The sequence below is a fragment of the Miscanthus floridulus genome, chromosome 6 (assembly GCF_019320115.1).
Source record: "Miscanthus floridulus cultivar M001 chromosome 6, ASM1932011v1, whole genome shotgun sequence".
Taxonomy (NCBI): Eukaryota; Viridiplantae; Streptophyta; class Magnoliopsida; order Poales; family Poaceae; genus Miscanthus; species Miscanthus floridulus.
In genome coordinates, this window is record NC_089585.1 from 52,663,619 (window position 1) to 52,735,707 (window position 72,089).

At 42.7% G+C, this 72,089-nt stretch overlaps 1 protein-coding gene across 1 annotated transcript; it reads right to left on the reverse strand.

Moving 5' to 3' along the window:
• Nucleotides 1-2,538: 2,538 nt before the first annotated feature.
• On the reverse strand, nt 2,539-10,265 carry LOC136456048 (probable chromatin-remodeling complex ATPase chain). The gene is made up of 25 exons (XM_066455809.1): nt 9,841-10,265; nt 9,330-9,446; nt 9,109-9,212; nt 8,407-8,519; nt 7,652-7,749; nt 7,390-7,569; nt 7,093-7,314; nt 6,824-6,958; nt 6,459-6,741; nt 6,288-6,361; nt 5,898-6,118; nt 5,726-5,813; nt 5,547-5,640; nt 5,264-5,452; nt 5,094-5,125; nt 4,919-4,995; nt 4,751-4,840; nt 4,601-4,670; nt 4,367-4,409; nt 4,231-4,289; nt 3,953-4,118; nt 3,517-3,695; nt 3,221-3,436; nt 2,964-3,074; nt 2,539-2,882 (listed from the first exon to the last, which is right to left on the reverse strand). Exons 1-25 carry the CDS (start codon nt 10,147-10,149, stop codon nt 2,862-2,864), a joined length of 3,291 nt encoding a protein of 1,096 aa, XP_066311906.1. The 5' UTR covers nt 10,150-10,265; the 3' UTR covers nt 2,539-2,861.
• Nucleotides 10,266-72,089: the final 61,824 nt, after the last annotated feature.

Consider the following 72,089-nt stretch of genomic DNA (forward strand, 5'->3'; position numbering starts at 1 on the left):
ATGTCATCACATGACCTCATTGGTTCATCAGTCGTAGCATCGCTTGCTCTTCACCATTGCACCTAGTCTATCGGCGCCAAGCCCTTCGCTCTAGCTTCACTGCCTCAATGGTCCATCACACCCGAGCCTTAGCTTTCCCTTCACACTAGAAACCTGGTCCTTCGTAACCAAGCCTTGTCTCTTGATCTTCTCCACCTAGCCACATGACATCACGCCATGTCTCATATGCAATGAGCTCCTTCATCTCACTAGTTGATCACTTGCAACATGTCCAAGCTACCTCTTCACCATGGCTCTATGTATTGCTCACACTAGTGTACATGTGGACTAAACACATGAGTATCTCACGTCAAACACATCATTCCACCTAAGATTGTCATTTAATTACCAAAATCAAACTAGAACTTTTAATCTCTCCCTTTTTGGTAATTGATGTAACTCTACAAAGATATCGAAATTAAGCATTCCAAGCTAGCACTTCACACTAGTGTAAATTTCTAACTTGGTTTGGATTTTGAGTTACTTATTCAACATTATGACCACTTGTTAAGATTTGGATAAGCACCACAAAAACCAACTTAGTATTGATAACTCCCCCTACATGTGTGATCAAATGGTTTGTTTCAAGTTTGCACACATGCATAAATATGAAATTTATAGGAGTGTTACCACTACTAAGTGATGCTAAGGTATACAAGATAGAAATGTACCTTTCTAGTGTGTATACCACTTTGAAATCATCCTTAGCATCAACACCTTGCTAGACACAAGTGAAAATAGATACCACGTGAGATCAACATTATAAACAAGGCTCTAGTTACCACTTGCTAACAAGACTTAGTTCTAGATACCACTAGTTAGATCAAACATCATCCAAGTCTTAGTCCAGCAAACACTTGCACACAAGCATGATACCGCATGATAAACTACTATACATATGCAAGCAAGCAAATGAAATGCACGATTCAAATGCATCCAACATTTAATATATGAGTTGCTCGCCCTACTTGTGCGCTTCTCTTGTTCAAGAATTTTGATCCCCATTCTATTCTTCAATCTTGATTGTGTTGGTGAAACATATGCCCGGATTGCAAGATTGTACTCTTGATCCCACTTGTTAACTTAAACTTAATTTGATCAATACCTCCCCCTTAGTCCATGTCCATACGAACTCTCCCCTTTGCATATCTTACTCTCTCCCCTTTTGCATATCTTTGTTCCAATCTTTCCCCCTTGTCATTAGTTACCACAAAAGGGTTGTACTAGGGTGTGGGTTGACGTCACTTTGAATCTTGTATTTTTTATGGACACCACTTGATAAAAATTTGAATCTTGTTGGTGAGGGAAGTCTTCTCTTCATTTGGAGATCACTTAAAGTTGAGGATCACTTGTGGTCACCACCAATTGACACCACTTGATAGAATGAACTAGGCATCACTTTGTGAGAGCATACCACGATGAAATGTTATGATCTGGATTCCACTTGTTAATCTTTGACGATGATGTGGATACCACTTGTTGGATTTTGCATTTCCTATCTTCTTCTTGAACACTTGTCATAGAGTGTGATACTTAAAATTCAAAATCTATGGTGAGTAGTATCATATGACTATCCATGTGAATAACAACAGTGATTACCCCTTACAAAGCAGACTTTAGTTAGATAACCTTGTGTTCATCGATCATCGAAATCAAAATTAGGCTTTTCAAACGTTCAAACAAATCTTGCTTAAGCGATGTATGACAAACTAGCAGACCGGCAGATGGCAGTGGTGACGCTGGGACCAGCCGACCTGCACAACCACAAACCACCCGCCAACTGCCACCTGGACATGCCGACGGTACCGCATCCCATGCAATTATGCCAAACCAACCTCCGTCCCAAATAAATCTTATTTTTTTGAAGTCATCTTTTTAAGTTTGACCAAATATATAAGAGTACACGTACACAGTAAGTATATGGTAGACTAATCATGATCATCTAGCCTAGGACTTCTTAATCTTAGCTCGCTCTGCAATATGCATGTAAAGCTAGATTAATAAACCTTTTCTATCTCAAAAATACATGTGTGATCGCTAAACGTAACAGGCAAACCGAAAAAATGCACAGACAAACGACTGCATAGTTGAAACAAAAAGCTGCTCCTTCAGAGGAACATGATTGAATAGTGCACCAATGACTGTTAGTTATGAGATAATCGAAACCAAACGCTACCTTAGGCCACACACCCAACGCACCAATGACTATTAGTTATGAGATTTCGAAACCAAACGCTACCTTAGGCCAAACCCAACGCATCAGCCTGGGCTACTGTCTCAACATCAACGTCAGAGGCAACGAGCCATGTCATACCTGCAGTGTGCTTCATCTTAGAAAAACCCGCTGCAGCTGCCAAGTATGATGGGGCTGCGGTGAAAACGTGGACGTATACTACTAGCCTCAACTCAATTTGTGTACTTGGATCGTGAGAAACAGTTACTACCGCCCGCGTTGGGCTTGCCTTAGTTTAATCTGTTGGGGCAAGATGCAGGACCAGATTTTTGTCTTAAAACATTGATCTGAAGAGCCTCAATTGTGTTGCAGCTGAAGTCATATTCTCTCAGTCAGCTGGGCAAAAGTGTAGCAACAGTTGAATTGCAAAGTCCAGATCTACGACACTAACACAGCATGCTCATACATACTTCATTTAGGATTTATAACTAACCTATGTCATCATTGCATAAATTACACAACAAAGTCACCTGCCCTTAGGCATTTAACTCGCGTGCAGGAGAAACTAAGCACTGCACGGCAGGGGCTTAAAGAATGCAGAGACTGCATCTCCCGGCAAGCTCCAAAAGCAGGATACCAAACATCACATTCACCCTCTCTTTCGCCTTCCCTGAAACATATTTACAACTGATGAGCCCCGCTATGCACATAGGTTACAAGCATGGATGAACTCCGTGGAGTTGTCTCTTACCGAGCCCACATAATCGTCCATAAGGGACTGCCGTCGCCTCTTGAATGAACTCAATGGAGCATTCTCACCCTCTGAAGTCCTTAGTGCTGCTCGCTTTGTTGGAGTCATGTTCTGTTGATATCAAGTTTGAGGTCAGATCAAATAGTACCAGCAATTAACATCAGTATTTGCAAAACCCCACAACACTAGCTAGGTCTTTAACGACAGAATGCTGAGCTGCAGAATGATGATAGGTAGTGAATAAGTTTAGGATTTGCCTTAGCAAGCCTTTTCTCCTTCCTTGCCTGCCTCTCTTGCTCATCATATTCTTGATTTTCTTTCTCAACCAGTCGGATAAGGGTATCACACCGCCTAGCCAACTCTTGGGTAGTTCTGGACTTCACAAACCAATCAAATCGGAACAAGGGAGACATACGGAAGGCAGCTTTCAGTTCATCCCAGTTTCCATATCCAAGTTTGTGCACCATGCAAAGCTGAAACATAACACCATCTTAGTAGCCATATTTCATGTACTCAAATACAAAAATCCACATAATATGGTGAGAGAACATACCATAAAGCGGTCACATTCCTCATTATAGAACTTCCCTTTATTTTGGCCATACTGAATTTTCAACTCTAACCATGGGTTCTTGTAGCGGTCTAGCTTCTTCCCAATGGCCTTCATAATCTCATCCTTGCGGGATATCCTTGCTTCCCCCCTTTCAATATTTTTTATAATTCTATCATAATCTGGTTGAACAATGATCAACATACACAATCTGTTAGAATGTAAAGTTTGATCTCCAGTATGCAAACAGTTGCTTTATTATTATTAAAAGATTATAATGATAAAAATAAAAGCTATTACATTGTGAAATGCTTTTCATGAAATAAATAATTAAACTAATTCAACATGGTCAACCCACATATTTCCTTTAAATTGTCAGTCCAAATTAGAGATTTGAATCTGCAGTTATATATTAGCTGTCTTGGAATTACTGCCTTACCACTCAGTTCTTTGTATCTCTCCTTGAAAACTTTAGCATATCGTTGAACTTCCTCTTCTGTCTTACCCTCCATTTCAGAGGATATACTTTTAATATCATTGCGACCATATTTCTCACATGCACGAATAAATGTGTTGAAGTCTCTCCTTGTCCATGATGCAAAACCCTGAAATTTTTATCATGACAGAAATAAAGTTAAGAGAAACGACAGTATAAAAGAGCAAGCAGAAAGGTACAACAAGAAAGTTGATTTTGGTGTGCAGCGTTATGATTCTAACCTCTTCTAATAACTGTTCCTTCTCTTCCTGCTCCTCTGCTGTCAAAGGCTCCAACAGATCTGAGCATCACATGAGAATAATAAAGTTAGCAAGATCCACTTGGATGTAATACAACCTAGAAAAAGCAAGAGAATACCTTCGTCTTCGCCATCAATGGTATCTTTCTTCTGGTTTGCTTGCTGCATCAAAATTTTCTAATGTTAAGCACCAAGATTACAAGTGACAGATGCAAAACAATATATTGCAAAGTAATGAGGAAGTGATGTCCAATGGACTGGGAAAACAGGCACAAAAAAAGCAAAAGTTGAGCAAACTAGTTACTTAATATCCAGTAGAAATTACAAAAACAATAATCTGGATGAGAAATTACCATAAGGTACCGCACTTCCTTTTCATACAATTCATTTAGCCTTTGGTTATTGAAAAACTGGAAATCATGCCTGACAAATTAAAATCCGAGTCAGATATAATTCAATAAAATGGAACCATTGATTAGCTTTCAAAAGAACAGGAAATTTACAAGTGGGGCATTCTTGGAATCCTTGGCTCCCTTGGCTTTGCTGGTGCACCCTGGCGAAGTGCTTGCTTAAAGTAGTCAGACTCAGAGTAGCTACAAATGACAGTTTAAATAAGGTCAAATAAGTATTAGACAGTGTGACATGAACCAAAAGATAAAAGCGGTGCATACTTTCTCTTCCTTTCTCTTCTAGGTGGCTCGATCCAGTTGTCACTAACAAGTTTCTTGAAATCAACCTTGTTTTCATCCTTCAAGCAATCATGTAGGAGAATTCAATTGGTGATGAGCTCACTTCAAAAAAAAATATTCAACCAACAGCAAATGAATTGAATGTTTCAATCATTACCTTCTCATCATCAAAATCATACAATTCAGCATCTGCATCAGAAAATAAAAGGTGTTAGGTAGGTAGACAGGAGACATAGGAACAGAGAACAGGCACATACTATCATCCATCTTAAATTTAATGACATCCTCAGTGAACACAAGACATAGGAACAGAGAACAGGCACATACTATCATCCATCTTAAATTTAATGGCATCCTCAGTGAACTTTTTCATTTTCGCATCAAGTTCTGCTGTTGTCTCCTCTCCTTTAGCTATAATACGGTCAATGTCCTCATCAGTTATTGTGCTGTCCTTAGAACTGAAAACCATTTCAGCACCAAACCGCACCATTTGCAGAAGGTCATCCTTATTGACAGCTTAATAAAAGAGAATGTTGTCAGAATAATCCATATCCAACTAGTAAAGAAAAATGCTTAAAACAAATAGCAATGGCAAATATCAAAACCATACTTTTCTGCTCTGCCAATCGTCCTTGCTGAATAACCAAAGCATCCAATGCTAGCTTCTTATATGCTCTCTCAATCACCTTTTCCTCGATAGTGTACTGTAATTTTGTTTGCATTATCTTCCAGACAGGTAGCAATATAAAATTTGGCACTACGGTAATTATTAATCTAGAAACAACAAACCTCAGTGCAAAAGCGGAACACTTGAACTTCTTTCTTTTGACCTATTCTATGTGCACGGTCCTGAGCTTGCAGATCCGCTTGTGGATTCCTGGATGCACAGAAGTAGCAGAGACATAAGATTCATTCTTAGGGTAAGCAACAAAATTAAGTTTAGCATAACAAAGTCGCATACCAATCACTGTCATAAAGAACCACAACATCAGCAGTGGCCAAGTTAATACCAAGGCCACCTGCCCTAGTTGAAAGTAAGAAAACAAACTTCTCACTTCCTGGCCTATTGAAGGCTTCAATGGATGCATCACGATCTTCTCCACCTGTATTTCCATCAATTCGACAATACTTATAACCTTTATACATAAGATAATCTTCCAAGATATCCAAAAGCCTGGTCATCTGCAGGATGGTGCTATGTTAGGCAAAGGAAAATTCTAGGATAACAAAGTGCTTAATGAGGTGCACTATGCACATGCTCAGCATCCATAAGTGGTGTCTGATATCTCCTAATACAAACTTGCTAAACAAATAATGCATTCAAATCTGCATGGCAGTGGAAAACAATCACCTGTGAAAAAATTAGGACTCTGGAATCACGCTCCTTTAGCTTGGGCAGCAATTTATCTAATAGAACCATTTTTCCTACGTAAATATCAAAAGAACTGTCAATAAGCATTCATAGAAATTCTGTAGAAAAAATGTTTCAATTATGCAAAAGAAATAAGGAACATGATGTTACCTGCATTCTCAACTAGATGTTCACCAGTTGTGTAGGGTGGGCCAGGTTCAGCTCCTTGGAATAAATATGGATGGTTGCAGCACTTGCGCAACTGCATGGCAATGTTAAGCAATCGCTTGCGTTCACCACCAGCATTAATAACCTCCAAATCCTTCTGAAGCAGAGCACGATAGTACTGCTTTTGCATCTGAGACATTCCAACTTTAAGTATGGTTTCCTTCTTTGGAGGTAGACCCTTTTCTACATCAGACTTGAGCCTCCTAAGAAGAAATGGGCGAAGAACCTTTGCAAAAGTTGCGAGAAACAATTATAAAGAGTTCATTTTAAGGCACTCAAATTGAAGATCATGAGAATTATATCCCAACCTTATGAAGCTGCTGGACCACCTCCTGTTGATCATTTTCCCCAGAAATTTGAAACCATTCATCAAAGGTCTCCGCAGAGCTAAATATTTCAGGTAGCAAGAAATTGAGGAGAGCCCAGAGCTCATGGAGATTATTCTGCCATGTAGCAGCAAATCAGACTAGAATCAGATTAAACCACAAAAAAATGAGACAGCACAGTTACTGAAGTGGTACTTAAATCATTTGGGTGCACACACTATATAAAAACAATACTGGCAAGAGAAGCCTACCTGGAGTGGAGTGCCTGTGATGAGGAGACGATAATTAGTGTGGTAAATCCTCATAGTCTTCGATAGAAGAGAATTCTCATTTTTTATCCGGTGAGCTTCATCAATAATTATGTAGCGCCAGCTGAAGCGCTTCAATGTAGATTTTTCTTTGATTGCCATTTCAAAGCTAGTCACGCACACATCAAATTTTCCAGGCCGTAGCAAATTGTCCCTTATATGGTTCTGACAAATAAGAGAAGGTCAGTAACATGGCAGTATAAGTTCCATAAGTGATTAAAGAATAGACTTGAGACTAACCCGCTCTTCTGGATTCCCCAAAAACTTCACAGCCCGTAGGATAGGGCAAAAACGTTGGATTTCCTTTATCCAGTTGCCAAGAGTGGACTTTGGCGCAACAACCATGTGAGGACCAGTTATACCTCTGAACTCATGCAGATATCCCAGCAATGAAATAGTTTGAAGCGTTTTCCCAAGACCCTATTCAAAGTTAAAGTGTCAAACAAAACAAAAATGAAGGACTAAAAGATGATCTTAATCAAGATTAACACATATACCATACCATCTCATCAGCTAATATTCCATTGATACCATTCTCATACAATCGTATAAGCCAATTAAGTCCAGCCAGTTGATAATCACGCATCTTTCCCTTGATGCCTGCAAAGAATTCAAACATTTAATAAAAGTTTATTACATAAGACAAGGAACAAAAGATATAAAGCCTACTAAGAAAACTAAAACCTAAAATTATTGGTTGGTTTCCATGAGAATGCATATCAATTCTTTTATCAAGAAATTGGAAGTAGTTAGGCCACTTTTGATGGAACAAAAAGGTGTCAGTGGAAGTGAAAACAGGAAACAACAATCAATTGCATAAATAGATGTTCCTTCATTACGAGAATAATCAAAAAACAAATGCACCATGGCATTTACTGAGTAGAAATAGTTATTGGGCAAAATAGGTCAGCGTTCATTTCAGGGTTCTTGATCATCTTAGTTACAAAACTTAAATATGAACAGTCAGTTATGGCCTTATGGACAATATTGGTTCAGTTTGCACCTCACCCAAATCAGTATACTTAATAATATTGGTTCAGTTTGAACCTCAATCAAAGCACTCATTCACTTTCAAAGCCAGTACAAGATTCAATTAGCCTAGGTTAAGTTTGCCTTATAAACAGCGTCAAAATAATTTTATGGCAACAGAGAAAAACATCTATCTAACAAGTAATTCTTCTATCAACTTGAAGTAGTTATTAAAGCAAGGAAATAGCATAGGTCAAGGTAGTAACAAATAGTCAGCAAAGGGCTCACATGAAGGCTGTGAAACTAAACGTGTCCCCCCTGCACCGGCAAGGGCATCTTCTTCCTCTTTGAGGTATTCTTCGTCTTCCTCTTCTTCAGTGATCTTTGATGCATGACGTCCCCTACAGATTGACTCAACTCATCAACAAATAAATTACTCACAATAGACAGACAGAAAAGAATATCTAAGTTCATTGAGCTAAGTCTTATGGTTCTGCATACAAAATAGTGAGCAGCACTCCATAATGTAATGATACTGAGGATTGCAGGATGAACTATTCAACTTAACAACTCCACTCTAATATTTCTTTAACTCCATATCTACATACAAAATGGAAATATAGGAACATGTGTAAAAGGTGCAACAGATGTCACCTTAATACAATGCTGACAATTTCAGGAAAATAATAACAAGATCAAGGGGCTCACAAAGAAACTACAAGATAGAAGATTCACCTACAAGCTTGAACAGAAAAAAATTGTTATATTGTGTGTTGATGCATAAGGTACTTCAACCTAGAATCACTTTGGTGATAGTCAAAATCCATTTCTAGCGCGATTTTTTTATGCTGCGGTCATGATTGAAGTTGGGAGCATCCTTCATATAATATTTTAAACTTCAAAAGCGCTATGCCATATAAAGTGCCAGCAATGTCCACTAAACTTCCAAGATAAATCATATAATCATGGCACAAACAAGACCAATGTTACCTCCCGCGTGGCTTTTTCTCGTTCGACTGACTTCCTTTTGCAAAGTGAGCAAATATTTCTGTCTGCTGAAGAAGGTATTTCAACCGTCCCCTCCCTTTATTGTTCTGTCAAAAAATATAGAGATCAAAATAACAGCAGAATGTAATATATTAAGTCTATGTGGTTAATCCTGTGCAAACCATGCAATTGTATATGAGGATCCATTTAAAGAAAGTACATACCATGTCAGCATCAATGGCAGCATTTTGAGTATCTAGTATTTCTTGGATTTTCTGCTTCTTCATCTTCTGGAGTTCTTTTAGCCTTGCTTTCTCACGCTTCCCAACCACTGCATCAGTCTGCGACAGAAATGGTTAGGGGCAAAGAAATGTAAAATTTTCACTACTGAATTGTAGGGCATGATACAACAAAGGGTCCCCTCGACACATTAAACTCAGAACTAGGGATATATCTATTTACCAATATTACTAATATCTTTGTATTATGGAAGAACCAGGCAACAACAGCTTATGCCACAGCTATGAGAAAAAAAAATAAAAGTAGAAGTACTTGCAACAATAACAAAACAAACAAATTAACAGAGGCCATATATCTAGCAATGACTGGAAAGCAGATTATTCTGAAATTATGAGGTCAAGTAATTTTTCAAATATTAGTATATTTCCAAAGCCCTCGTTAAATCGAATCTCTAAAAACGAGATTAAAACACCCAAACCCTAACCTCCCGCTCACCTCGTCACCATCATCCTTGTCCCTCGCAACGGACTCGTCGTCCTCGGTGGACTGGGACTCGTCGTCGCCTTCAGCGGCGGCATCGGCACCGGCGTCCTCCTCGTCCTCAGCACCAGCGCCGGTAGTGACGGCTTCGATCTCCTCCTCGTCAACCTCCTCCTCCTGCCCCTCTCCCGCAGCTTCCTCCTCCTCCTCCTCATCCCCTTCCTCGCCAGATCCGGAGCCGGCGGCGTCGGACTGGTCCTCCTCCTCCTCCTCGGTGGAGGATGAGACCTCCTCCTCCTCGTCGTACTTCGCCGGCTTCGCCATTGGGGCGGGTGGTGGAGGGAGCGGAAAGGTAGGGTTAGGGTTTCGGGGCGGGGCGCTTTCGATTTCGAGTGCGGAGGAATGGGAGGTTGGACGATCGACCGAGAGGCGCAGGGGGATTTCAAGAGTGAAAGCGATTTGGGGGCAAAGGGAGTGGCTTATTTATATGGGGCGCCTTGACGAGAATTTTATACGGTTTTGCAGTCTTGACCATAGAGGTTTACGTATTTCTGGTTACGACCTTGAGCATAGAAGTCCTATGCATATTTTTCAGCGTTCAGCGAATGATTCATAAGATTTGAGATCGTAGCAAAAAAAAATATTATATTTTGAGAATTATATTCTCTTTTATGCCAGAAAACCATGTTTTTAAACATTTATCACATAGATTGTAGTACGAATCAGTTATAGAAGGCCAAACCCATTTCCCCCTGATTTCTCTTGCTATGTTCCTGTTACAACTCAGATGCATACTGTATTCCTAGACACTTATGAGATACTAGCCAGCATATCTTGATATTGATAAAGTTATGATACTATATTTGACCACTAAAAGAATAGTCAACTGTAAACACGAGCGCCTGTGCTTAGACTTGAGTCTGGACTAAAATTGCTAATGTTTCAATATTTGAGAGTCCAAATTTAGTATTTAAAGCAATGATTTTAATTATTTCTACTAATATGAATTCAAACCAACTTTATCAATTTGGAAATACCAAGTACTAAATTCTCAAAATAATGTCTCTACCAATGGTGAAATACTGATATAAGTCTACTTGATAGAAAGATCAAAATTGATTTTTCCCCCAAGTGCTTCCAAATAAATAATCAAATATTAGTTCTTATTTCAACACGCTCAAAGGGGATATATGTATACCTCCATTTAATTGACAATAAATTAGCAACACCATTGGTGATATATGAATCCTCAAGCGCTGACTAAAGAAATGTTTAAAGAAGCTCAATAGCGAGGCAACAAGGTCAAAGGATTTGTGGCTTGAACAGCGGATACGGTAGTATCAAGAAAAGAACAGATACACTGACGTTCTTTGGGGGAAACAGCGGGGACATCCTGCACTTTTATACAAGTGGTATACGGTATACCGGTATTCGTGGGTAGACCACTGAATGTTTCTGTGAGACCAAACGAAATATACATGTAGTGTGAGGACCAGAACGAAAAACGTTGCCAAAGCTAGAAATTTCCGGGAGCACGACCTTTTCCGTGCATGCGATCCGCGGTGCACCCGGCCTGGGGTCCCATGTTTAGAGTGATCCCCAGCGTTTGCTCACCATAGACCACGCGTACAGCTCCTAGTCAGCACAGGGAAGTGGGCGGGGGTTCCTTCCCGCCAACGAGGCGGGGTTGATTTGAGGCCTCCCGCCGCGCTCGGATTTTCAGCGTAGAAACGAAACGATGGTTCGGGCCTGCATCAAACGTCGGTGGGTCCAACCGTATTTCGTTGCTTGGCTAGCGATATAATACGATATCGAATGTTGAATATCTAAACTCAGATACAAACAAATTTAAACCACTCTAAACGGATTCGAACCTAAATACGGTCGGAAAATATCCAGACCGTTTTCATCCTACTAACAACGCGGCCTCAAATGTGGGCAGTTGGCCCAGAAAGACACTCACCGCGAAGAAATTACATAATTTCTATCTTTATTAATTAAGGTGTCAACTAAATAAAAAAAGATGATGTGACACTACAACTAAACAAGAGCGTGAGAAAATAGTTTTGAAATAAGAAATCATGTCTACACGAGAATTAAAATATGAAGAGTATGATAGGCAGATGATTGAAAAAGAACATATGATCGGATAAAAAATGTTTATATTCTATAAAAACTGTTCTTTAATAATATAATTTCTATGTATAATATCTAAGTAAATTAATATGCATAGAATGGTTTCTAGCATTCGAACTGCCATAACGAAAGGGCTCTATCATCAACATAAACATCTATGAGATCTTTTATAATTGTTGGAAAGTACAATTGGTACTTATAGGTACTTTCTTTTTTTATATATTTTCTATACAATTAATTGAGGAAGATTGGTTTATGAAATGTAATTTTTATTATAGAGGGTATATTCATAATTGAGCTTTTGTCCTTTCTTAAACTAATCAGCATGTTCGTACCATGTTGGATTTTTTTCTCCAGAAGAGCATCTCCACGAGTTTGGTGTAATCTACTTTGCTAAACTAATAGATCTAACAAGTCAACAAAAAAAATAGCAACATTAATTTTTTTGTCATCCTCCAACAGTCTCCTTTAGTAGCTTTCTTCTCTAAATGATTTTGTGTTGGAAACTGTCGACGAAATATGGTTGACAGTCTATCGAGGGGTATGTCCATGGTAGTAGATGAATTGGTGGTGCGTGTAATAGGAGCCGGATGGTAACACAAGCGTAGAGATAAGCGATTGAGACAAGTTCAGGCCGTTTGATCGACGTAATACCTTACGTCCTGTGTTTTCGGTGGATTGTATTGAATATGAGATGCATTCGAGGGGGTCCCTACCCGCCTTATATAGTCTGGAGGGTAGGATTACAGTTCGGTTTAAGTCTAGATCCATTCGACTATATGATAAGTATTTACAAGGAATACGATATCTATCATATCCGAACAGATCTTCCTTCATCGCCAAGATGTCTTCTGATTGCCTTACGGTGCACGCCGACCGAAGCGAGCACCATAGGCCTTGACCTTATGGGCTGAACCTCCCCTAGCGGTGCAGCCCATGTCCATTGCCGTGGGTACCTGGGGTTATACCCCACACAACTAGTCCCCGAGCGCCTTGTATCCGCTGAGCAACGCCTTCTTGAGCAGGTCCAAGCAGTTTAACTTGGAGTCAGACAGTTAATCATAATCCAATCAACAAAACGAAGTGTCGACCAGTTTAACTTGTCAATAGGCCTCGAACATACTCAAGTAAGGCTTGCTAAAAGGATGTAAGGAGCTCAAGTTTAAAATTTTAAAAAATTCTCCACCTTAGATGAAGTGTACACACTTAGGCTTCGTTGGCGAAGTCAGATGATCATGATCCATGACTTAGTCAAAGAGGATGTTAGTATTGATACATGCGTCGCAAGGTGCAATGTGTAGTCTCCGAGCCTGACAGTAGGTGAAGAAGACACCTGGTGTCAGGATCAAAGAATATCAACGGCTAAGAAAGAAAAAGGAAACTTAGCCAACCGTTAAATTTGATACAAGCATCGCAAGGTGCAATGTATACATTATAGTCCCCAAGCTTGACAGTAGGTGAAGAATGCACCTGGTGTCAGGATCAAAGAAGTACAACGATAAGTTATTTAGTATAACTGAGTCCCACCTTAGCCGAGCACACAGCCGGCCCCCAGCTTAGCTGAAGACCAGTAAGAGGAAAAATAGTACACTCACTGCTAGGCGAAGTGTACACACTTAGTCCCCGAGCCTGCTGTAAGATAGAGCAGCATCTTGTAGCAGGATCAAAGAAACAAGTGAAAGGACGAAATCCCCGTGCTTAGCACTAGACATTGGAGTAAAATTTGGAGAGTGTTGAGCACTTAAAAATAGAGAAAAAAATGAAGAGTGCTTAGCACTTTTACCGTTGAACATGGAAAGTGCTTAGCACTATATCATGGCGAACATGGAGAGTGCTTAGCACTATACCATGACAAACATGGGAAGTGCTTTAGCACTTAACCATGGCGAAAATGGAGAGTGCTTAGCACTATGCCGTGGAGAACATGGAGAATGCTTAGCACTATACCGTGGAGAAATTGGAGAGTGCTTAGCACTTAAAACGTGGAGAAATTGGAGAGTGCTTAGCACTTAAAATATGGAGAAATTGGAGAGTGCTTAGCACTTAAACTGTGGAGAAAACGGAGAGTGCTTAGCACTATACCATGGAGAAAATGGAGAGTGCTTAGCACTTAAACCGTGGAGAAAATGGAGAGTGCTTATCACTATGCCGTGGAGAACATGGAGAGTGCTTAGCACTATACCATGAAGAACATAGGAGAGTGCTTAGCACTATATTAGGGTGAAACTGGAGAAGTAGATCGATAAAACAGGCTCAGCCGTTCAGTATGCCCGGAGGCCCATTAAACCGGCCCAATAACCATTGACAGAGAAGTTGGAGGAGTATGAACGACGCGGCGGAGTCAGCGCGGTTTCTCAAAAACCCTGAAGGTGAAGGGTCAGGGTCGAACCATACGAATCCGCCCGCCGCGGCGCACTTCCCTCATTCCTCCTAGCGTGTCCTCTTCCTTGCAACCACAAAATACTCGGCGCTTTGCCTTTGCACACGCTGCTACAGTCATATTACAACCGCAACGCCTCCTCAATCGAATCTGAGCGTAGCCAAATTGAATTAGATCTGATCCATGGTGAAGGGTGGGAAGAAACGCAGTTGCTCGAGCCCGAAGAAGTCAGGGAGGGAGACGGCGGAGAGTACCGGCGAGGTCCGCCGCAACCAAGAGTGGGTCAGATCTACCATCACCCGGGAGACCCTAGAAAAAATGGTGTTCGAAGGCATCCTTCAAGATCAAGTAACCGTAGAATGGCGCCCCGCTACAGGTGAACCGTTCCCAACCCTCGATACTAACGAACTTGTTGTATTCGAGGCTTATTTCGTTCGTGGATTTGGGATTCCTATGCATCCTTTCCTGTGGAAGCTTCTTGGCTATTACGGCATTAACCTTTGCCATCTCTATCCCAACAACATTCTTCATATCTCCCTCTTCATCAATCTGTGTGAAGCATTCATCGGAATCGCTCCGCACTTCAACCTCTTTCGCTATTTCTTCTGCCTCAAACCCTTCCTTGGATCTAGGTCCCCCAAAGTTGTCAGCGGAGTTTATCTACAGCTGAGGGATGGCATGGTAAAGGAATACATACAAGTGCCTCTCAACATGTCATCGAAGGGATGGAATGCTAAGTGGTTCTATATCCAAAATGCTGAACCGAGCCTGTCAGCTGACATAGACCATTTAGTAGTGTCAAGCGCAAACTGGTCGGCAAGACCGAGCAATTTGGAGATGACCCAGGTCGATGAGCTTTTGCAAATTCTGGGTTAGATGCATAACAATCTTGATAGAGTTGGTGTAGCCATCAACTTCGTCGTACGGCGGATCCAACCGAGCAAGGAGAGGTTCCACCTCGCGTATGAATATACAGGTGATGAAGATACCGCTCGAGAAGCCCCCAAGAAGATAAATAAGGGCGATGCCTATATTCGCCTCCTAGAGCTCTTTTCAAGTAACACTCAACTGAGCAACATGGGGCAGCAAGTGGCATACAGCATCACGAATCCACCACCACTGGTAAAAGTGTACCGTTGGTAGTCCTTGTAATGTTAAATCTTGTTGATGTTGAAACGTCTTCTTGAAAACTTGTGGATAGGATCATGCTGTGTATGTCTTCGATGTGTTGGATGGGACCTGGCCGAAGGGCATAGATGCCCATGTAACCCAAGCTCTGGCTGGTCCTCCTTCAGAGAGCATCTCATCGTCCTCACCTGAGACATGGTAGAGAAAACTCCTAGGCATCGGCAGCCGTCGCGCGGGAAACAACCGGCCCGAGTAGAGCCGGTGAAGAAGAAGAAAAAAACCAAACACTCCGCCACCATGCAAGAGTGGTGGAGTCTCGATTAGAGAGCATTCGGCACACCGACAAGTCATCATGGACTAGTCGGATGATGATGAAGACGCTGGTGAGACGCTATAGCAACGAGCTGCGCGGATGACCGCCCCAACACCGACCGCCAGAGCCTTCGACTGGTTAGCCCAAGGCATAGCCAACCAGAGATCCACTCAGGGCAAAGTCCCCAAGCCTAGATGAGGGGCTTCGATCGGGAGAGCCACCGCAGCGAGGTCAGAAGCACCGGAGGTGAACCGGGCGCCTCTGGTGTTCTCAAGATTCTTGCCAGCAACTGAAGGACATGAGAGCTCCAACAAGCCCCGACCATTTAGTGCTACACATAGGTGATCCAACGAGTAAGTGTCTCTGCCCCAGACTTAGTCCAAGCATAACCAAAGTGGAAGTATTGATGATACAACATCATGTTGCAGGGAAGCGTCGATCGAGGAACTTCACCCAATCGACATCGGTGATGCTCAGCAGGATGCCGAGTTGAGTGCCACGACTACCAGTGCTCAGGGTTCTTGGGCGGGATAGCTAGAAGAAACACAAGAAACACCCAAAAACTAGGCTGGTCCCCGAGCCAAAGTCCCCGAGCAACCGGAGCAAATGAATGAAGATGTTGCTACTGAGCCGACTAGTTGCCTAGAGCCAAGGGCCAGTCCCTGGGCTCAAATGCTAGTGATGGATCTTGGCCCCAGCATCGAACCACAAGCTGACCGGGTGCCAAGGCAGGCGAGGGAGTCCCCCGAGGTGATTGAAGAAATTGAGCGCGAAGCGCCAAATACCCAGGATCCTCCTCCTCAGCTTTTGTGGAGCTCCATGTGCCGCGGAGATACAATGGAGGTGGTGGAGGATGAGGAGGCGAGCGAGCAGGTGAAGGAGCTCAGGGTAGCACTAGCATCAGTGTCTGGCCGGATTGAAGTAAGTTAGTCTGCACGACCAATTGAAGTTGGGGATTACGCCAATTAACTGTTGTTTGCCTCAGGAGCTAATGAAGATCTCCGAGAACCGTGCACGCTAGCTGAAGTAGGTGGCTCCATCAATTACTGAGAACCAGAGGCTATGTGAGTCTATGGAGACTCTGGAGAAGATGCTGGCTGAAGCGCACGTCGACCAGGAGAAGTTGCAAGCAGAAAAGACACAACTAGAGGTGGAGAACTGGGAGCTGACAAATTAGCTAGGTGATGGCATAGACTAGGAGAAAAGTAAGGCCTTAGGCCCCATGGTGTATTACTTTCATATCCTCAATTCGCCCATGTTGGTAGTAATCCTTCATTGGTGTAGAGCTTGATGAAGCAAAGAAGTGGGCGGAGACCGAAGCACGCCTAGCGCGTGAGGCCAAGGTGGAGGCGGAGACCCAAGCTCTGCTAGCGCATGAAGCCAAAGCGCTAACAAAGAAAGAAAGAGATGAAGCTCTGATGGTGAAAAAACAACTCACCGAAGAACTAAACGGTAAGTTATTCCTTATGTCAATACCCCTCTTGCTATGAGAAATATGTTTAAGACAATTGCCCTTCTTGTCTACAATGATCCGAACCAATAGTCAGGCGTAGTTTTGTGACTTCGAGCTCTGGCTGGAGGCAGTAAAGAAAAGTTGAAGACCATCTCCAATGGGATAAAACCCGTGCTAGATCTCATCGACCAAGAAGTGCCGAAGCCCAATAGAGTGCCACGGCCAGACATCATCGTGGAGAGGTGCAAGTCGGCGCTAGAGAACTTCAAGCACTATGCTCGTGGCATCGCTTGTTCTACCATGGGCCATGCGCTGGTGGTTGTCCGATCAGTCTACCCCTCGGTGAAGCTCAAACGAATCAACGGTGGCTTTGCCCGAAATCTGAGCGACGAGCAAATCACCACGCTAGAGGAGGAGGTGTCCGATTTGGTGATCAAACTGGCAGACGACATGGATCTATTTGGTGATGCTGGCAATGAACCATGACAACTTAGAATGTAATAGGCTTGTCGGCATTATGCTGAGCAGTTGTAAATGAAACTTTAGTGTTTAGTACATATAAAGTGTTAATATTTAATATTAACGATGCATTGTTAGTCCTTTATCTTTTTATCAGCCCTGACTATCCCACACCCCATGGCATAAAAGAGCTTAGCTCCTATGCATGCTTAGGAATATAGGCATCACCGAGGAGCCACTGTTGACCTCCCATGATGCAGAGCGCTACTGCCCATGCACGTTTAGGTGCTAAATCAAGAACATGACTACTTCTGGATAACGCGAATGAGAACGTGGCTAGTCGGCGAATCGAATGGCGATAGAAAGCATCATCTTAAAGATGTTTAGCATGGAGAAAAACAAAAGATAATTGGAGGAAAATTATAGAGAAAACAACAAATGGAGAAAACATCATGGAGAAAATCATTATTGAAATGCATAAATACATAAGGGGTACATATCTTAGTAGGACGTCTCAAGGATAGAAATGCCTAAGGTGTTCGATGTGCCAGGAGTTAGGGATGTCTACGCCATCTTGATCACGGAGTCTATAGGATCCTGGTCGAGTCACAACCTTGACAATGTATGGACCCTCCCAAGGTGAAGATAGCTTGTGCATCCCATCGGTCTTCTATTTCCTGTGGAGTACCATGTCGCCGACCGCGAAGGATCACTCCTAGATATTGCGGTTGAAGTATTTACATAGACTGTCTAGGTACTTGGCCGTCCGAACACATGTGACCAAGCGTTCTTCCTCAAGTCAGTCGACATCGTCTTGTCGTGCCTGATCGTTGTTCTTTTCATCATAGTTCTCTATCCTTGGTGCTCGGAAAGCGACATCGGCAAGTAACACGGCCTCTGATTCGAACACCAAGAAATAGGGGGAGACTCCAGTGTTGCGACTGGGCTGGGTCCTTAGTCCCCAAACCATAGTTTGTAGTTCTTTGAGCCATTTGCTCGGATGTTTCTGATCCTTCTCAAATAACCTCTTCTTCAGGGCATCTAAAATCATGCCATTCGCTCGCTCAACGTGGCCATTACCCTTGGGGTACGCAATCGATACATACTTAATGGATATTCACCGATCCTCGCAAAAATCCCAGAAGTCGCTGTCGGTAAATGTAGAACCAAGGTCGGTGATGATACTGTTCGGCAGCCCAAACCTATGGATGATGTCATTGTAGAGCTCCGCTGCTTTCTTTGCTGTAGACTGGACAAGCGGCTTGTACTCGATCCACTTGGAGAATTTGTCAATAGCGACATAAATCCATCAGAATATGCTGGGGGTGTTCTTGAATGGCCCAATCATGTCTAGTCTCCAGCATGTGAATGGCCAAGAGGCGGGAATCATCTACAGAGCCTAAGCTGGAATGTGGATCTGTTTGGCGAAAAATTGTCATTCCTCACACTGTCGGACAAGCCTTTCGGTGTCTGCGATTGCTGATGGCCAATAGAAACATGCTTGGAAAGCTTTGTCGACCAGACTTCTAGAGGCTATGTGGTTGTCGCAGGATCTAGCGTGGATTTCTTGAAGCAATGCCACTCCTTCCTAAGATATGCACTTCTAAAGCAATTCCTCCTTTGCATTCTTCCGCATTAGCTTGTCATTGACTAGCATGTAATGCTTACTATGGCAAATTAGGTGTTCCATCTCGGTCTTGTCAGCCGGTACATCTGTAGTGTCAAGTATTTGATAAAAGGCTCTCGCCAATCACTGCTCGGCACGGGAATTACCAGGACCAATTGCTTGGTAGGGGAAGATTCATGAACTGCTTGCTCCTGCTTAATGGATGGAGTTTGAAGATCCTAGATGAAGACACCTACCGGGACCTCGGCTCTGGTCGACCCTAGCTTGGATAGCTAGTCAGCTACTTGGTTCTGATCTCATACGACGTGGTGGTATTCAATACCATAGAATTTGCCCTACAACTTTATGATTTCCGAGCAGTAGGCATCCATCTTGTCACTAGTACAAGACTAATCTTTGTTGACCTGATTAATGACCAGTGCAGAGTCACCGTATACCAAGTGGCGTTTAAAGCCAAGTTCGACGGCAATACGGAGACCATGGAGATAAGCTTCATACACGGCGGCGTTATTGGAGGCTAGAAAAACCCCGAACTATTTCTAACTAATCAAACCTCTTTTAATAGTTTCTTTGTCTCATACTACTTTCTCATCTTGAATCTTTTATTTTCTTAATTTACCTATGCGTCCAATTTACTTTGATCTTCTAGAAAAACGCTAATGGGGAGTGGATACGAAGTCCTCTCAACTGCAGAAACTTATGAGTTTGAGAGGATATCTGGTAATTTTTTATTTTTAAAGAGTTCTTTTTACTGAAATGTTGGAGGACACTTGTTTCCTTTTTTCCCAAAATACTAAAATAGGAAGCTATTTTATAGCTGGAGATGTTCTTAGCGCAGACGCCTTCGCTCGGGAGTTGGGACGACCATCCGTCACCGACGTTGCCTTCTTTCCGATATGACGTAGCTAGCATCAGCGCCTTCTGCTAGGCCCTAAGCATCGTTGTCCCCGCCACTTAATGGCACTTCTCCTTGGATCATGTAATTTTGGTCTGGCAATACTTCTAATCATTTTGATTAAGCATATTGTAAGTAATTATAATCAATCTGATCTCTATCTCAATCTCTACAACTAGAATCACACATCCCCAATTGTGGCCTTTGATTTTCTGTTTACCCATCACGATGATTTTGCCTGTGATCTTTTCGTTCATGCGCCACAAATTCCTGCATAAGTATAATGCAAACAATGATGATGAAGCCATCGTTGTTCCACACCACCACCCAAAGCGAGATGAAGCCGCGTGGCTAGGGTAATGGCGTCGATGGCGAGGACGTGTACCAGCACACCGCCTCAGACCGTGTGTTGACACCAAATTTTGACTGATACACAAAGGCCTTGGATTTTAGAATTCTTTGAAAGAAGCCGAGACATTCGTGAAATCAGCTAAGCAAGTTACCATTAGAATCGGCTAAGTGACATGACATCATTATTTTAAGAATGGGCCTCATCGACGAGGGATGGCGGTAGTTTAAATAAAAAGACACGCCGGACTTCATAGAAGAAACAGATTGAGGGCCAAATTATCTTAATTTAGGATATTCTATTTTCTTTTCCAAGTTTTGTGACCGGTCTTGTTCGACCAGGACTCATAGTCAAGCCTCGGATATAAATATTGAACCCCAACTATTTTAATAGACATCTCTACGATCAATCACAAACCCGTACCTTTAATTTTTGGCTTACGCCAACCCTAGGAGTAGGAGTAGATCTCGGCGAGTTCTTTGGGCAAGCAGGGCTACATCGGTTCGACCAACCTCTGGTTTGTTTATGAGTACCATCATGACTTATACTTTTGTTTATAAAGCTGCATCGGTCCGACCAACCTCTTGTAAGCTTTGGTATAAGTTAGTTATAGACTTTTATCAGTAATTGTAAGGTTGCATCGGTCCGGCCGACCTCGTACAATTCCTGATACAAGTTACTTATCGATTCTTATCAAAATTTGTAAGGCTGCATCGGTCCTGCCGATCTCATACAAATTTTGATACGGATTAGTTATCAGTTAAATTTATTAAGATTAGTAGGGTTTCCTTGCTGTTTTAGTAGATTTGCCGGTCATCGATCTTGTTACAATTGGTATTTTTACTATTTATAACAACATCACCCCTTACCCAATTAAGTTTGAAGCGGATCGGCTTTATATCCTATCAAACTATCGTCTCATTGCTTTGTCTCACCTAGATCTCACTTTGACGATGGTTTTGATTAAATTAGTCATTTTATTCCAATCTTGATCGAAGATAGCATGTGGTCAAGGCATGTTTGATCTTAAGTAAGCTTATTTGTTGATGAAATCTAGTCTAGAACTGCTATTATGGCTGCCATCGATCTGGTCGACCCCCACTATTAGCACTATAGATTGGAAATTGTCAATCAACAAGCTCGGTTATGGTCAAACATAGCTTTTGACTGCATGCTATGTTCGCATCGGCTGTTTAGGCGATTGCTCGTGCTTGAATGATCATAACGTGTTTTCATGATTCCATTAAGTGTGAACAGACTCGTATTCTTTGAAGGTTTAATCTGTTATTTTTATTATGGCTGCCATTGATCCGGTCGACCTCCACTGTTAGAGATAATATGTTACATTTGATAGGTTTATTCTTTTAAGGTTTAATCTGTTATTTTTATTATGGTTGCCATTGATCCGGTCGACCCCCACTGTTGGAGATAATCAGGTTAGATTTGATAGGTTTATGGATCTATCTATGTTTAATGGTTGATTATTTGCATGTTATGAGTCTATTTTTCATATACTTCGGTTGCCTAGCCGATAGTTTGAACTTTCATGTGTGTAATTGAAAGGATCAAGATGCCCAAGAGAGGAGGGGGTGAATTGGGCTAATTCTAAATTTTCTTACAATAATCAAATCCTACGGATAGCCCAATTAACCCCTTGTGCCTAGAAAAGTATTTCTATCAAATTAGCGCACAAAAGACTTGCAACCTATGTTCCAAACTTACTCTAGCATGGCAATTCTATGAATGTAAAGACAAGTATTAAATTGCTCAAAGTAAATACTTAAAGTAAATGCTCAAAGTAAATGGAGAGAGGAACGCGGCGATGTTTTGCCAAGGTATCAGAGAGTCACCACTCCCCACTAGTCCTCGTTGGAGCACCCGTGCAAGGGTGTAGCTCCCCCTTGATCTGCGCAAGGATCAAGTGCTCTCTACGGGTTGATTCTTTGACACTCCGTCGCGGCGAATCACCCAAAGCCGCTCACAACTTGAGTTGGGTCACCCACAAGCTCCGCCAGGTGAACACCAAGCTCCCAATCACCACCAAGCCATCTAGGTGATGGCGATCACCAAGAGTAACAAGCACGAACTCTCACTTGACCATGCGAAGCCTAATAAAAAGATGGATGCACACTTGTCTACTCTTGATTCACTAATGAGGTTTCACTCTTGGATTCTCAAATCACAAACACCTCACTAGGACCTTGCTCTTCTTGGCACTCACAAACATGTTTCTCAGCTGTTGGAATGAGCAAAAGTAACTCCACACGCGAGTGGAGCTTCTATTTATAAGGCAGCCTGAAAAACGAACCGTTATGAGCTTCTGCAGGGTGACCGGACGCTCCGGTCAGTTCAACCCGCGAACCAGTAAAACTGTATTGACCGAATGCTAGCAGGGTCCGGTCAGCACTGACCGGATGTGTCCAATCGCATGAAACCCTTACTGGACCCTTACTGGACTCGACCAGACGCTGAACCCTCAGGGTCCGGTCAGCACTGACCGGACGCGTCCAGTCATAGATTCCCTTCGCTGGAACCTTACTGGAGTCGACTAGACGCTGCCTTTCAGCGTCCGGTCACATGACCCCTTTAGCATCCGATCGCACCAAACACAGATAGCTGATCAAATGAACTGACCGGACCCTACGGCCAGCGTCTGGTCGCACCGGGGCCCACGTCCGGTCAGCATTTGACCCTCCATTCACTTCCAACTCTCGATCATATGTAAATAAAGTTTGCTCCAAAGGATCTTAGGCATTCATAGGAGCTACCTAGAGCTAGTTTCAACAAGTGTGCACCACACCTAACTCACTAGGCTTAACTAGGTCAAGCTACCCATTCATACCCCCCTTAATAGTACGACTAAAGGAAAAATAAAGTCCTAAACTACTCTAAGTGTCTCTCCAACTCCAATCGACACTTAGAACTAGTCATTCTTAACCTTGTCGTCCATCCTTTGAAAACCAAAATGATTTCCATCGTAGGGGCATGACAACTTTGATTGCCTGATTGATCTCCATTACCGTGACCTAACTTAATTGCATCTGCAAAACACACGTTAGTCATAGTAATCTTGTATTGTCATTAATCACCGAAACCCAACTAGGGGCCTAGATGCTTTCAATCTCCCCCTTTTTGGTGATTGATGACAATACCACCTCGAGTATGTGAAAGAGTGAGGTTTTTGACGGGCTTAGTTCATATAAGCTTTTGTCGATAAGAACAAAAGTGTTAGTCAAGCTTATATGACCCAAGCCAACACAGTGTACTCAAAGAATATGAATTAAGCATGAGTACGAGTAACAAAGCTCATTTGCATCGGAGTAAAACTACGGAAGCAAAGGCAAATGAGCATAACACAAGTGATATGACACATAAATAATGTAAAGTAGAGAGCACACATGTCATATATCACAATCACGTAGATAGCACTGTCACATAGATATAATAATATGCATGAAAGTAATCACACGAATGCATAAGTAAGTGTATCTCACAAATAAAACTCCAAATGTATATAATACGCTAATACTATATAACTAGCTTCCCCTAGATCACGCTCCCCCTGAATCTACATACTCGAACCCTCTCCCCCTTTGGCATCAAACACCAAAAACTAAGGGTCGGTCGGTGGGGCTGCAGCGGATGAGTCGGGCGCTGAAGTATGTGGGGCAAGCTGGAACTGGGCACCATTATCATCTGACCCTGAGCTCTGTACTAACTGACCCTCTGTGGCAGGAAGTGTCGCTGAAGCGGTCTGGGTCTGAGCTGGGACAGGTGCTGCCTGTGAAGCTGCTGGAACATCTGTAGGATCTGATGATGCGACTGAGCTAGGAAGCCTCTAAGTAGTCACTACGACTAGGGCTGCTGTAGAAGGACCGGCGGCTTGCATATGAGGTGGTGTAGGCATGTCGGTCAGCTCACTGAAAGATGCTCCAAGACTCCTAGAGACTAACGTGTCAGGCACAAATAGCGAGGGTGACTGCTCTGGTGAGAAGCCCGTGTGATATGGAGTAAACTGCGGGGCAATCACCGGTGAGGACAACCACTGGGACACCTAAACTGTAGGTGAAGCAAACTGAGCTAGAGGCTATCCCTGACTCTGAAGCCTGCTAGGCTGTATAGCTGGAGTCATCATGGTGGAGGCAGGCTGAGCAAGCTGGGGCGAAGACTGTGGCAGTGGGGCCCCAAGTGCTGTCACGACATGCTACATGAAGCCCATAAGCTACTGCTGCATAAGTATCTGCTGGTGATGCATCTGCTGCTGCTGCTGCTGCTGCTAGAGAAGCTGCTGCTACCTCTGGAACTCGTCCTGATGAGCCTAGAACTGTGCGAAGTTGGTAGCGGTCTCCTGTGCCTATCGTGCCTGGTCCTGCTGCATCCGCTCAAGAATAGCTATCAATGCGGGGTCCGTCTGCGGTGCTTGTGGAGCTGAGCTGGAACTACCGGCCTCTGCATCATGTCTACGTGGAGGCATCTGAGGAATCAGCAGATAGTCATCATCCGAGCTATCACTGGACTCGGTCATCTCCTACTGTGCCTCAAGCTGCTCCTCCTCTGTAGCGGCGATGCCTCTAATGATCTCGTCCTGCTGAGCTGCTGACTTGGGAACATCTGGATGACGGCTGGGCCGAGCTAGCGCCTATGGAGTGCTGTGCCTGATCCTCTGTGCCATATTGTATGCTGGAAACTCTATGGTGGCAGCCCTGTACTCAGCAACTAGCTCAAGAGTCCTAACCTGCACACACTTGAGCATTAAGAATGTGACCCAATGTGCATAAGGAAGCTGTCGGCGACCCTTGAAACCCTCAGTAATAGTATCCTCCATCTCTGATAGAAGGAGGTCCCAAATGTCGAATACGGTCTACTGCATCAGGGCATTAAGAAGCTAGAGCTGTAAGCAAGTTAGGCCCTCCCTGTATCCCAACCTGGGAAGCAGTGTCCTCCTGATAATGGCCTCTAGCACTCTCGCTGTAGGAGTCAAGTCACTGGGGTTCCTGCTCGACCCCTCACCAAAGGGCTCCTTAAAGCAATGTCGCACTAAATCTGTAGGGGGCACCAACCCTCCATGAGGATGCCTAGGAGGCTCTTGCTATCCATAGCATACCTCATGCAGCTTGATAGGCTGATCCTATAGCCGTAGTATCTCCTAGGCCCTAGAGCTCCTCACCCGGTAATCTCTGTCGTTGAATGCAAAATGAATGAAGTTGTGATGCAGATCAACGTAGAGTGAAGTATAGAACTGCTGGACCCAAGATGGTACATATACTCCTATCCGGCCAATCAGATCTACAAGCCCCGGTAAATATGACAAGTAGGGGCGGATGTGCTCTCTAGCTGCTGCCACAATAGACTCCAAACTGTAGACCCTCTGTGATCTGAATACTGCCCCACTATTGATATAGGCAATGTAGAAGTCCTCCTGGAGCGGTGTATAGAACCTCTCAGCTACTCTCTCATCCCTCCTCGGAGGGAACCACACGTCGAACTCAACAAAGCACAGCTGGCGAACCTGCCTGGCTATAGCGGCCCTCAAGTCGAGGTGTACCACTGGAGGCGAACCCTATGGTCTGGGCGGAGGGCGTGACCCCCTGTGCTGTGTAGCTGGCCTTGGTGGAACTATAGCACTGGTACGACCTGAGCGGCATAGCTAGGGTGCTGGCTCGGTCTCCTCGGTCTGCTGACTCTCCTGAGTCTCCTGGGCTGGCTGAGGCTCTATTGGTGGGGGCTGCTGCTGTGCCTCCTGCTAGGACTCCCCCTAACGCTAAGGCTCCTCAATGACTAGAGGACGTCCTGCCATCATGACAGTCCTAGGTGGACTACCATGAAGCCGCTCAATCTCCCTCAGTCTGTCCTACGCATCTAGTGCCAGCTGATCTGCTATGACGATTCCACTGCGGGCACCGCCTCTCTTGGCACGTTCTGCGGCCTCTGCAACAGCTACTGCTCTTGCTGTCTCTGCATCAGGATACTTGCACTTCTTGGATGTCACCTGCTTGGTTGACTTGCCCTTCGATCCTGTAGGCTGGTGAGGCAGGGGCCTCCGATCATCATCACCTGGACCACCACCAATGTTCTTGGTGCGAGCCATCTGATCTGACAAGAGGGTGAACTGCCGCTGATAAAGATCAACAGACAAACTGACACTCTCGAGGCTTGGCCTCGATCCTTACTCGTGAGCTTGGCTCCGAGTTGACTGCCAACTGCCACAAGAACCACAACGGAACCGACTCGCTGCACGATAGAATAGATGGATATACGAATAAATACAATATATCTAATAGATGCAAAAACCTAGGAAGCAAGCAATGTAGGTACGAAATTGAGACGACGGGCAAGCTACCTGATGATCTGGCGATCCGAGAAAAGAAAAGACGTCGTGCGGGGAACCTTGGAACCAACTAGGGTTAGGGATCACGAACCGCTTCGAAGAATTTCAGCGGCCCTGAATGATTTAGGTCAGTGCATTGAACTTTGAACTAGATCATGTGTGAAGAAATTTGTGGAGGAACGAATTGGCACTTACTAATTGAATGGGGGAAGCTAGGGCAAAGCAACTGCCCTTTGTGGCAGAGAGGCCGATGACGGCACTTGAATCAGCCTTGAGACCCCCTCGGTCTTGACTCAGGCGTCACACGGCTCTACAACGGAGCAAGGGCGAGCGCGGGCAAGGGTAGGTGAGGTGGCAACTTTGGCTGCGAGCTCGGCTCTGGTAGCGCGGTGGCGAGCGTGGCTGGTGCAAGGAGCACGACACGGAGGTTGCGGCGGCGTGGCGAGCTCGGGCGCGGGAGCAGCAGTGCTGGCATGAGCACGGCCAGATTAGGCGGCGTAGGTTAGGTCAAGGAGAAAGAACCCGAAGGCTGCGGTTATATGAGGGTGCAAAACACGATAGAGAAGGAAACAGAGAAAAGAGTCTTGAAATCACGCGAGATCCACTGACCGGACGCTTCGGTTGTAGCGACCGGACGCTACCACCCAGCGTCCGGTCGATTCTAGAGAGGTCCAATTCCTCTGGAATTGGGACCGGACACGTCCGGTGGTCCATGACCGGACACAGGCAGGGTCCGGTCAGTACAACCTATTCTTCCTTCGATCGACCGGACGCTGGATCCCCTCTTGACCGGACGCACAAACGCAGCATCCGGTCACTCCTTTGGCAGCAGTTCACCTCCTGTGAACTAACCGGACGCTGGACAACAACATCTGGTGCAGCGTCCGGTGCACCTTTTCCAGCAAATCTTCAAAGTTCCTTTGCGCTGCCTATTCCCAATCAAGTCCCAACTTGAATAAGATCCAAATAAGCACCAATTGGGACTGATGTGAGTGACCTCTCTCAAACCCTCATATTTTTCAAAATATTTTGCCTTAGGCTATAATTCTTTTTAAGAAAATAGGCAACAAGAGGGCAAATGGAACAAAACGATAGAACAACATTCATGCATATGTAATACTTATAAGTAAATCTAGTTGCTTGTCAAGTTTGATCCAAGGTTAAGCTTCTTCACACGCTTTTCAGCGGTTATCTTAACCATGTTAGACAAGCCCTATATGCATTGCCACAAATTTAGACATGTTGTATATTACAATGAATGCAAGGGACAACACAAGCTCAATTTTTAGTGAAGTTGCTAAAATCAAGTACATTGAGCTCATTCTGCAATCTACAAAATGTAGCCTCATCTAGCGGTTTAGTGAAGATATCCGCTAATTGATCTTCGGATCTTACACCTTCTAGTGATATATCATTTTTAGCAATATGATCTCTTAGAAAGTGATGGCGGATATCTATGTGCTTGGTGCGAGAGTGTTGAACCACATTATTTGCAAGTTTTACCGCACTTTCATTGTCGCACAAAAGAGGTACCTTTTCTAGAACAATACAATAGTCTAGCAAAGTTTGTTTCATGTATAATATTTGTGCACAACAAGCACCCGCGGCAATGTATTCCGCTTCGGCGGTGGACAAAGCCACACTATTTTGTTTCTTGGAGGACCAAGACACAAGTGATCTACCAAGCAAATGGCACCCTCTGGATGTGCTTTTCCTATCAACTTTGCATTCGGCGTAATCCAAATCGAAATAGCCAATTAATTCAAATAAAGCTCCTTTGGGATACCAAAGGCCAATGCTTGGTGTGTGCTTAAGATACCTAAGGATTCTTTTTATGGCAATTAAATGTGTTTCCTTTAGACTAGCTTGAAATCGAGCACACATACACACACTAAACATGATGTTGGGCCTAGATGCGGTTAAATATAACAAGCTACCAATCATAGAACGGTAGAGAGTTTGATCAACCGGGTTACCTCCCTCATCTAGGTCGAGATGTCTATTGGTAGGCATTGGTGTCTTGATTGGCTTACATTCATCCATCTTGAATCTCTTGAGAAGATCTTTTGTGTATTTCTCTTGAGAGATGAAGATGCCTTCTTTCATTTGCTTGACTTGAAAACCAAGAAAGAATGTAAGCTCACCAATCATTGACATCTTGAACTCCTTCGACATCAATTCACCAAATTTTTTGCATGAGTCTTCATTTGATGATCCAAAGATGGTATCATCAACATATACTTGACAAATGAAGATATGCCCATCAAGCTTCTTGGTGAATAGTGTGGTGTCGACCTTCCCAATAGTGAAGCCCTTCTCAATAAGGAAGTTCCGAAGGCGCTCATACCAAGCTCTTAGGGCTTGCTTAAGCCCATATAGTGCCTTGGACAACCTATAAACATGATTAGGATATCTAGGGTCTTCAAACCCGGGAGGTTGATCAACATAGACTAGTTCATTAATAAATCCATTTAAAAATGCACTTTTCACATCCATTTGATATAGTTTCATTTCATGATGTGATGCATATGCAAGAAGGATATGGATGGCTTCTAATCTTGCAACCAGTGCAAAGGTCTCTCCAAAATCCAAACCTTCAACTTGAGAGAACCCCTTTGCTACTAGTCTAGCCTTGTTCCTCACAACAACACCTTGATCATCTTGCTTGTTGCGGAACACCCACTTTGTTCCAATGACTCTTGCACCTTTTGGTCGCTCTTTAAGAGTCCAAACTTCATTGCGAGTGAAGTTGTTCAACTCTTCATGCATGGCATTGATCCAATCTGGATCTTTAAGAGCTTCTTCTACTTTGGTAGGCTCATAGCAAGAGACAAAAGAGTGATGAGTAATAAATGAAGTAAGTTTTTGAGATCAAGTCATTACACCCTTTGATGGACTCCCTATGATGAGATCTTATGGATGATCTTGTAGGAGAGGTGTATTTCTTCTATTGACCACTTGAGGAGGAGGTTGTGGAGCATCTACATCTTGTGCTTGTACCACCATTTGCTCATGGGAGATATGAGTATCTTCATTTTCTACTCTCCCATCTTTTTCACCATCTTGTGGTACACTTGATGAAGAAGGTTGGTTAATGACTTGTACATCATCTTCATCATCTTTTGGCTTGATGTCTCCCATCGGAATATTCTTCATAACCTCTCTCAACGGTTCATCACCTACATCATCAAGATTCTCATGTGCTCCTTGGGAGCCGTTAGATTCATCAAATTCCACATCATATATTTCTTCAACCAAGCCGGTGGCATGATTAAATACTCTATATGCTTTGGACTTCAATGAGTAACCAACAAGAAAACCTATATCACAATGTCTTTGAAACTTCCCTAGGTGTTGCCGCTTCTTGTAGATGTAGCATTTGCAACCAAACACCCTAAAGAATGAGACGTCCGGCTTCTTCCCATTGAGCAACTCATAAGGTGTCTTGCCAAGGAACTTTTGAAGGAATAGGCGGTTGGATGCATAACATGCGGTGTTGATTGCTTCCACCCATAGAGCTTCGAGGGTGTTGTACTCATCTAGCATTGTCCTTGCAAGAGTGATCAAAGTCCGGTTCTTCCTCTCAACTACACCATTTTATTGAGGAGTATAAATTGCGGAGACTTCATGTTTGATTCCAACTTCATCACAATAAGCTTCTATGTTTGTGTTGTCAAACTCTTTGCCATTGTCACTTCTTATCTTCTTAAGCTTCACTTCAAATTCATTTTGAGCTCTCTTGGCAAACTTCTTGAAACACGAGGCAACTTTGGATTTGTCATGAAGGAAGAACACCCATGTGTACCTTGAATAGTCATCCACAATCACAGGACAATAGAGATTTCCTCCCAAACTCTTGTATGTTATTGGTCCAAATAAATCCATGTGTAGGAGTTCTAGCACTCTTGTGGTTGACATGAAAGCTTTGGTTGGATGAGTGTTTGCAACTTGCTTGCCGGCTTGACATGCACTACAAAGCTTGTCCTTTTCAAACTTCACATCCTTCAACCCTCTCACCAAATCATTCTTCATAAGCTTCTTGAGTGAGCTCATCCCAACATGAGCAAGTCTTCTATGCCATAGCCACCTAAGAGTTGTTTTGGTGAATAGGCAAGTCTTCAAATTTGCATCTTCGGAGGTGAAGTCAACTAGATATAAGTTGTTGTATCTAAATCCATTGAATATCACTTGATTGTCATCTACCTTGGATACAACAACCTCCTTCTCTGTGAACAAGCATTGGAAGCCAAGATCACACAATTGCCCAACGGATAGCAAGTTGAAGCTCAATGAAGCAACATATAGCACATTGGAGATGGAATGATCATTTGTTATTGCCACTTTGCCCAATCCTTTAACCTTGCCCTTTGAGTTATCTCCAAATGTTATTTTCTCTTGCCCATCTATCTCTTCATCAAGTGAGGTGAACATACGAGGATCACCGGTCATATGTTGAGTGCAACCACTATCAATAACCCAATGACTTCCACTGGTTTTGTAGTTCACCTACACACATGAGATTCAAACTTTAGGAATCCAAACTTGTTGAGAACCCTTCACCTTCTCAACAAGTGACTTAGCCACCCAAATCTTCTTAGGTCTACTCTTGTTGGGGGGTCCTAAAAACATAACTTTCATCTTTCCACTTGAATCTTTTCTAAGCATGTAGTGAGCATTGAAAGCAAAGGGTCTAGCATACTTGGGCAAGGGTTGTGGCGATGGAGTTTGACACTCATGAGCAAAGTGGCCTTCTTGTCCACACTCAAAATATCTCTTTGGCTTTGGCTTTGGCTTTGATTGTTGTTGTTGAGCTTGAGCCTTCTTCTTTTCTACACTTGCCACATATCCAATGCCACTTCTATCCATCTTCATGACAGTGTTCATGAGTAGCTCACTTTGGAGATGCTTGCCTCTAGCAAACTTGCTCAATCCAATCTTGAGATGCTCTTTCTTCAACTTAAGCTTCTTATTTTCTTCTTTTAGAGCATCATCTTTCTTTTCTTCCTTGAGCTTCTTGTTTTCTTCTTTGAGCTTCTCATTCTCAAGAATCAATTCTTTGTCATGATCAAGAGTTTCTAGCACAATGATGTTGTGGCTTTTCATCTCTTCAAGATCTTTCATGAGCTTCTCATTATCACTCTTGAGCTTGACATACTCATCATAGTCATTGCACTCAACCACTTGCTTGCCTTTGCTACTAGATCCATGCTCAATGCTCTCATCAATTAAATCATCACATGAAGTAGCTATATCAATCTTGACAACATGGTTAGTAGCATCATGTGGCTCATTTGGTAAAAATTCTTGAGCAATAACAAGAGTATCATGACTAATCTTAAGAGTAGTGTATTCATCTTTTAGCTTGTTGTGGCTAGTGATGAGTTCATTGTGCACCCACTCAAGTTTATCATGTTTATCTTTAAGCTCTTTCTTGGAAGATTTGAGCTTCTTGAGTTTGGATGATATAGCATCATTAGTTTCTCTAAGCTCATCATTAGTCTTTTCCAATGTATCACACTTAGCTAAGAGTGAATCATTTTTAGCATCAAGCTTTTTATTTGTAGCTCTACTCTTTCTAATGATCTTAGTGTATTTTCTTAGTATTTTGACAAGATCATCATATGTAGGTGAATCATCATCATCGCTATCGCTATCATCATCACTAGCATGCTCATCATCACTAATATCATCACTCTTAGTTACCTTGCATTCACCCTTGGCCATAAGGCATAGGTGTGTAGAGGATGATGGTGATGGTGGCGGTGAAGATGCAAGATCAATAGCAATGGCGGCCACCTTCTCATTATCACTATCATCATCAGATGATCCACTTGATGAATCAATGTCCATGAGCCAATCACCGACGATGTAGGCCTTTCCACTCTTCTTTTTCTTGTGGAAGTCTCTCTTTTTGCCATCTCTCTTTTTGTATGGCTTGTTCTTTTTCTTCTCATCTTCATCTTCATTGCTTGAGTCATCTTTCTTGCCCTTGTTCTTGTTCTTGAACTTGTCTTTCTTGGGCTTTGTGCATTGATGAGCAAGATGGCCAAGTTCACCACAATTGTAGCAATCCATCTCGGAGATTGGCTTTCTTCTTGAGCTAGTGAAGAACTTCTTCTTCTTGCCATCAAACTTGATGCCACTCTTGTTTAGCTTCTTTAGCATCTTAGCAGTCTTCTTCACCATGAGAGCAAGACTTTCTTCATCATCTTCTTCATCACTTGAGCTCTCATACTCAAGTTTTGCTTTGCCCTTATCTTGACTCGCTTTGAATGCTAAGTCCTTCTCTTTCTTCTTTGTAGAGGATGAGCCATCTTGTGGGGTGATGTGCATGTACATCTCATGAGCATTGATCTTTCCCAAGATTTATGTCGGTGTAGCGGTGGAAAGATCACCTTGGTGTAGCACGGTCATAATATGGCCATATTTGTCAATGGGGAGGACACTCAAGATCTTTCTCACAACGTCGGATGGCGACATTTGAGTAAGTCCAAGCCCATTGACTTCCTCTACAAGAACATTCAAACGTGAATACATCTCATTAGCACATTCTTTAGGAAGCATCTCAAATGAATTTAGCTTTTTAATCACAAGATGATAGCGTTCCTCACGCTCACTCTTAGTTCCCTCATGGAGCGCATAAACGTCCGACCATAGTGCATGGGTGTCTTTGTGGTTCCTTACATGGTTGAACACATCTTTGCAAAGACCTCTAAAGATGGTGTTGCGAGCCTTTGCATTACATTTTTCATAGTTCACTTCATCGCCTTGAAGTTGTGCGAGATTCTTAGGTGTTGGGAACCCTTGAGAGGCGGCTCTAAGTATTCCAACATCTAGAGCTTCTAGGTATGCCTCCATGCGAATTTTCCAATATGGAAAATCATCCCCCTCGAAGATAGGAGGAGGTCCATCCCCGTGAGACATCTTACTCTAAGCGGTTAAGCTTAAAAACGTGAGCACGAGGCTCTGATACCAATTGAAAGGATCAAGATGTCCAAGAGGGGGGGGGTGAATTGGGCTAATTCTAAATTTTCTTGCAATAATCAAATCCTACGGATAGCCCAATTAACCCCTTGTGCCTAGAAAAGTGTTTCTATCAAATTAACGCACAAAAGACTTGCAACCTATGTTCCAAACTTACTCTAGCATGGCAATTCTATGAATGTAAAGACAAGTATTGAATTGCTCAAAGTAAATACTTAAAGTAAATGCTCAAAGTAAATGGAGAGAGGAACGCGGTAATGTTTTGCCAAGGTATCAGAGAGTCGCCACTCCCCACTAGTCCTCATTAGAGTACCCGCGCAAGGGTGTAGCTCCCCTTGATCCGCGCAAGGATCAAGTGCTCTCTATGGGTTGATTCTTCGACACTCCATCGCGGCGAATCACCCAAAGCCGCTCACAACTTGAGTTGGGTCACCCACAAGCTCCGCCGGGTGAACACCAAGCTCCCAATCACCACCAAGCCGTCTAGGTGATGGCGATCACCAAGAGTAACAAGCATGAACTCTCACTTGACCACGCGAAGCCTAATGAGAAGATGGATGCACACTTGTCTACTCTTGATTCACTAATGAGGTTTCACTCTTGGATTCTCAAATCACAAACACCTCACTAGGACCTTGCTCTTCTTGGCACTCACAAATGTGTTTCTCAGCTGTTGGAATGAGCAAAAGTAACTCCACACGCGAGTGGAGCTTCTATTTATAAGGCAGCCTAAAAAACGAACCGTTATGAGCTTCTGCGGGGTGACCGGACGCTTCGGTCATATTGACCGGACGCTCCGGTCAGTTCAACCCGCGAACCAGTAATAATGTATTGACCGAACGCTGGCAGGGTCCAGTCAGCACTGACCGGACGTGTCCGATCACATGAAACCCTTACTGGACTCGACCGGACGCTGAACCCTCAGGGTCCGGTCAGTACTGACCGGACGCGTCCGGTCGTAGATTCCCTTCGCTGGAACCTTACTAGAGTCGACCGGACGCTGCCTTTCAGCGTCCAGTCACATGACCCCTTCAGCGTCCGGTCGCACCGAACGCAGACAACTGATCAAATGAACTGACCGGATCCTGCGGCCAGCGTCCGGTCGCACTGGGGCCAGCGTCCGATCAGCATTTGACCCTCCATTCACTTTCAACTCTCGATCATATATAAATGAAGTTTGCTCCAAAGGATCTTAGGCATTCATAGGAGCTACCTAGAGCTAGTTTCAACAAGTGTGCACCACACCTAACTCACTAGGCTTAACTAGGTCAAGCTACCCATTCATACCCTTCTTAATAGTACGGCTAAAGGAAAAATGAAGTCCTAAACTACTCTAAGTGTTTCTCCAACTCCAATCGACACTTAGAACTAGTCATCCTTAACCTTGTCGTCCATCCTTTAAAAACCGAAACGATTTCCATCGTAGGGGCATGACAACTTTGATTGCCCGATTGATCTCCATTACCATGACCTAACTTAATTGCATCTGCAAAACACACATTAGTCATAGTAATCTTGTATTGTCATTAATCACCGAAACCCAAATAGGGGCCTAGATGCTTTCAGTAATGTGCTTTCATGACCCAATTGTATCTAAGTAGATCTATTGATTACTAGTCTCTGATCTAGGGTCCTACCGTCAATGCTATATCAGCTGATTCAATCTGTTGGTGGTACAATAGATTGAGTTTAGTCAGTTTGTTGGTCTATTTATATCCAATGGATGAATATTTATGTGTTGTACAACATAATAACTGGAATCGGCTATTCTAGCCGATGCCTTGCTTTTTGAAGATACGCTGGCTATTTATATGCTTGTACTTGTTTTTGTCTTGGTTAAAAGCTAGTATGATCCTCAATTAATATAAACGCTCCCATATCTATTTGATTACATCTTTACGTATTCTCATGATTATCGGCTGTTAAAAATCTATACAATTAGACATCTATTAATTGCTGACATGCTTATTTTATTTATTTTGTATTATGAACATGTTGGATATTGACTCTTTAGTCGATAGCCTTATCTCACTGGCTATTTAGCCGCATATTTGAAACTGTTCGGAGCAACACCGACATGTTCCACCTTAAATTATTGATAAATCTTTCCTCCTTATCAATTATAGGGTCAAATTGACTAGCACGCCTTAGGTCGTGACCGTCTAGTCCTGTGTTTCCAAAGCCCTGGGAGATCTCGGGATCCACTCCATGTGGTTTCTCCTGGCTTGCTGCATGTGACGACACGACCGACACGCTACATGTTTTTTCGTGTCAACATGTTCCTTTGCACGCCCAGTGGGACAACAATCATTGACATGAACAATGATGCCATCCTCAAGGTCAATTTTGAGGAACTGTCTGAAGATCAACAAACGCTTATCACCAAGGTGGCAGAGGAGTTTTGTGAGAAGTGTTTGCTATCTTACAGCAGAAGGCGTGATTCAGTTGTTCAGAAAACTCCATTGCCAAGTGTTCTCCTGCAGGGATAGAGTGAGGAAACTGAAGCTAGAGTTGCTTTCTAGTTGGTTCTCAAGACCATTCATGAAGATTTTACAAATCACAACTAGGTGTTGGTCAACTCAATTGGCAATGTTATGAAGGAAGTCTTCTATGGAGCACTAGTTGATCAAATGGGGGCATCGTATTTCAAAGGCTATAATCCTTCGGTTGTTGGAAGCAATGTGCCTAGTTCCAGTCAGCAGCCGAATGGTAGACAGTTTCAGCAGCCATCCGTGCAGCAGCTTCTAGGACGACAAGCTCAAGATCCTTAAATTTAGCCAACAGTAGGGGGCAAGCTCAAGTCCTACAAACAGCTGGGGGCAAGGTCAAGGTCAAATGATAGGGGGCAGCCACCATTACTGCAATCATCAGTTTATTCAGTCCAGTAGCCAACCTCACCAGTCACTCAGTAGGTTGTGCAGCGGCCGACTCATGTAAAATTCAATACCTCATACCAGATGTCTCAGTCGGCTCATAAAATTGCTCCATCAGTGCAAAGGATCATCAAGGATGTTGATCCAAATTATTTTAATGGTCGATTACAAGGATATGCGACTCATAATGCTCAAATCGACTACCCAGAGGGTTATCATTCGGTTTCTGATGCTAGCACATATGAGCTTCTGCCACATCCTGGGTACCAGAATCCTTATAATTATAGTGCACAACAACTTGAGCAGGTTCAGGTCCAAGGACAACAATCTCAAGTTCAAGGACAATAGTCTTAGGCTCAGGGTCAATGACTTCAAGTTCAAGGCTCTCAAGCTCAGATCCAAGGTTAGCCGAGACAACAAGTTGCTGGCATGAGTGCTGATGATTTGGTGAACAGGATAACAGCTATGATGTAGAGCCAGTTTGATATAAAGCCTAAGAATCAAGTTGGCTCTTACCAACATCCATATCCAACCTAGTATGATATTGTGCAACTCCCTCCACGCTATAGAGTTCCCTATTTCTCCAAGTTCACCAGGATAGATGAGATGTCAACCATGGAGCATATTAGCTGCTACCTCATTTAGCTTGGGGAAGCATCTGTTGAGGAGGCATATAAAGTCTGATTCTTCCCCTTGTCTCTATCCAGACCGGCCTTCAGTTGGTTTCATCGCTCGAACCAAACTCAATCACTAGATGGGCCGATTTAGAGAACAAGTTCTATGCTTACTTCTATAGTGGGACAGGGGAGAAGAAGATCACTGATTTGACAAACATGAGGCAGAGGAATAATGAGTCAGGCTCTGAGTTCATTCAAAGATTTAGAGAAGTAAGGAGCCGTTGCTACTCATTGAATCTGTCTGATGGTCAATTGGTTGAATTGGCCCTTCAAGGAATGTCCCTAATACTCAGAGAAAAATTCAATGGCTAGGAATTCGAGAATTTGGCTCACCTGGTTCAGGCCAGCTTTGGACCATGCGTAAAGAGAAATATTTGAAGGGTACTGCAGCTATGTCTGATCCATACGATGTAGACTCCAATGAAGATGATCTAGAAGTTGCAGTCGCTGAGTGGACATGGGACAACACTCCTGTATCTTGTCCTTGGGTAAAAGAGACAAAAAGCGCCAATGATTTTGACATAAAAAAGGCCGATAAGATCTTTGATTTGCTGCTAGAGAAGAAGCAGTTGAGGCTACCCGCAAATCATACTATCCCTTCAGCTAGAGAGCTCAAAGTGAAGTAACACTGCAAGTTCCACAATGCTACTAATCATAATACCAATGAATGTAGAATCTTCCACCAACATATTCAAAGGGCCATTGATCAAGGAAAGAACAAGTTTGAGCCAGCCAAGAAATCAACAATGGACATAGATGGGCATCCTTTTCCTAGAGTGCATATGGTAGAATTCTAGTTGGCTAAATAAAAAAACAAAGGTGTTGACATCAGCTAAGGCTAGAGAAGATGGGTCAGTCAACCCTAATGTTCAGATATCGGCTAATGAATACAAGAAGGTTAGGCAGCAGCATGATCAGCAAAAGAGTCGATATGAGCAAGGTGAGACCTCCAGAGCTGGTGCTATGCGTCCTCGTGTAACTTCTAGGATTTTGCTGAACAAGTGGCAGCATTAGAAGGAAAAGGACTACCAGCGTTGACTTCAAGAAGAAGAATATGAACGCTGGTGTGAGGAAGAAAGGTTTGAAAGAGACCAAGCTAAATTACATTGGAATTGTCCTTTCTTCAGGCACTACTAGAACAAAGGTTTGAAATTGCCTACAAGACATAACTGCCCCGAGTGCAGCAATTAGTATTCAGTGTTTAGGCAATCTCAAGCCAACCGCCAGTCTATCCATGAGCATCTAAGTCATCAATCTAACGACATGGATTGGCATGTAAAAAATGAAGGACTTCACAATCGGTTAGGTAAGCATGAGCATGATCAGAACTGGGCTGATCGTGATGAAGAAGAAAAGGAGTATGTTTGGCAAGAAGGCCAATGGTGTCTAGGAGGTATAACAAGGAGTCAGAAAAGAAGAGTTCAACGCTTAAGGAACAGAGAATTAGAAGCTCATAAATCTTGCAGACCTCAGGCATGGCGCGTCAAACAAACATCCGATACGGGTAACCCATCGGCTAATATTGATATGGTTTTCATCCTACCCGTAGAGTTCAGGGCTCCTTCCAGATATGAACAAGAAGAGTATGATGAAGAAGAGTTGGAAGAAGTAGTGGCTCAACTAACCCTCTAGTCCCAACAAGCTATATTTGATAAGCCATCTCAGCATCGGCACATGAAGGCTTTATATATGAAAGGATTTGTCAATGGGAAGCCGATGACTAAGATGTTAGTCGATGGAGGTGCAGCTGTCAATTTGATACCTTATACCACATTCCGTAAGCTTAGGAAAGGTCCTGGGGATTTGCTTAAAACTGACATGATGCTAAAGGACTTTGGTGGTAATTCATCTAAGACCCGGGGGGCAGTTAACGTTGAATTGATAATTGGAAGTAAGACCCTGCCTACTACTTTCTTCGTCATCGATGGTAAAGGGACATACAGTCTGCTCCTAGGTCATGATTGGATCCATGCTAATTGCTGCATTCCTTCAACAATGCACCAATGCCTTATCCAGTGGCGAGGAGACGGTGTCGAGGTAGTTCAAGGCGACACTCTATAAGTGTGGCAATGGCTAACCCAGAATATTGTGAGTTTGAGGATTGCGAGTGCTTTTCTGGTAGAGTCTAGGAAGGAGGTGTTATCAAAATCAACGATGAGCGTCAACGGCCGATCCAAGCAATCAGCTCTGAAAGTTTATTTTAATGAGTTCCTCAATTGATTGTCACGGAACGGCTGAGCATTGTCTTTATAAATTAGTTCATGGAAATATAGCCGTTCTGTTTCAAGAAATCAAGATTGGATTGAGACTTATTGCATTTCGAGGAGATGTGACAGCTGGTGATTCTAGAGTTCTTTTATCATCGGCTACGTTCTTGGAAAACCATTTTTAGGGAACATTGTCCAAGTGTTTAATTGTATCATCAGGACTTGATAGCGAGAGGTATCGCCTTTAGAACAAAAAAGAACACTCTGATTCAGCCTTGGGAAGCAGAAACCGGTGCGGTATGCGTCGCCTATAGCGCAGAAAATAAAAAAGGTAAATATATAAATACTAGTCACGTGGAGGTCAGTTCGGAGAAGCATCAGTAACATTACAAAATTAGTCTCGAGGAGGCATTCACACAGATTCAAATAGAGATAAACGTAGACAGAGGAATCAACTGAAAGTTGTATTTATATGACCTTGAGTACAAGCTAAGGGCCGAAGAAAACATTGTTCATGATTCCTTTGGCTGAGGTGTTGCTTGCCACGGCATTTGCAGTTCCTTCGATGTCCGCCACCAAGTCATGGTGGTCGTCACCGCTTGCGAAGCTGGGCTGATGCCATCAAAGCTCGTGCCCAGAGTGCACCTGGGCGATGGTCAGGGCGACCGTGGCCCCATGGCGGACACCATGGAGAGCAATCTCCCCAGCACACGCTGGGATATCTTGGAGGCAGTTCGCTAGCAAGTCACCTCGGGCAATCAGAGCCTCGGTAGCATTATTTGTCGCCAGTTGAAGGGCTTCTAGCTGCTCTGTCAGGGCTGCAATAAAAGAGCAAAATAATTTATCAAAGAGCGACGAAGTGGAGGTAAGCAGAAAGAAACAGAGTTCTCCTGAGAATCTTACCCACAACCCTGGCGTCAGATTCCGCTAGTTGTGCCCTGGCAGTACTACTCTCCCCCTCCGCGAGAGTGGCTTGGGAGGCGTTCAAGGCAACCTCTAGGCGCTCTGTTTCGCGGGTCGCCTCCAGATGATGACCCATCGCCTCGTTCCGTTCGTGAAGATAATGCCAGGCGTCATCTCCATTGTATGAGTTGGAGGAGTCGCTAGATGAAGCCGTTGATGCCACTGGTTGGGCCTCGAATCTCACCAGCAGATTGTGAACGCTGGCACGGGAGAGGGTCCTGCAAGATGAAGGATTGCTAAGTTCGGATGATTGCCAAAAGATTTAGGATGCGATTAGACTTACCTCGGAATGCGAAGGTGCGGGCGCGGAGGTCGGAAGGTCTTCTTCCGGAATGTCACCGGCAGGGCGCTTGCCGTTGGCCATTACTTTGGGAAGACGATTTTAGATCTAAAGATGGGGAAAAGAACTTGTGTAGTGACAAGAACGAAGGCAAGTGCAGATGTGGCCTCTCGGCTATCCCCTAGGGGATATATTTATAGCTGGGATAGGCGTGGGTGGATTTCTCGAGCTACGTTGGATTAAAATACAATTAATGGAAGGCAAGAGGCCATTCCAAGGATCGAGGAAGCCATGCGTGGCCAAATGGAAAAGCGGCGGTTTCAGAGATCACAGACGTGAAATTTCATTTACTAGGATTCTTTGCGTTTCCACTCGGATTCCGAGTCACAGATTTGAAAATGTGTTCACTGTAGTTTTGTGTTTTCACCTAGACCCGAAGGACGGCTCTGAGGGTTGGTCGACTAAGGGCCCGTTTGGCACGGCTCGCAGCGGCTTCGGCTTACCTGACAACACTGTAGCAAAAAACCGGTTTCCTCACCCCTACTTTTTCTATCTCACTGTAGCAAAAACACTGTAGCGCACGGGGGGGGGGGAAGCCAGAAACCTGGCTTCTCCGGCTTCGATGAACAGTGCCAATGTCAGTGAGAGGGGAGGGAGGAGAGGGAAAACCGGCTCTTGCTACAGTGCTGCTACAGTGTTTGTCAGATAAGCCGGAGCCGCTGCGAGCCGTGCCAAACGGGCCCTAAAGCCGTATCATTAAAACGGCTACAGTATTCCAAAGTTGAAGTTTTGCTGATGAGGACAGTTGACTCAGGATTTGAGCGCTTATGTAACAGCCGATGATGACGAAGAGGTTTGTACACAATGAAGAGTTATATCGGCTAAGTGTATGCACCAAATGTTACGGAGTCGAGAATACATAAAATTCAAAGTTACAAATTCAGAGCTGCTCGTACGGCGTTCAGGGCATCCAAACGAATAGCATCGGCTTCTGCAATCAACTGATTATCTTTAGTAGCTGATTTAGAGATAACTTTCTTCTTTTGACTACGGATGGTCCTGATCTCGTTATACTTGGCAGTTATCTCTGCCTTCCTCTTGTTTGTCGCCTTTGGAAATTGAGCTAGATTTGCCTCTCTGATTTGGATTGAAGCATCGATTTCTTCTAGCCTCATCAGCAGCTACTCCCGTTCGGTTCTCAATTGATTGAGCTCTTCTCGGATCTGGGGAGGAACACTCTTCAGATTGTCCATCAACTCCTTCAGCTCTACCATCTCCTGCTTGGTTGCCTCCTCTCGGGCATCTAGATTGTCCTGGGCTTCCCGATCAGCTAGCCTCTATTTTGCTCTAATAACTCTAGGGGCGAAACCCTCAATAAAAGAACAGGTGATAATACACCAAAAAGGTCTTGGCTTAGCTCTCCCCTGACGGTTAAGAAGAGATCATGGAGTGGTGTTGCATTCTGAACTAGATTGGCTACATTCTTTTGCAAGTGAGACAGCATCAGTAATAGCCGATCCTTGACTGCATTCGATAATTGACTTCTTTCTACTGAGGCTTGGGGGCAGAACTGACTTCAATTTCATTCATATAATCCTTGATATCGAAGGAGAAAATGCTCAAGGAAGATGGACCCTACACCTGCAGGATGTGTTGAGGTTAAAAGATGGTGTAACTCTTGATTCATGAGTTATTAAGGAAATAGCAGGTACCTTTTTCTTTGGTTCTTTGGGAGAGGGAGGAACGGCCGGTGATGCACCCATATCATCATCATCGAAAATTTCAATCGGCTCTTTGGGCTCTGTTTAATGGAAGTCGGTTTAGGTGTATGTAAAGATTTGAACAAAGGAGCATGGTATATTGAGTGTACCATCAGCTATTTGAGGATCTGGAATTTTTTGATGTTCTTCTCCACTAGTTGATCGATGAACACCTTGACCAGCTTTTCAATCAACGGCGTCTGGAGTTGGCCCTGATGATACAAGGTTTGTGTCTGTGAAAAAATGAAGAGTGATTGGAAACCTTGACAAAGACCGAATGATGTGATCGGTTAGTTACCTTCGGTTGTCTGATGAGTGCGTTGGCCAATTTCTTGATCAGTAGCATCTGGGGTTGGTCCTGATCCAAAATTTATATCTGAAAGGAAAGATAATTGGAAGATCAAAGGATTAAGTGTAAAAGCCAGGTGGTGTGATTGAGTGTCTACGTTCAGCTTCTTGATAGACGTTTTGTTCTTCAGGAGAGGAATGAACATGACTTGCCTTCCTAGTGCCCTCTTCTTCCTGATCATCAATCAGCTGAATAACAAGTGATCAAGAGGCAATTGGATAAATTAATGTTGAAAGAAGTTGATATACCTGGGCTGTAGAATTGTCTAAAGAATATACATCGTGGTTTGATCCTCCAGTTAGAATCTACAAGAAAGTCGGTTTAGATTTAATCAATTAAATGTTAGTACGGCCAGTTTTTCATAAAATACCTTAGTTCCTCCTACAGATGGGGTATTTGGAACTTGTTCTCCAGCTTCTTCACCAATATTTGGTAAAAGATTGGCCTGAAAAGAAATCGGTTAGTCGACTCAAATGAACCGATGAAATTGAAGGTATAGAAGGCAAAAGTTGATAGGCGCTGCTCATCGACTGTCTCCTTGGTGGATGCCGATGAACCGCCCGTTCCCATCACTCCAAAGGCCTAGGCCAGTAAGTTCGCCGCACGGAATTTTTGGTGGAATATCGACAGCTATTGACTATGAGATGACCGAGGTCAATGGGTTTGACAATCTAAGTTCCAGAACGTGCTAAGACACTTACCTGGGAAGCCGATGGCGATCTTTGATTTTTGCATGCCCGCTTCCATGTTGTGACTTTGGCATACTTAATCGGCCGATTGCTCCTGCTAACTTTTGGGGGAATAAAGTCAGGATCCTGCGAGTAACATGGTAATAAGCATTGCATCGGCTATATTGGAAGACGGGTTACGAATTTGGAGAGAATAGGTACCTCATTATCAGGTTAAAAGTGTGGATCCAGAGACTGGCAGAAAGGTGCGACTGAGCTACAGAACAAGTGCTGCGTCCATTCCTGCTGCCATGACTTGAATAGATTCGAAGAGAAAGGGCCACACTTCCATCCCTCGGTGTTGATTTGAGGTAAAGCTTCTTCAAAATGTTGAATTCTCATAAACTCCAAGGGCAGTTGTCCAAAGCCAAGTTGGCGAGCAGCAACTGAAGGATTGTCAAATTCATAAGAGGTTGGTGGCTTCTCTTGACCATGCCTAAATTCTATGGGAAGCAGCCCATGTTTGACTATGCGTTGAAGGATCGCAGTTGATAGTTCGTCAGAGCAAGCAATCTCAAATCTGAAAGAAATCGGGAGCTCAAATTCAGCAACTTCTGGGTAGATGAACCAAGTCAGAACTTCGTCTGGAAGCCCTTTGTAGAAACCTTTGAAGAACTGGCCAAGTTGATCGAAATTACTGATGCTACCTCGCCAAAAGATTGACATCAGCGAAATTTGTCTTCCTGATTTAGATTTTTCTCATGGGCATCTAAATAGTTCAGGGACAGAAAGCTCAAAGTTCTAAGGTCATTGACTGCTACCCTCTGCATGTGCAGATTTTGCCAAATTTGCAAAAGCCACCATGGCCCACTGATTGTGCCAATTGACTCATTCATCACCAATTTTGAAGATACCTGGTGCATCAAATGATTAGAGATCCAAGCAAGAACTTCCCCAAAGGGATATCGGTGCCACAGGACAACTGCTCTGCCAGATACCAGTGGCTGGTAGTTGGGCTACACATAGACCCGTAGAAGAGATACTTTTCCAACCACATGTTCAAGAAGGCTGCGTGCTCCTTAGGATCGGCATTCCTGCTTCGAGTCTTCTTATGAACGGTGATGTAGCCACCTCACCCTCCGGATCTGATGCTCTGAACTTTGTGTTCTGGTTTGCCAATGAGATTGTAAGGTTGGAGGAGCCCCATGATTCTAAGGCCGGTCAACATGTGGATATCGGCCAAGGTGACTATCATTGGCCCATGGCCGAATATGAAGGCGTTGAAAGCGTTGGACCAGAAATAGGAGGCTCATCTTAGTAGAGATTCATTCTTCTTTATGTTCAACAAGGAAAGATCTATACACTGGTCTAAATCATAAGTTACCCATCTGGCTTGATGAGTCTTGGCTACTCTAAGATACCAATCTCTCCATCCATCGAGTGGAAGTGGCCAGGCTGTGAAGGTTTTTTTCCACACTGAGGGGCTCATGTTGGATCGCTTGAATGGAAGTCTACTGGTTTTCAAGTTGATAAGCTCAATTGGATCTGGATCGCCCATTGGTCCCAAGAAGTACGCATTCTCGATGTTGGTTGGGATTAGAACTTCGTTTTTAAGCTCCTACCGGAAAGAACAAATCTATGAGCTAAATGGCTAAGCGAGAATCAAAGAACAATTGATGAGGGGTTCTAGAACATGATCGATGGTCGCCATCGATGAATCTTGAGGATTAGATCTGAATATGCGAACAGGTGTTGATACTGTTGTCGCCCGGCTAAGCTGCCGCTCTCAGGATTGCGTGGGGGTAGTAGGATGCTTTACTGAGTTGAAGTCCTAGATTTGTTAGGGTTTGGGGCTCAAAAAGATTGCAACGACTAGCGAACTAAGCAGAAGGAGAACAGAAGTAGAGTGGCCGAATGAGGGAGACAAGGGAAATCTGGAGGTTTATATTAACTTTCGGCCTGAAATAGAGAAACCAGAATAGACGGTTGGAAGTACGACGCGTGCAACGGTTAGAAAATATAGTTTTGGAATAAAATCATTTTATCCCAAAATTGAGGGGGGGCATGTGTTGACACTAAATTTTGACCGATACACAAAGGCCTTGGATTTTAGAATTCAATGAAAGAAGCCGAGACATTCGTGAAATCAGCTAAGCAAGTTACCATCAGGATCAGATGAGTGACATGACATCATCATTTCAAGAATGGGCCTCATCGACGAGGGATGGCGGTAGTTTAAAGCAAAAAGACGTGCTGGACTTCATAGAAGGGAAAGATTGAGGTCCAAGTTATCTTAATTTAGGATATTCTATTTTCTTTTCCAAGTTTTGTAACCGGTATTGTTTGACCAGGACTCGGAGTCAAGCCTCGGGTATAAATATTAAACCCCAGCTATTGTAATAGACATCTCTACGATCAATCACAAACTCTACCTTTACTTTTTGGCTTACGCCAACCCTAGGAGTAGAAGTAGAAGTAGATCTCGATGAGTTCTTTAGGCAAACAGGGCTGCATCGGTTCGGCCGACCTCTGGTTTGTTTGTGAGTACCGTCATGACTTATACTTTTGTTTATAAGGCTGTATCGGTCTAGCCGACCTCTTGTAAGTTTTGGTATAAGTTAGTTATCGACTTTTATCAGTAATTGTAAGGCTGCATCGGTCCGGCCGACCTCGTACAATTCCTGATACAAGTTACTTATCGATTCTTATCAAAATTTGTAAGGCTGCATCGGTCCGACCGACCTCGTACAAATTTTGATACGGATTAGTTATCCGTTAAATCTATTAAGATTAGTAGGGTTTCCTTGCTGTTTTAGTAGATTTGCCAGTTATCGATCTTGTTATAATTGGTATGTTTACTATTTGTAACAACATCACCTCTTACCCGATTAAGGTTGAAATGGATCAGCTTTATATCCTATCAAACTATCGTCTTGTTTCTTTGTCTCGCCTAGATCTCACTTTGATGATGGTTTCGCTTAAATTAGTCATTTTATTCCAATCTTGATTGAAGATAGCATGTGGTCAAGGCTTGTTTGATCTTAAGTAAGCTTGTTAGTTGATGAAATTTAGTCTAGAACTGCTATTATGGCTGTCATCGATCTGGTCGACCCCCACTGTTAGCACTATGGATTGAAAATTTTCAATCAACAAGCCCTCTTATGGTCGAACATAGCCTCTGACTGCATGCTATGTTCGCATCGGCTGTTTAGCCGATTGCTCGTGCTTGAATGATCATAACTTGTTTCGATTGCTCGTGCTTGAATGATCATAACATGTTTTCATGATTCCATTAAGTGTGAACAGACTCGTATTCTTTGAAGGTTTAATTTGTTATCTTTATTATGGCTGTCATTGATTCGGTCGACCCCCACTGTTAGAGATAATATGTTAGATTTGATAGGTTTTTGGATCTGTCTATGTTTAATGGTTGATTATTTGCATGTTATGAGTTTATTTTTCATATACTTCGGTTGCCTAGCCGATAGTTTGAACTTTCACATGTGTAATGTGCTTTCACAACCCCATTATATCTAAGTAGATCTATCGATTGCTAGTCTTTGATCTAGGGTCCTACCGTCAATGCTGCATCAGCTGATTCGATATGTTGGCGGTACAATAGATTGAGTTTAGTCAGTTTTTAGGTCTATTTATATCCAATGGATGAATGTTTGCATGTTGTACAACATAATCACTGGAATCGGCTATTCTAGCCGATGCCTTGCTTTTTGAAGATACGATGGCTATTTATATGCTTGTACTTGTTTTTGTCTTGGTTAAAAGCTAGTATGGTCGTCAATTAATATAAACTCTCCCATATCTATTCGATTACATCTTTACATGTTCTCGTGATCATATGCTGTTAAAAATCTATACAATTAAACATCTAATAATTGCCAACATGCTTATTTTATTTATTCTGCATCATGAACATGTTGCATATCGACTCTTTAGTCGATAGCCTTATCTCACTGGCTATTCAGCCGCATATTTGGAACTGTCTGGTGCAACACCAACATTTTCCACCGTAAATTACTGATCAATCTTTCCTGCTTGTCAATTACAGGGTCAAATTGACTAGCACGCCTCAGGTCACGACCATCTGGTACTGTGTTTCTGAAGCCCTAGGAGATCTCAGGATCTGCTCCGTGCGGTTTCTCCCGGCTTGCTGCGTGTGATGATGCGACCGACACGCTGCTTGTTTTTTCGCATCAACACCGTGCCTGAGGCCTTGTTTGGATGCATGTGTATCCACTTCAATCCACGTGTGTTGGAGTGGATTAGAATGGAAAACTTAGTTTAATTCCACTCTAGTCCACTTCAACACATGTGGATTGAAGTGGTCCAATCCACTCCAACACATGTGGATTGGGATGAATACATGTGCATCCAAACAAGGCCTGAGCCAGAGGCCAACCCCATTGAAGGAAGCTTCGGTGGCACAGCGAGGACGTACGCTGATGCTGCCATCTAATAAGTTCATATGATCCTAGGCTTAGGCCATAAGCGATGCCATCCTAGGCTGCCATGTACCGCCCATGAAGGTGAATGTGGCCTCAGCAATGGTGGGAGAGTGGGCTGAGGAGTGATGGACGGGGTTGTGCAGCGGAGGAAGAGGCAATCCAGGACAAAGACACATGATGTGGAGCAAGCGTTCATGGAGGCGGTAGACTATGGCTTTGCCACATCTGATTAAGGACTTGTAGGACCCTAGTGAATTTTGTGCGATTCCTAATATTCTTTTCCTAGTGTGTTTGTGCATGCAAATTGAGTTTGAGCCAGAGAAACCAAAAGTGGGTCCAGTTCTAAATCTGGAAAATGTATCTGCAAACTTGCCATTGTTGGGTTTGTTACATTGCCCTTAAACTTAACACTTGGAGCTACTTGTTCATTAGTCAAATTACAACTAGGAAGGTATCTAGTCTCTACTCACATGCTTTAGAGCCAAGAAAATACCCTATCATAGGGTCCATCTATCCTCTGGTGGCACCGCCGGAGTCCACTAAGAAAATCCAATCGCAAGGAGCGACGTCATCACGTGAAGGCTGCAACCTGTCTGTGAGTCTTGATCTCCATTGCCAGCACAGGGAGCCCAGGATCTATTGGCATGGTGCTGCATGGTGGAACCAACGGGGAGGGAGAAGGGGAAGGGGAAGGAGATAGAAAAGGATCGACATGGCCCTAGTCTAGAGGAGCGACTTGAGGGCTTGAACTTGCAAGGGAAAGAGGAAGAGAATCTTGATTTCTTAGGAGAATTTGATGAACTTTTGAAGGAAATTTGCTGGCTTGCCCTTTTTAGGGTTCATACAACAAAGCCGTTTAGCCACGCTGTGTTGTTCAGCGCCATGAGGAACGCTTGGACGGTGACAAAGGAAGTCACTTTCAAGGCACTAGGTCCAAATCTGTTTCTGGCCCAACTAAATTGCCTTGGAGATTGGTCGAGGGTGATGGAAGGGAGCCCATGGCTTTTTAGAGGAGCTGCGGTGGTGATGGAGGAGTATGACGACTTCTCTAATGTGCTTACATACAAACTAGATAGAATTCCAGTCTGGGCAAGAATTCAAGGTGTTCCAGAGGGATTGATGAAGAAGAGGGAGTTAGCGAAGAAGGTCGGGGATCCCACCACGTTGGTGGTGAATGAGGGTAGGATCAATGCAACACCGTATCTGCGTGCTAGAGTCTGGCTTGATATGAACAAGCCCCTAGTGCGTGTGGTACCGATCACGCTCAAGGAAAGGATGGCATACTTAGTTCAGTATGAGAAGCTTTCGAGGTTTTGTTTATACTATGGTTGTATGGGGCACGAAGTTATTGAATGTGGGGATGGTGTATGTCATGACCTAGTCCTAACACCCTTGTGAGCATCAACATCATGAGCATTCTTGCATTTGAAATCAAATAATTAGAAACTAAACTCTGCATTCAAACTACTCACTATTGGATTGATGGAGAGTCCGCCAGCACCACCGGACTATCCGCCAGTTCATCTGCATGCACTGACAAAGTTTAGACTCTGTCAATCAGTAACCAACACCACCGAAGAGTCTGTCGCCATGACGGACTGTTCGATAGGATCGTCCCATGAAGAAATGAGAGGTGTCACCTTATGAATCATCTAGTCCCACACATCACCACAGCTATCCATCTCATGGAGGCACCAAGGCAGAGGGTTCACCAGCTCACCCACTCACTCTCACACTCCCACTCTCTCTAGTTCATCTCTCTAGATCCATAGAGATTCACCACCCTTCAGGGAAGTTAGTTACCCTTTATGCTTCTCAGAGTTAGCAAGTTGCTCTGAACAGTTTAAGAACTATCGGGTTCATAAACCTGGGGTCCCTCGGGGACTGGCTTCCACGCCAGGGCTCGGCCTAGGAAAACAACATGTAGTTTATGGGCCAGCCTAAGAGTCTAAAACACAACGGGCCGAAAGGGCAGTCCGGTCGCCAACCGGAAGGTCTACCCAAAAGAACAAGCGCCCGCTCATCAACTTCTTTGGCCCACCTCTCCAACCGGAGCACTCGCTTCGGGCACCAGCCACCTCCGAGCAGTCTCTCTGATTAGAAGGCCTGGCCCAAAACGCTGCTTCCTACTCCGACCCCATGACTCCGATCGGGGACCCATAGGAGGCCTGCTTACCACTCTTCTCTAACTGGCGTGGCCATGGCCAACTAGGGCCATCCGACCTGGGACATCCACTCAGAAGGGACCAGGGGCGAACGAAGAAGGCATCGCACAAGTCAAACCACGATACCGGGACCATACCCTATACGCCTGCGGGAATAGTGCTCCACAACTGCCCTGACACAAACAGTATTATAGGCACCGACATTTGTGTCTACAGTATTATAGGCGCCATTGGGCTCCATGCGGCAAAAAGCCCCCCATGCCTCTGGGCATCGATAGTGGGCGCCAGGATTCACCATACTTGGTACACGTGGTAAGGGCTCCTCACATAACAATAGTATTTTGTAGGTACCAACATCCACCGTTCCTGAAGAAGCCAACACAACCTCCCATGTGCATCTGACATTCTACAGTGACATCAACAGTATTGTGGGCGCCTACCATCATCGCTACCCTTGTTGGCATAGGCAGCAAGGCTTAGAAACATCCATACTCTCTCCCTCTCACCTATAAAGCCATCCCCTTTATCTATAAAAGGGGATGCGCTCCCTCCAACAAATGAGGTCGACTTCTTCAAGTTCAGACTCACTAGATCGATAGCTCACAACCCCTCAAGCACACGCTTGGACTTCTAGCTTATAGCAGAGTTCTAGTCACCCTCGGCCCTTCCGGTCGGACCCGATTGGGCCTCTTGAACACCTCTCCTTTCTCCTTCTCGTTTGTAACCCCACTACAGACTTTGAGCACCTAGGCTTAGGAATAAAATCACCGACTGACCCAAACTGGACGTAGGGCACGTTGCCTGAACCAGTATAAATCCTGTGTCATTGAGTGCTAGGCCACCTCCGATCACAACGTACAGCAAAACTACAAATATTCACTAGTTGGTCACTTTCTGTACTGACAAGAACCAAGTCCAATGTGTCGAAAGGTGTTGAGATAGTACCAGTTGTATGTGAGTTTCCCGACATGTTTCTAGAAGAGTTAACAGGAATGCCCCAAAGAGAGATGTAGAGTTCCTAATCTAGTTAGAACCTAGAACCACGCTAGTGTCTAAGCCGCCGTACAAAATGGCACCCCCTGAGTTGGAGGAGATGAAGAAACAATTGACAAGTTTGTTGGAGAAGGGTTATATTAGACCTAGTTCTTCTCCTTGGGGATGTCCAACCTTGTTTGTGACCAAGAAAGATCATAGTCTAAGGATGGTCATAGACTACCGACCACTCAACGCGAGAACCATTAAGAATAAGTACCCACTTCCAAGGATTGATATTTTGTTTGACCAACTCAATGGAGCCAAATTCTTCTCCAAAATCGATTTGAGGTTGGGGTACCATCAAATTTGAATCCGAGAAGGGGATATACTTTAGACTGTGTTTTCTATGCGATATGGTTCCTATGAGTATATAGTCATGTCCTTTGGATTGACTAATGCCCCTAGCATACTTCATGTATCTCATGAATTCCATCTTCTTTGAAGAATTGGATGTGTTCGTGATTATCTTCATCGATGATATCTTAGTATATACAAAGACTAAAGAAGATCATGTGAAACACTTGAGAGTCATGTTGCAAAAACTGAGAGAGCACAAGTTATATGCTAAGTTTAGCAAGTGTGAATTTTGGCTCACCGAGGTTTCCTTTTTGGGACATATCTTATCTCATAATGGAATCTCCGTGGACCCAAGTAAAGTCAAGGATGTAGTGGAATGGGTTACCCCCATTATGGTGAAGGAAGTTCGAGGCTTTCTTGGATTGGCAGGTATTACCATCGATTTGTGCCATACTTCTCTAAGATTGCAAAGCCTTTGACCAAACTCACTAAGAAAGATGAACCATATGTTTGGATGGAAGAAAGAGAAGAAGCTTTCCAAATTCTAAAGCAAAAGCTAGTGACAGCTCCCGTGCTAGTCCAGCCCGACATCACTAAACCTTTTGAAGTATATTGTGATGCATCCAATGTTGGATTGGGTTGTGTGCTTATGTAGGAAGGGCATGTCATAGCTTATGCATCTAGATAGTTGAAACCATCAGAAATGAACTATCCTACCCATGATCTTGAGTTAGCAGCGGTAGTTCACGCGCTGAAGATTTGGAGACACTACTTGTTTGGTCAACCTTGCACTATTTATACTGACCACAAGAGCTTGAGATATTTTCTCACCCAGTCAGAGCTCAATATGAGACAAGGGAGGTGGTCAGAGTTGATCAAGGATTATGATTTGAATATCCAATACCACTCGGGAAAGCGAATTGTGACAGAACTACCTAGTTTATACAAGATCAAGTACGACTGTCCCTGTTTAGCACGTTGACGCGGACATACTTTCACTTATATAAACCCGGTAGTCCACCGAGTGTCATGAAGGACCTCAGTAAATCAACATCACAACCAAGATCACGTGATTAAGCAAATACCCATCACATACATAGAGTTGCAGTGGAAATAATATTACAAGTTTGGGTTTCAAAATCGGTTAAAGGAAAACAACATAACTTTCAAATGATTATATTAATAGAAGTTCCAAATACATTGCTAGCATAAGTGACCTCCTCTGATAGAAGCATATAGATGAGAAATAAATATAGAGTCACCGAGCCCACCGGTGGTTAGCCACCATCTTTAGTAGGCCGAGAACTTCACCTGCAACATGGTGGGATAAACCCTGAGTACTCGAATGTACTCAGCTAGACTTACCCATCATAAACCAGAAATAAAGTGACCCCAAGGAGTATGCAAGGCTTTATCGGTGGAGTTAGCTTGACAACATTTTGTAGAAAAGCTTAAGTAACATAACTTGGAGATTTAATATCTTTAGCTTCAAATTGAATACCTATTCAATTAAGCATCTCTAGATTAGTACCTAGGACTAGAGCAATCACATGATTAAGCTAACAATCATTAGTAACCATATCTGGTGTATTAATTTGAGCATCCATAACCATCAAGTTCCATCAATTAATGCTACGTTGCCGCTGCTCAGTTAAGTTCTCACTATCTGGGTGAGACGATGACTCGAATTGATTCCAACCAGCTGGGGAGTTTGTTGACAAAAGATGCTCAACAATCCACTAAGGGGTATCCCATGATGGTAGATTTGTCGGTGGGGGTGCACGTAATCAGGAACTAGATGGTGACACAAGGCATAGAGACAGCGATGTAGATAGGTTCGGTCCGTCTGATCGACGTAATACCCTATGTCCTGTGTCGTTGTTGTATTGTATTGGCTATCGTATGATATGGCGTGTGTTTTGAGGGGGTCCCTGCCCGCCTTATATAGTCTGGGGGGTAGGGTTACAAGTCGGTTAGATCTAGGAGATTACCGGAAAGCAATAATAGATTACAAGAATCATGGTATCGAACGTATCCTAACAGATCTCATAGTATCTTCAGGATATCTTCCCGGTGTCTTGTGGGGCGCGCCGAGTAGTGCCGTGCTCCGCAAGGCTTTGTCTTATGGCTGGGACCACCCCTGGGGGCGCAGCCCATGTAGTCTGCCATGGGTATTCAGGGTCGTACCCCCCACAGCTAGTCCCTAAGCGCCTTGTATCCGCTGTGCAACACCGTCTTGAGCTTGTCCGAGTAGGTGTGAACAAAGCCGAGCAGTCAGACTCATAGTCCGACCACCAAACTAAGTCACTGAGTAGTTATGAACCGTCGTCGAGCAGTGTATCCCAAGTAAGACTTGCTAGAAGGATGTAAGGAGCTCAAGTTCAAAATTGAAAATTTTCCTACGGTAGACCAAGTGTGCCCACTTAGAGTCCGACCATAAGAAAGGGAGATAATCTTCTTCAACTTCAGGAAGTGCGGAGTCTTCCAAATTATAGCAAACACACTCACTACAAGGTAAAGTGTGCCCACTTAGTCGCCGAGCCTAACAGTAGGTGACGTAGTCACATGGTGCCAGGGTCCAAAGTAGAAGAAAAGTAGAAGATCAGCTGAGCAGGCAGCTAGTCCCTGGGTAGAGCCCTGAAATGAGAAAAGCGCATTCACCACAAGGTGAAGTGTGCCCACTTACTCCCCAAGCCTAACAGTAGGTGATGTGGTCATGTGGTGCCAGGGTCAGAAACAACAGTAAACAGAAGAAAGTCCCCAGTGTAGTGAGGAACCAAGTCATAGTGATTGATGTAGTCCATGAGCCACTAGTGGAAACCTTGGAGAAATCAAATCGTAGAGAAAAAAATCGAAGTAATGGCTGTACAGTAGGAGTTACTGAGCCTTAATGGATTGTGGAGAAGTCGGCGAATATTCAGTGAGCAATAACAAATTGCGGCGAAAAATGGGCGATATGGGCTGCAGTTGCGTGGAAGCCCAGGTAACGGCCCATCATACCACTTAAGAGAATTCAGAGAGGCACAAATCATGGAGTGGTTTCCCAAAAACCCTTGAATGCGAAAAGTGGGGGGAGAGTTATTCCTAACACAAACCCAGACATACCTACGCCAAGGTAGTCTTAGGTCACCTTTGGTACAACTTAGGTACAGTCGCGGGTCTGAGCAGCACTGCACCCTTAGGGATACTACTAGTCTACCAGGAAGTTCAGGCCTGGTCTACAATTGGACTTACACCACTGGTTCCCTGTATATTCTTACTTCCTCCAGTGTGCGCACTTTCACTTACCAGGTCCTAACCAAAGTTGAGCTACTCGGCTTCGCGGTCGGAACGACTTATCCAGCTAACTAAGTGCTAGGCATGCATTCAACATGACATGAGGACGTACAGCAAATCGGTCCGTAACTGACACAAACGGGGATAAATAGGAACAAAGACCTCTATGCCTTGTTGCTTCTCTATCACAATCCCGCCCGGTCTCATTTTTTATATTCATCAACACATGGTTATTTTCATGATAGCAATTATCGCCAACCGTGACCAGATATCTACCTATATATTATAGGTGATAGGAAATCAACTGACTTCTACCGGACTAAGCATGGCTAAGCATATATTCTATCCTAGACCTACAAAGGATTCAAGATATATTTGTCTAGACAAGGAAATTATATGCAGCAAGTGTTTCCAATCAACTCCTATAACCTAATGCATCAAACATAAAGGACACAAGTGATATTTGTAAAAACATAGGAGGCTTAAAATGCTTTAGGGCTTGCCTGAGATCTAACACTAGGTTAGTGTTTGTTAGACGACACTCGCTTGGCGATCATCTCCCATCTCGTCACTTGTTTAGTCCTTCTGTCTTCTAGATGGATTCACCAAACTCCATCTTCAGGTTCGGCTTCAACATCACATCCTTTACGTGGTGCATCTAGCGTACCTAGATGAGATGCAACAATGCAAGTGCATGAATATGAAGAATGGCAATATGAGATGCCTCACATAAAAGTATTCAAGATGAGCACAAGGTCACACCGAACATATATAAGCACTCCACGTTACTTAATTAAACATCCCACAACCTATCATGCTAGGATAGCAAGAAAGGTAGCACCAAGCATGACACAAGTTTCACAAGGTTTTAAGTATATTAACTTAACACCATCAAAGGCATGAGCCACACTTAGCAACACACAAAGCAAAGCAAGGTGAAGCAAACAATTTTAGGTACAAACACAGATTCTGAACAGCAGCACCACAATCACTTGTTTTAATCATACCTAGAGTTCTAGACATGCAAAAAGTGTGATTCAAGACTTTCTAGAAATCTAATGAAATTATCTAAAACTTTGTTAGTACACCAAAAGCTGATTCAACAAATAACAAGGTCAAAATGCATCATGAAGTAGAGCTTATACAACTAAGGATAGAAAACTAATATTAACTTCAGAAATGCAAAACAAGAGTTCTAGACATTCAGTAAACATGATTCTTAACTTTATGGAAAGATTATTAAGTTATATATAACTTTCTCATTGTCATTTTAAGATGATTCTACAACTAACAAGGTCAAACAACACCAAGAACACATCTCTGTCCAGATTTGGACAGAAATCTACCATTCCACTTTGAACAGCTATAACCGGAGTTCTAGACCACCAAAAATAGTGATCTTAGACATTTTAGAAATCTTAGGAAAAGAACTACAACTATCCTATTATCAATAATACATGATTCTATGTATACATAAGCCAAACAATATAATCATTCAGATCTGTCCAAAGGACATGCAAAACCTGATAGCAAACTTCTAAAATCTATAACTTCTAAACCATCGAGCCTAAAATCTTGAGTTTTTAGGAAAATCAAGATAAGGAAATTATCTAAAACTTTTGTATTCAACATATCTACAGAAAACATCATTTGCATCATGAAAATATCTCCACCACAAAAACTATACATGCAGCCATAACAGCAAAGATACAACTATATGCATTTACCATTCAGGTTGTTAACAACTAACATTTTATTGCCATATATGCAGCTCCATGCAACTCCTAACTATAACCAAGCAATCACATTACCTAGCACCAATTATTAGAAGTATTACATGTCATAAACACAAGCATCTACTAACAAACTTTCATTAGCTTTTCTATATATAGAAACCTATATATTAATTATAGGTGATGTTGCAAACATATCATTTGGATCTCAATTTTTTATGAGCGATAGATGATGACAAAACATGATTACTGTATAAATCTTGCATGCTCAGGTTTTATAGATTAAATATTACTAAAAAGACAAATTGCTAATGCAAGAAACATGTGAGAGCAAGATAATCTAAAACACACCACTTTCCGCAAACACATGTCCATATTATATGTTATTATGGTAGCACAACATCATACAAAGATAGTGGAACCACATTTTCCATTTTTACACCTACATAAAAAGATAACTTATTTAAAACCATTTATCAAGTAATAAAAAGTTAAATCAATAACTCAATCATACTATATCCAATGACCATGAAATTTTTACCACATCACACACATAGAATCAGTAGCCTACCATAAAAATTTCATAGAAAGTGGCGCAATACGACTTTAGATACTGAATTTATTCCTAGAAAACCCTAATTAACATAGATAAATAAAAACAAGCAAAAACATTCTACTAACACATATCATAATATGACTCTACTGCATAGATCTACTCACAAGGATTTCAAAAAGTCCTCATTTGCTATTTTATGATGTTTCTATAATTTATTATGATTTTTCAAAGTTTTAGCCATAAAAGAAAAATAAATTTGCACCGAGGACCCCGAACTTCCATGAAAATAAATTCCAGCGAAACTAGTCCTTCTAGCCACTATTCACATGAGTCATGACTCTACAAAAAACCCCTTCCCTTTCTTCAAATTTGAGCAGCGATGTCCTTCACGCGAATGGAACAGAGGAGGCACGGGAGCTCGCCAACGTCGGCCGGAGGAGGCTCGTCAGCGGCAGTGGAGTGGCGGCAAAGCATCAGGGGACTGGCACGCACCCGTGGGTGGCCTCGGCTCAGGCCAGAGATGGTGCATGGCGTCTCGGCCACGTGCACGGGTAGACTAGCAGCGGCGGCCATGTCGGCAATGGCGAATGACGCCGCTGGGAAGGAGGCATCACGGATGGAGAATGACGAGGTGGGGCTACTGGTGGTGCTAGCGAGGGGTGCGGAGAGCCTAGAGAGGCAGGAGCACATGGCGGCGTGGAGCTCTGCTCTTGCTTGACCTCCGTGGCGAGCGAGAGTGAGACATAGAGCGAGCGAGAGAGATGGAGAGCGCCTGAGCGAGAGCGGAGGGCACCAGGCATCCAAGATGGGCGAGCAGGGCGCCGTGGCACGCATGCGAGCAGGTGCGAGGGCCACACGACGTGTTTCTCCTACGCGCGGTCGGCCATGACAGCTCCCGTTAGAAATCAGCTAAAGAGCTGACAATACCACCTCAAAAATATGACTGAAACTCCATATTCTCCCCTTCATATCTCTCAAATAGGTTAGTGATTTGTTCAACCAATTGCACCGTGTGATAGAGCTACACGAGTACTACAACTTTGATTAAAAGAGTTTGGTCTAAATCAAAATGGTTTGCGAGATATTAATTCCCAAAGTGGGGTACATGCAAACTGTAAACTGAAAAAGTTCAGTCCTAGACTTAGCCGATTTTTGGAACCTGATAAACAACATTGGATTCAAACTTTGGTCCACTATTTGGCTATGCTAGAGGCCGAACTAGGTCTTGATACTTAAACAAAAGTTGTTCTACTTAAACTAAACTACAACTTTTCTTAAGGGATCTAGGATTGTTTCGGCTTGGTTAGGAAGATACAAATCTCCAAAGATAGTACCCGAAACTAAATTCTGACTTAGAACATTCAGGCATTGGCAAATGAATTCAGTGCCATTAGCTGTTTTTGAAACTACCTTTGAATGTCCAAACGTGCTCCAAAAGCAATGAGACTTGTTTTGTTGTTTTCAACACAAAGTGTACTTCAACTCGTATTAAGGAACTTAGTTTAGTTACCATATGAATTTGGAAGATAAAAATGTCACAACATGTCAACTCGCTGTTGCCGATCAGAGACTTAGATTTATGAGAGGCCAAAACAACACTGCATTCAAACTTGATACCACTATATGAGACACTTAGAAGTTGAATTAGGTCTTGGTCCAAAAATGAAGTTTGTTGTATTCCACTTAAACTTCAACATTTATTTAAGGTCAAACTTCATATCTAGTCCCAAGATCATTGTTTCATCTTGGTCAAAGCAGCATCACTATAAACCTTAAATTGTCCTTTTTGATCCATTGAAGCATTTTCTTGACATTTGCTCAATATGAACCCTTCATGACTTTTGTTCATGAGTTGAATTAGAGTTGTTTGAGCAAGGTTGCAAGGTTTGGTCGACATCCCATGTTTCCATTTGCTAAATGAAGTAATTTAAGCAAAAATGTAACTTATCATTTCATGTGACTTTTTAGCTCCAATCTTTGTGAAACTTTTCCACTGTTCAAGATGGATGCATGTTGATGTAATGTACATGAAACAAGCATGTTTAACATTACTTTTGTGAAATCTTAACAAGGGTCCACATGTAAGCAAAGGTGTGTTGTCCAAGTTCAAGTTGGGACTCAATTTCATAGATTGGACCACAACACCTTCATCATCACTTCAAAATTATGAACTAGAGATCATAATCATTGCTTGACATATCGTACTTAAGTCCAAATCCACTGCTTAACTTGTGACTAACACCTGGGGTGTTATACCCTCCCCCTTATGGGAATCTTGCCCCAAGATTCGGTGTGAAAGACTTTTAAGGGAAGAGAAGCATGTCATCTATTTTCCAACATCAGTGATAGCATTAGGCTACTTAACTTTGGAGCATCAGAGAGGCTAATTTGGTCAAGACACTTTCTGATACTTGCTCTTCGTAGTAAGTTTTGTCTGAAGAATTTCCTTTGTTGGCTTCCATGAAGCATTGTTACTTTGGGAGGAATCCAAGACAGCACAACACTTCATTCTTGGGATACAGAGAGTACTACGAAGCATAAACTAACTACCCATAATATCTAATTCCCTAGTGAATATAGCATGGACCATGTGAACTTTGCACTAGACTGCAAGCTTCTAAAAGCTACTCATTACAATGGTTCCATGTTCATTCACAAAGTTCAAAAAGCAGTCCTCTACCAAAGTAGCTTGAGTACAACCTTTTATAAGGGATGAGATGACAAATGGGGTAAGCATCCTCCGAGGCTATGAGAAACCGAGTAACCAATAGACAATGTCTATGCCGGTCGTAACTGTTCAATCACTCAGATGCCAACCGATGGAAAACTACATAATATTCCATGTGTGTAGTTCTCTTTCTCTAATGATAACACTATATTATCTGAGTCCGTTGAGTGAGCAGTGAATGTGATAGCTGACTCTAGTTGACTTAGCATTTTCGATGATCATTATTTAAGGGAATCCTTGTATCCAAGCGGCAACGATTATCTAGGTTGAATCTGATGCAACCTCTTGGGTAAAAACACATGGAAGATACCAAATGACAAGTCAGCATTGGAAATCATTGATAAAGAAGGATGATAACGAGGCTTGAAGGACAACAAAAGTTGCCAGTATTCACCAACTAGAGAAACAGTACACCACCAAGATTGAGTACAATATTCCTTCATGGTGCTGTTGCACAGTAAGTTGGGTTGACTTGCACTGTAGCAAAACTAGCCTTGTTGGACTACTTTTGACATTAAGGCTTCTTTCTAATGTCAATAAACAACTCAAAATCATAATCTAAAATCTATTGTTTGGCACTTTTCAAATTGTTTTCGACTTGTAATGGCACAAATTGACTTGTAGAACACCTTGACTGCTCAAGCATTATTGATATGAGAGGGAAAAAGCAAGCCACCAAGGGGTGCAAGGAGTCTCCTCTAGGGCACCTAAAGGATTATCTAATGGCAAAACATTGACCATGTTGCTAATCTTGGCATCAATTACAAACACAACCTTCTATTTGGAGGGGTGATAGCAGTCCATGGAGAAATCACAGATTCTGTACACTTTGGTTTTTAGTTCATATGTCACAAACTACAGCTCCATTGTGCACAAATTTTGGTAAGCATTTAGATCCAAGAGTCCTTTAACTACTGACCAAAATTCAGCTCAAACGAACACCGTTTGACTATCCAAACAAATCATCTACCAAAACTGCTTTGTTCTGAAATTTTGTGTCCGAACTGTCAAAACATCTCTCAAATCTGATGCTTTACTCAACTAATCCTCAAACCAACTTAAGACATTGAAGTACCTTAAGCAAGTAATGAGATCACCAAGTTTGATGTGAATTCAACCATGTTTGAGCCACTAATCACTAGCTTAAAGATAACCGACTTAGTGCCATGAAATCTCGATAGATTTCCCACTCTTCTTTTCCTTTGATTTACACATTGGGAAGTGGGTTCGTAGTCTTTAACTCTTTTTATGACAGCGGTAGCTTTCTCACTAAGGATGAAGGCTAGGGTTTTTCCTTACATGCCTCTTAGGAAGCAACCTCAACCGTTGATTTAGACACCAACTCGACGATACACAAGCACTAGACTTGTGGGCTGTTTTTGCAGGGCACAATGCATACTACATGTAGAGGGGCAGTCCAACAAAGATAAGGGACCATTTCTAACTATCCTCCTGTGCTTCATCTAATAGGGTCCTGAACAAATCCTTTTGCAGCACCTAGATGCATAGTGATGCTGACCGAAACTAGGGACATGCTTTCTCTAGCTCTTTACTTAGCTGATGCAGCATTTTGCACTATCTATGTGATGGTTCAAGATGGAATTTACTTGATCATAGCAGTCTCTAGAAAATAGACTGCCACTCAGTCCATTGACTAGTTGATCAACTCCTTGTTGGTCATTGTTTTGTGAGACATAGGCCTTCATAGCTACCGAAGAGTTGTTACCTAGCAGGAGATTAACCTTCCTACTGGTAACTAATTAGTTGTCTCTCAACACTTAAAAAGCTCCAAAATTTCCTTTTTGATGGCAACAATTGTAGTGGATGCACAAACAAACAGTCGCCATGGAAGTTAGCCGAGAATGGGGTGACACCGAACAAGGTTGGTTTTTGACTGCATGATCATCTTGCACATAAAGATCAAGATTCAGACATAAGCTCATAAGCACCAGGTGATCTATTACATGACATAATATCCTGGTCCATTTATCATCTGACTGATTACTTGTTCCAACATTAAGTATTGTGTACCTTTCTGATCTAATGGGGATGACACAAGTTACTCACTAGATGACCGATGTCATTATAGGGATAGTCAAGTAGAGTCACTTGTCTATCACTTCTTGCAGTCTGTTAATGTTTATGTTAGTGACCTGTTCTTCAAAGGTTATCCTTTGGACAACTTTAGAAGGAAGTCCTATTGCATCTTGTTCAACATACAGATCTTCTAACAAGATAAGGAGAGATAACCAAGGAAAAATCCCACAAGAAATAACACATTGATGTGGTTTCATAATGGATCATGACTAGAAACCTAGATACCAGCGCGTGCTAAGCAGCACAACCTTAGTGTCACGTGCCACAGGAGGCTCCTAGTTTTGTCACGACACCGTTAGTTGCTAATCATAACACCATTACCGAGTGCACAACCAAAGTGAAATTCCAAGTGGCAGAGATTAAGTTGTATGAACCAACACTATGCAAAGGAGGGATAGCAAGCAAAGGTAGTCACAAGGTTAGGAGTTAACAAGGGGTGGTCCAAAGTAAAGACATGGCACATGAGAAACATAAATTAACTAATGAAGACAACTGAGCATGAGACTCATGCCTTAATTTCATGCACGCCCTACGTTTACCAAGGAGATTACCAAATAAAAGATTACATGAGATTTGGTCTTGTTGGGTAGCAACATGAGATCAAGATCGATAAACATTCCAAGACTTGAGAGAGTTGGAGATTAAACAAGCGAGATTCGAGGGACAGAGCCGATACACTGACTAGGGATTTAGTTGATAAAGCAACTGAAATGATTTGCAAGGAAAAGACTCTGAGGTTCATATAGCGAGAGGTTAGCGTTGCACCAGATCACCTTTAGGATAAGGGCAGAGATGTCTGACAAGGATTTTTGGGCAGGGTCTTCACACATAGGAGCAAGACATCCACGATATATGCAAGTGTTTAAGGGAACCAAGCTTGGACTCATGAGTCAAGCAAAAGCATGGATACACAAACATTCAAGGGTTAATAATCACACATACAGGCTCAAGCTCGTAAGAGAGAACTTAATTGGAGACGACAACCATGAAATTATCAAAACTTAGACGCAGTTCCTAGGATATCGCTCTTCAACACTTGTATGCTTACTGAGGACAAAAGGGGTGATAGCTACGGACACTACCTAGATAACGAGCATCCACACATACATCATGGTCTTAAGCATGCATTTAAAAACACTCAATCCAGTTAGCTTAAGCGACTATTACTAAGCACAAAGCTCGCACATAATAAGCAGTCACCTACAGCAACACCACTACACATAAACATGCGAACATGGTGGTAAGGTACTGTTATCTTTCATTTCCTTTTTATTGAGTAGGTGGATATCTCTTCAAAACAAGTTTTACTTATATTTAGCAAATTAGTTTTTGGTCATGCACAACATGACCATATGGTTACAACAAGTTATCCATTAATAGAACAAGGGTGAGAGGAGCATGTTTATGCACAAGCAACAATATGATGCATGCTCGTCCTATTCGTCCTCACGAAATTACCAGCCTAAGGTGACAATCACATTCTATGTCAGTGGCATAACACGTACTCTCTCGATACATAGCTAGTCGTTAGCTACATTCAATCTACGCATTCGTGGTTAGCGTACCTGCAAAAGGATTTCATTTTAGCCCAACCCCACAATTATATATGCAGAAATGAAAGTCTGGGCTTTAGGTAGCAAGCTAAATACTTCCATATATATATACCCACATATATATACTTCCAGTATCAAAGCTACCCAAAAGTAAATAGGTCTATACATACATATAGAATATGCATATATAGCCGTACCAAAGCTAACCCATAATTAAATACTTCTGTATATATATGAGATATATATACTTAAGTATCAAAACTACCTCTCCCCATCGACCGCACACTCACATCTTGCGGTCATGCCACTCACCAACTTACCTAGGCATATAGATATATTGATCCATACATCACCATTCAAGCGAATGACATCCATACAATAGCACGCCGTATGGACAACAAAATAAAAATTACAATTAAGTAAATCCCCATAGTTAGTATCAGTTTACTTAGCCACCTAGTAGTCCTTAATTGGGCTTAGCTGAAGGTTGTCGCTAGCATAGTTTTGCAAATTAGTTTTGACAAATTTGCCTATAGCTAAGGTTTTTGTCCAAATAGGCTTTTAAAATCAAAACTTTGTTTTTAAAACTACGTATATGATAATATTATGCTTAATCTTGCTCTGATGCCAGCTGTGATAGAACCGCTCAATTTATACAAGATCAAGTACGACTATCCCCGTTTAGCACGTTGACGTGCACATACTTTCACTTATATAAACCCGGTAGTCCACCGAGTGTCACGAAGGACCTCGGTAAATCAACATCATAATCAAGATCGCGTGATTAAGCAAATATCCATCACATACACAGAGTTGCAGTGGAAAGAATATTACAAGTTAGGGATTTCAAAACTGGTTAAAGGAAAATAACATAACTTTCAAATGATTACATTAATATAAGTTCCAAATACATTGCTAGCATAAGTGACCTCCTCTGATAGAAGCATATAGATGAGAAATAAATATAGAGTCACCGAGCCCACCGGTGGTTAGCCACCATCTTCAGTAGGCCAAGAACTTCACCTGCAACATGGTGGGATAAACCCTGAGTACTCGAATGTACTCAGCTAGACTTAGCCATCATAAACCAGAAATAAAGTGACCCCAAGGAGTATGCAAGGCTTTATCGATGGAGTTAGCTTGACAACATTTTGCTAGAAAAGCTTAAGTTACATAACTTGGAGATTTAATATCTTTAGCTTTAAATTGAATACCTATTCAATTAAGCATCTCTAGATTAGTACCTGTACTAGAGCAATCACATGATTAAGCTAACAAGCATTAGTAACCATATCTAGGTGTATTAATTTGAGCATCATCATAACCATCAAGTTCCATCAATTAATGCTACAGTTGCCGCTGCTCAGTGAAGTTCTCACTATCCGGGAGAGACGACTGACTCAAATCAATTCCAACCAGCTGGGGAGTTATTCCTAACACAAACCCAGACATACCTGCGCCTAAGGTAGTCTTAGGTCACCTTTGGTACAACTCAGGTACAGTATAGGTCCGAGCAGTGCCACACCCTTAGGGATACTACTAGTCTGCCAGGAAGTTTAGCCTCGGCCTACCCTTGGACTAATGCCACTGGCTCCCTGCACATCCTTACTTCCTCTAGTGTGCGCACTTTCACTTACCGGGTCCCAGCCTAAGTTGAGCTACTCGGCTTCATGGTCAGAACGACTTATCCAGCCAACTAAGTGCTAGGCATGCATTCAACATGACTTGAGGACGAAAAGCGATTTGGTCCTTAACCGACACAGACAGGGATAAATAGGCACCAAGACCTCCATGCCTTGTTGATTCTCTATCACAATCCCGCCCTGGTCTCTTTTTTTTATATTCATCAACACATGGTTATTTCCATGATAGCAATTATAGCCAACCATGACCTAGATATCTACCTATATATTGCAGGTGATAGGAAATCACCCGACTTCTACCATACTAAGCATGGCTAAGCATATATTCTATTCTGGACCTACAAAGGATTCAAGATATATTTGTCTGGACAAAGGAAATTATATGCAATAAGTGTTTCCAATCAACTCCTATAACCTAATGTATCAAACATAAAGGACACAAGTGATATTTGTAAAAACATAGGAGGCTTAGAATGCTCCGGGGCTTGCCTAGGGATCTAACACTAGGTTAGTGTTTGTTAGACGACACTCACTTGGCGAGCATCTCCCATCTCAGGCACTTGCTTAGTCCTTCCGTCTTCTGGATGGATTCACCAAGCTTCATCTTTGGGTTCGGCTCCAACATCACATCCTTTACGTGGTGCATCTAGCGTATCTAGATGAGATTGAACAATGCAAGTGCATGAATACAAAGAATGGCAATATGAGATGCCTCACATAAAAGTATTCAAGATGAGCACAAAGTTACACCGAACATATATAAGCACTCCACGTTACTTAATTAAACATCCCACAACCTATCATGCTAGGATAGCAAGAAAGGTAGCACAAAGCATGACACAAGTTTCATAAGGTTTTAGGTATATTAACTTAACACCATCAAAGGCATGAGCCACACTTAGCAACACACAAATCAAAGCAAGATGAAGCAAACAATTTTAGGTACAAACATAGATTCTGAAGAGCAGCACCATAGTCACTTGTTTTAATCATACCTAGAGTTATAGACATGCAAAAAGTGTGATTTAAGACTTTCTGGAAATCTAATGAAATTATCTAAAACTTTGTTATTACACCAAAAGCTGATTCATCAAATAACAAGGTCAAAATACATCATGAAGCAGAGCTTATACAATTAAGGACAGAAAACTAATATTAACTTCAGAAATGTATAACTAGAGTTCTAGACATTCAGCAAACACGATTCTTAACTTTATGAAAATATTATTAAGTTATATATAACTTTCTCATTATCATTTTAAGATGATTCTACAGCTAACAAGGTCAAATAATACCAAGAAGGCATCTCTGTCCAGATTTGGATAGAAATCTGCCATTCCACTTTGAACCGCTATAACTGGAGTTCTAGACCACCAAAAATAGTGATCTTAGACATTATAGAAATCTTAGGAAAAGAACTACAACTCTCCTATTATTACCAATAGATGATTCTATGTTTACATAAGTCAAACAATACAATCATTCAGATCTGTCCAAAGGACATGCAAAATCTGATAGCAAATTTCAAAAATCTATAACTCCTAAACCATCAGGCCTAAAATCATGAAATTTTAGGACAAGCAAGATAAGGAAATTATCTAAAACTTTTGTATTCAACATATCTACAGAAAACAGTCATTTGAATCATGAAAATATCTCCACCACCGTAAACTAGTACATGCAGCCATAACAACAGAGATACAACTATATGCATTTACCATTTAGGTTGTTAACAACTAACATTTTATTGCTATATATGCAGTTCCATGCAACTCCTAACTATAACCAAGCAATCACATTACCTAGCACCAATTATTAGAAGTATTACATGGCATAAACACAAGCATCTACTAACAAACTTTCATTAGCTTTTTTATATATAAAAACATATATATTAATTATAGGTGATGTTTCAAACATATTATTTGGATCTTAAATTTTTATGAGAGATATATGATGACAAAATATGATTACTGTACAAATCTTACATACTCAGGTTTTATAGATTAATTATTACTAAAAAGAGAAATTGCTAATGCAAGAAAAATGTGAGAGCAAGATAAATCTAAAATACACCACTTTCCACAAACATATGTCCATATTATATGTTATTATGGTAGCACAACATCATACAAATATAGTGGAACCACATTTTCCATTTTTACACCAACATAAAAATTATAACTTATTTAAAACCAATTATCAAGCAATAAACAAGTTAAATCAATAACTCAATCATACTGCATCCAATGACCATGAAATTTTTACCACAGCACACACACATCATTAGTAGCCTACCATAAAAATTTCACAGCAAGTGGCGCACCACAACTTTAGATACAAATTTATTCCTAGAAAACCCTAATTAACATAGATAAATAAAAACAGCAAAAACCTTCTACTAACACATATCATAATATGACTCTACTGCATAGATCTACTCACAAGGATTCCAAAAAGTCCTCATTTGCTATTTTATGATGTTTCTACAATTTATTATGATTTTCCAAAGTTTTAGCCATAAAAGAAAAGTAGATTTGCACCGAGGACCCCTAACTTCCACGAAAATAAATTCCAGTGAAACAGTCCTTCTAGCCACTATTCACATGAGTCACAACTCTATAGAAAACCCCTTCCCTTTCTTTGAATTTGAGCGCGACGTCCTTCACGCGAATGGAACAGAGGAGGCATGGGAGCTCGCCAACGTCAGTCGGAGGAGGCTCGTCGGCAGTGGTGGAGTGGGGCAGAGCATTCGAGGACCGGTGCACACCCATGGGTGGCATCGGCTCAGTTGGAGACGGTCCGTGGCGTCCCGGCCATGTGTGTGGGTAGACCAGCGGCGGCAGCCGTGCTGACAATGGCGAACGACGCCGCTAGGAAGGAGGCAGCACGGATGGAGAATGATGAGGTGGGGCTATTGGTGGCGCTAGCGAGGGGTGCGGGAGCCTGGAGATGCAGGAGCACACGGCAACGTGGAACTCTGCTCATGCTCGACCTCCATGGTGAGCGAGAGCGAGACATAGAGCGAGCGAGAGAGATGGAGAGCGACTGAGCGAGAGCGGAGGGCACCGGGCATCCAAGACGGGCGAGCAGGGCGCCATGGCACACATGAGAGTGGGTGCGAGGGCCACGCGACGTGTTTCTCCTACACGCGGTCGGCCATGACAGCTCCCGTTCGAAATCAGCTAAAGAGCTGACAATACCACCTCAAAAATACGACTGAAACTCCATATTCTCCCCTTCATATCTCTCAAACCGGTTAGTGATTTGTTCAACCAATTGCACCGTGTGATAGAGCTACACGAGTACTACAACTTTGATTAAAAGAGTTTGGTCTAAATCAAAATGGTTTGCGAGATATTAAGTCCCAAAGTGGGCTACTTGCAAACCGTAAACTAAAAAAGTTCAGTCCTAGACTTAGCCAATTTTTGGAACCTGATAAACAACATTGGATTCAAACTTTGGTCCACTATTTGGCTATGCTAGAGGCCGAACTAGGTCTTGATACTTAAACAAAAGTTGTTCTACTTAAACTAAACTATAACTTTTCTTAAGGGATCTAGGATTGTTCTCACCCACCCCGGCAGCGCCCTTCCCCCTCATCCCAGCGTCCTCACCCACTGGAAGCGCCCAATGCTCGTGGATCTGGTGGCCCTCTCCTCCACCCTAGCGAGATCCATGGAGCACGAGCGAGATCCATTGAGTTAGACCAACTATGTTGCAGGGAAGTTGATGGCTCTACCCCACCCTGGCACGGCGCCCTCCCCATGCCCGACGGGCCCTCTCTCACCCTGGTGACTGAGCTCCCCCTACCCCTAGCGGGCGGAATCGGCCAACCTAGCCTTCCCCTCCCCTATGTTGCATATGTATATTTTAAGTGTTTTAGGTGTTTCAGATGTATGTTGCATTTGTTTCATATGGATGTTATAAAAGTAGATCGAGGGATGTTGCATATGTTGCAATTATTTTCATAGGCATGTTGCAAGTGTATCTTTCAGATGTAAGTCCGGGCGCTAGCACTACCGAATTAATTTAGATGAGCTTATTGAAAGTAATTTAAATTTGAACTATATGTACGTCAAATAAGACTTAAAATTTTTATAAAAATATTTCCAAAGTTCCATAAAATTTAATGCTCATTTACGGTTTGTAAACCTTAAAACATTTCTTCACTATATACATTTCAAATTTGTAGACAATCTTAATTTTACCTTGAAATCAACAAATGCAAATTTAAACTAAAACCTCGCATTCACACCTTAAAAGCTTAACGAAATTGAATGTAATTAGTTGAAGTCGACTTATTATAAAAAAGTGACTACTTCTTGTGAATGGGTGTGGCTATGTTGGGAACCGCTATCAGAACCTTTTGATTGCAAGATTGACGGTCTCCAACAATGGACCCAAAATATAAATAGAATACAAGGTCAGTCTCAATGATAGTTTCATGTGAGTTTTTTTTTGTATTTAATAGACTGCCACATAGTAGGTGTTTTTATAACATATATAACAAGGTTTTGAAGAAAAGAGAGAATAAACGAGTTTCATATAGAGAGAAGAATGATGAAACTCCATTTGGCACGATTACCAACTCTACGTGAGTCATGAAATTAAATGTCTATGAAACTATAGAATAATACTATGCATTGAGAATGATTATTTCATCCGTGTTTCATTTTATTTCACATGATGTAGAAGTCTCGAAAATAACGCCATAAAGCTCTCTATTGAGAACAGCCTAAGAGCGATACAATAATATAAACGAGGACAAATAAATTACATTTGATACTGGGTGTCGTATTTATACAAGATATAATCACAGCTTAATCAAAATGCCTCGCACATTGCTCGATATGGAATACAATAATTAAGAGCAAATATTGGATTTTCCTAGTTAATTCATAACCCATAAAAAATTAATCATCAAAAAGGTTTATCCTAAAACCTTAGTTTCCCCAATAACATAAATCTAAGTGACTAGAAAATTAAATGAATACCGTAACTCACGACCGTGGAATTCAAGATTAGAGTTATTATTAGTTTATTGTACCGTTAGTAACCTAATAAACTCATAATATGATGTAGAATATAAATTTCATTGCAATGTATAAATATAAATATATAATATATAAACTACTAAATCTAAATCTCTTTTTAGATATGTCACGATTAGTTTCCCTCCAAATTTTCCCTCCGAGAATTCTATCTCCGGCAAAAATGAAAGCCTAGCTACTCCGTAATATGCCTAACAGATTCATTTTGCCAGAGTCTTGTTTATCCCCTCCCCTCCCCCCCGCGACGCACCGAGGCCGCCGGCGGCGGCGGCTCGCTTGCCTGCTCTGCCTCCGCTCCGGCCGCCCCTAGGAAAATCCTACCATTCGCGAAGCCCAGTACCATGGTCAAGAAGGTCCCTGCGGAGTTGCAGCCCAAGGGACAGGGCACCTGGTCCTGACTCATGAGAAGCATCGACAGGTAAGTAAAAGCCAGCCAAGTCCCAATTTTGTTTGCGCCGATCCTCAATCAGGCATTGACTTCTCCTCGGCACCTTGAGAATGCAGGCATGAGGTCAAGAACCTGGACCCCATTCCTCCTACTCGGCGAGTTCTCAGGTACGCAGAAGAGGAACCTCGACTTGTTTTCGACCAAAATTCTAGTCTTTTGCAAATTACATGCTTGGATCATCGGAATCTTCGACTTGCCTCTAAATATTACTCACCCTCTCTCTTGATTCGTCTCGCATTCCCCAAGCCAGCTTGATTCCCTGACCACCCACAAAAAGGATTCGAGACGCCCACGAGCTATTCGCTAAAATGTCCCCTTCTGAATATTTCCTATAACGGATTCTCCTTGTGGTTTAGAATTCTATATTTTTTCTCCTTTTTAAGTAGCATCCCTATTGTGAAGATCCAGGAGCTACATCTGCTCGGAGCTAGTGTATAATGATGGCCTGTACCCCTGTCTTGATTGTTGAACCATTATAGAAGTACACTAAATATATGTGATCTTGATCCATGCAGCTATTTCATAAATATGCAGATTTGTTTAATTATAGATGACTGAACATTCTCTAGCGTTGGTTAAGCCTTTGATTTTTATCTCTAAGTTGCTAGATAATACAATCTCTAAGTTGTAATGAACTAATCTAGCAGCAGCCGTAATACTCCAAGAAAATTGATATGCATGTGGCTGAAAATATGCCCATTTTAATAAGTACATCCCTTAGCCCATTGAAGTTTTCAAGCCACCTAAACCCATTGTAGAGTAGAGGACAAAATGTGAGTGTCTTAATTTAGAAGAGCAGTCTATGGAAGGATTTGCATGGAAACTGGGAATTGGGACACTGCTTGGACATGTGGTTTTGTGTTCAAATCATCCCTAGCAATCAATTATCTATTTAATTGCAAAGGATTCCCTGTTCGGTTGTACTAATCAGGGCGGCCACCATAGCAGTAGCAGTAAGTACAGTTACACTGCAGTCATCTAGAACAAAACATATGCCGTGGAACCAAACCAATTGTAACGCCCCAGAGTCCAAACGGCTCAAATCCACTCTGCACGCTGAGCAAACCACACCTACCACCATCCCACTTACGCTTTCGTCCTCGCTTCGCGTAAAAGGATTAACCCAGGGATGATGAGATGGACTCTAGAAGCCTTATATGTTGGTCTATCCCACCTTTAACAACCAAGGTGGGACTAAACTCTCTACAATATCTCATTAACATGCACATGGGTCACTATAGGCCAAATTCCAAACTGGGCCGGATGTCACATACACCCCCGCTCAAAGGAACCGATGTCCTCGTCGGCCCAACACACCCACAGCCGGGCAAACAATGACCAGGAACGTTCCCTCTTAGCACACGCGGCCGTGCGTCTAGTGCCAGCA

Coding starts and splice junctions, on each gene's coding strand:
- LOC136456048 (XM_066455809.1), bottom strand. CDS start 10,149: ATGGCGAAGCCGGCGAAGTACGACGAGGAGGAGGAGGTCTCATCCTCC. Junction 4,996..5,093: donor ATGATTTTGATGATGAGAAG/GTAATGATTGAA, acceptor GATTGCTTGAAG/GATGAAAACAAGGTTGATTT. Junction 4,410..4,600: donor AGGAAGTGCGGTACCTTATG/GTAATTTCTCAT, acceptor ATTTTGATGCAG/CAAGCAAACCAGAAGAAAGA.